This window comes from Lycium barbarum, chromosome 3, assembly GCF_019175385.1.
Source record: "Lycium barbarum isolate Lr01 chromosome 3, ASM1917538v2, whole genome shotgun sequence".
In the NCBI taxonomy this organism is placed as follows: Eukaryota; Viridiplantae; Streptophyta; class Magnoliopsida; order Solanales; family Solanaceae; genus Lycium; species Lycium barbarum.
In genome coordinates, this window is record NC_083339.1 from 109,136,626 (window position 1) to 109,208,714 (window position 72,089).

General features: G+C 36.8%; 2 protein-coding genes and 1 pseudogene across 2 annotated transcripts; 2 read left to right on the forward strand and 1 right to left on the reverse strand.

The window, feature by feature from the left end:
- Positions 1-34,159: 34,159 nt before the first annotated feature.
- Positions 34,160-35,521, reverse strand: LOC132631120 (uncharacterized). Its single transcript, XM_060346723.1, has one exon. The coding sequence runs from the start codon at positions 35,519-35,521 to the stop codon at positions 34,160-34,162; it is 1,362 nt and encodes a 453-aa protein (XP_060202706.1).
- Positions 35,522-38,650: 3,129 nt separating this feature from the next.
- Positions 38,651-40,119, forward strand: LOC132631121 (uncharacterized protein At2g29880-like). Its single transcript, XM_060346724.1, has 3 exons — positions 38,651-38,983; positions 39,076-39,438; positions 40,063-40,119. Exons 1-3 carry the CDS (start codon positions 38,651-38,653, stop codon positions 40,117-40,119), a joined length of 753 nt encoding a protein of 250 aa, XP_060202707.1.
- On the forward strand, positions 39,991-46,279 carry LOC132631791 (cytochrome P450 704C1-like; annotated as a pseudogene).
- The last annotated feature ends 25,810 nt before the right edge of the window (positions 46,280-72,089 follow it).

Here is a 72,089-nt window from a genome sequence, read left to right on the forward strand (position 1 = left end):
TCAAACTGATCTTACTCATAGTCGACTTCGCTATTTCCAAGTCTTCTTAAACCTTCAAATCATAATACTGGAAGCATACCACTGAGTATCTCACCGGACCGAGTCCGTAGGAAACCATCTAATCACTCTAAAGACCTCTCGCAACCATAGCATCTCCTCAAATCATTACCAGGTACCAACGTAACCATTATATATGTCCGAATAGCGGCTCTCGGTAAAATGTCATCAAGTCCACTGGCAAACCCTGATAAAGCTCAGTAAACCTGTAATACCTTATATCTGAACTGAAACTCATCGAATCTGTGAAGGTGATTTACCGGGGACCCATAAGTCTCTCTGGGAATATAAACATAGTCCATCAAGCTCTAATCAAACAATCCTGACTCGAAATGAATGCACAACCCCTGAATACCACCAATAGCCACTTGAACTGACTCAAACTTTCGAAACCAATCACAGTCCTACCACACATCTGTGGCGGCCAATTCTAGTCTTTTCCTCACGCATAATCAATCATGTCTGTCACCCTCAACTCCAAAAGCTGAGTCCTATCCAAGTTGTCAACTTAGTACCAAAAAGCTCTACCTTATGTTTGCAATCTTCATGTTTCTTAACCTTTACCCGATATGCAAATCTGATACACCCCAAACTTTTCGAGGCAAAATCTGTAGCCTCAGATAATACCCCTTTAACCATCGAATCTCCCATTGTAACACCTCGATATATCAATCACCATTCTGAAAGCATCAATCTCGCAATCTCTTGCGCCAACCTCGCAAAACTATTTCAAAGCCCTTAATATCTAAAAAGTGCTCACCCAAGCAATCCAGTCAATATTACTAGCAATATAATACACTACCACGAATACGGTCTCATCTCGAAAATATAACTCTAGCCCTCACATAATAGGGATTTCCACAATTCCTTTCTCTTAAACCACACTAACTCATCCACTAAAGAGTGTTACGAAATTACCCAACTGGGTACCACACAAACCACTTCCATAAGCCTTAACATGTCGGTTACCTAAAATTTTCTTCTCACTAGTCGTTGATCACGAAACCTCACGGAACTTCATCATATCACTTAGTCCTTTTCCGTAGACTCCCTTCTTTAAGCGTACTCACGATCACAGCTCGTCTGAAATATGTAACACATCATCTCCACAACTTATACTGACCTAAGTAATCCCGAAGATGTACCTTATTTTTATCGATTCTCGATTAACTATACTTTTCTTGACTCTTTAAGTCCCCAATTCCAATCAAATAACAATCATTGTCACCATCCAACCATTACTCAAACCTGCTCAATAGAATATCGCATACATATAAGTCTAGTAAACTAGCCGAGTCAATCCTGGAGATAGTAGCATGCCACCATAGGCCTTTTTGCTCAAATTCCCTTAACTCAAATTCTGAAATTTTCTCTACAACTCGAATCAATTTGAACCTCATCATTGATTTACCACCACGAATGTCCCAATTGTCGAACCAGAACACTTTTAACCATTTGCGCTATTATCCCTTTCATTCGATCAACTTAACTGAGTCGTACACCAGTAGTGGCAGGAACTACCCGAAACTTACACAGCCGGTACAAAACTCTCAACCCTAATCCAATAGTAGATGTAACACCTGATAGCTCCTTGAGTACTAAAACTTCGCACTTGTCCAACCTAGAGTCATCCTTACTAGTCAACTACTGGCTCCCATTGGCCCACGGCATAACCAAACATACCAACTTAACACTGAACCCTTATGTCTATTCTACCATATATGACCGTAACATAACTCTCAAATCAACTAGCTCTTGATTTCATGATATCCTTACCATTTCTTTAAACACGAAGACCCGATGAACACACCCTATACTGAAGGACCAGGACCACCGCTGCCCAATATCTTAAGTCTCCACTCGTCACAAGTAGCATTGCTTCTCGATCTAGAACCGATAACCACTTTCCTGAAAGAACCACAACCACGACCATATAGTCACGTCAGAGTCCAACTTAACTTTTCACGACTGAAGACGAAATCCACTCTCGCACCAAATGCAACTTTATTCTGACAAACACGTCATATACCAAATTTTCCCCTTCCTAATAACGGATTAGTCTATCTAAATCCTCTTCCTTACGCCTCCGTCCCATTAAAACGAAAAGAACTTATACCAAAATACCCTACGAACTATCTGAATATTGCCATACAAGGCTCATAACATCAAAACAATTACTGTCAGAAAATAGATGACAAGTATATGAGGAATGAAAACTCGGGCTGCAGATCTGGCAGTAGCTCACCCTAAGTCTCCAACAACACTGTCTTGGGAAATACTCTCGAGGATCAAAATAGAACCCGTCACACGCTCTACACCCTGAAAAGGATTGTAGCAAGGTAGCATCAGTATAAAAAACACATACTGAGTAGGCATCATAGGCCGACAACAGTTAGTTAACATATATAAAGGAAGAGACTGAAGAATAGACATGCTCATAATCAAGTATAGACATATCACAGTCTAAGAATAAGAACTCAAGTACAGAAGCATCTAATAGCCGAATCATAGACTATGGTGAAGCACCTAAACATAAGTCTGTCAAGTTTCCCACAATTCCTTAGAATAACCACAAACATCAGTACAACCAACAATAGTTCTCCGTAACCTCAAGTTATATCCTAGGAGAAAGTCTCTAATGCTCGAGTCCATCAATCCCCAAGTATGTATTAATCAGACACACGACAACTCAAGTCAATAATCAACCAAGGAAATTAATGCGAAAACGCCCACGCAATACAATGAGTACAACAACCGAATCAGAGATGTGGATGGATGTAATATGAATGCACGTGTGATGCAACGCAATGCAATGATACACATATGCTTCGGGCGGATACCTCCACGCCTCGACAGTCATGACATATGGGGGACCCGCGAAGTCTATGTACCTGCTACGGTGCACGGCCCGATCTAATATATATATATATATATATATATATATATATATATATATATATATATATATATATATATATATATATATATATATATATATACAATATATGTATATATATATGTTGGGGCACGCAACCCGATCAAAATGTATGTTTATATATGTTGTGGTGCGCAACCTGATCCAAATGTATGTATATATATGTTGTGGCACACAACCCGATCTAAATGTATGAATATGATTGCATGAATGATAATCAATGCCAATAAGAATATATCAATACTAATCGTTCCACACATGGACACATATCACAATATCACGAATAAATCACAATAAGGCAACAAGCCACAATCAAACAACAATACCAAGCTCAGCTCATATCAGAGTATCATGAAAGATGAGAATGAGTACACTGCATAATATCAATGAATAATAACAACATATCAAATTAATCATGCCACACATGGACACATCTCTCGATATCAGTAAAAAGTCAAGTTCTTTCATCTATCCAAGATAGTACCCAATAAGTGAGGGATAGCAATTTCACAATCATGATAAAACGACTAAGTATCAAGTCTAATATCTCACGTGGCAACAAGCCAATAGATCACAACAAGGTGACAAGCCCACAATAAAAAAACAGTACCAACCTAGGTAATCCATCCCAACTTCATACCTAAAAGCGTAACATGCTTTCTCCAACAATCACTAACTCTACATATGCTTTGCTAACCGAAGTCTAACCATAACATAAGTCATAACCTACCTCGATGCCGAACAGGTGCCACGAACTAATCCAGTTGAGCCTTGCCTTTCCTATTCGAAGACACTCACAACAATTAACGTCTATCAAATATGAATTCTACGTTAGAGTACGAATCTAAGGATACCCATATTGCCATAGTTTTAGCCAAAACTCAAAAATGGACCCAAAATAGCAAAACCTGTACCACGAGGGAAAAACTGTAATTTTATTGAAAAATCAGGTTCAATATAGTCAAAATAGTATCCTACGAGTTTAAACGAGTCTAACGATACCCATATTGCTATACTTTAATTCGAAACCCCAAAACGAACCCAAAAAGGTAACCCTGAGCCTGCAAGGGAAAAACTGAAAATTTATGTCAAAATTAGTTTACCCATAGGTAAGTTAGCTAGATCCAAAAAATCCATTCAAAATGCCATCATCTTGATCTTCAAAACCATGATTTTCCACTTTTCAACTATTAGGTTCAAAACCCCAATTTTCCCCAATCAAACTCGGATAAAATTGGTAACCAATGAAAATAAACTTGAGGAAATATCAAAATAAAGATTAGATACTTACCCCCTCGTTGAGACGAGAACAACGCTGCAAAAATCACCTCAAACGGAGCTTTAGAACTCAAGATATGCTCAAAATACGAAATGAACACAATCTAATTTTTTTATACACAACTATGTCCGCTACAAAGGACCATAAGTCCGCTACAGTGCACACATCAGGTACAACAACTGATGTCCGCGCTAACATGACCATAACTTCCTTATACGAAGGCGAAATGCGATGATTCTTTTTGCTATGGCTTCGTAATTACGATACGGATCTAATGGTTCAATCGAAACACAAAACAAAGGTCTATTGATCAATATGGTACCCTTTATAGCCAAAGAACTATGGCGAACACATCGAATACGAGCGCGACACAACCCAAATCCATTTGAACTCTTCGGAATCTCACCAAAAATTGCGGACAAGTCTAAAATCATCATACAAACTTGTTGGAACTTTCAAAACATCGACCCGGGATCATCTTGCCCTGATGTTGACTGTGGTCAACTCTAACTCTTTAACTTAACTAGTTCCGCTATCAATGACTCATATCACACCCAAACCTTTAGGTAACCAAACCAATGACTTCACTAAGTCATAAATCACGTTTCAGACCTAATGGAACTGTTGGAATTTGATTACAGGCACGTTTACCCAAAAGTCAACTATTGGTCAAAGGTTTTTCACTTTAAGACTCTAGATTCCACAAATCCTACTAGAACTCGCTCGATTACCTCGGAACCATGTCGCCCATCCTCGTAGGTTAAAATCATACTAACAGAACTCGAGAAGGGTCAACAGGCGTAAATGGGTCAAAGTGCTATAACGACCATATGGGTCGTTACACTCAGGGAAATTCCCGGGATTCTTGGTGTCGAACTGTGGGATTGGGATTAACACGGATAAAATAAAGGCTAGAGAGGAGATCCCAGAAGTATTAGAGGTTGGCCAGAAGGTTGGCAGCTTTAAGCCGCTTTATTTCTCGTTCTTCTGAAAAACGTCATCGATTTTCTCGTTGCTAAAAAAGAAACGGGATTTTAAGTGGACACCAGAATTCCAACAAGCTTTAAGGGATTTGAAGAAGTATTTTTCAAGTGCGCCCTTGTTATCTAAACCACTGGAAGATGAGCAATTTCTTTTGTACTTGGCGGTATCTGAGGTGGCAGTAAGTGCGGTGTTAGTTCGTGAAGCTAAAGGTACGCAATTTCCTATTTATTATGTTAGCAGGACCTTGGCAAGTGCCGAAACTAGGTACCCTCATCTAGCAAAATTGGCTTTAGTGTTGATAACTGCCGCTAGGAAGTTAAGTCCTTATTTTCAATGTCATCCTATTTGCGTCATGAAAATTTATCCGTTAAGGAATATATTACATAAACCCGAACTCTTAGGTAGGTTAGCAAAGTGGGCTATTGAAATTAGTGGATATGATATAGGATATAGTCCTCGAACAACAATAAAATCTCAAGTATTAGCCGATTTTGTAGCTGATTTCAGCCCTGGGATGATACCCGAGGTTGAAAAAGAATTTATAATTTCTTCTGGGCGTTACCCGAGGTATGAACCTTGTTTACGGATGGGGCAACCAATGTAAAAGGGTCTGGATTTGGTATAGAGCTAAAAACTCCCTCCAGGGATATAATTAGACAGGCAATTAGAACTGTGCAGTTAACTAATAATAAAGTCGAGTACAAGGAAATGATTGCAGGTTTGGAATTAGCTCAGAGCTTGGGCGCTGGGGTCATTAAGGCCAAAAGAGATTCCCTCTTGGTGGTCAATCAAGTCCATGGAATTTTTGACGTAAAAGATGACAGGATGCAGAAGTATTTGGATAAGGTTCAGATGTTGCTGCGTTGTTCAAGGAATGGACAATTGAGCATGTGTCGCGAGAGAAAAATACAGAAGCCGATGCCCTTGCAAATTTAGGGTTGTCGACTGACGCCGAAGGAATGAGCTCGGGTAAGTGGTGTAGTTATTGCATTCAACGTTGGATTCCAATCATGATGAAGTATATTCTACCAGTTTGACTTGGGATTGGTGCAACAAATACATAGATTATCTTTGCGATGGAAACCTACCGGATGACGCAAAAGAATCCTAAGCATTGCGAAAAAAGGCAACTTGGTATTGCATGATAGATGGGCAGTTGTATAAAAGGTCTTTCTACGGTCCGTTAGCCAGGTGCTTGGGACCGGGGGAGATGGATTATTTAATAAGGGAGGTACACGAAAGAGTCTGTGGAAATCATTCTGGTGCGGACTTGTTGGTAAGAAAGTTGATTAGAGCAGGATATTATTAGTCCCAAATGGAGGAAGACACAAAAGCATTTGTACACAAGTGTGATAAATGTCAACGTCACGCTCCGATGATCAATCAACCGGCAGAACTGCTGCATCCGGTGGTGTCGCCTTGGCCATTCATGAAGTGAGGGATGAACATTGTGGGGCCGTTACCCGCGGCGCCCGATCAAGTCAAGTTTTTCTTATTATGATTGACTATTTTTCTAAATGGGTGGAAGTAGGAGCTTACGAGAAGATAGAATAAAAAGAAGTTATTGATTTCATTTACGACCATATCATTTGTCGTTACGGAATCCCGAAGGAGATAACCTATTACAATGGGCCGCAATTCGTGGGCAAGAAAATAACAGAATTTTTCAAGGGATAGAAGATCAAGCGGATCACCTCAACTCTTTACCATCCGAACAGAAATGGTTAGGATGAATAGACCAATAAGACAATCGTGCAAAGTTTAAAGAAACGGCTGGAATTAGCAAAAGGGAGATGGAGGAAGTTACTACCAGAAATATTATGGACACATCGGACAACTATGAAGCTCAGCACGGGTGAAACTCCATTTTCATTGGTGTATGGGGCCGAGGCTTTGGTCCCAGTAGAAATAGGAGAGCTGTCAATTTGGATCTACTGGAAAACACAAGGAAATGTCTTTGCTCAGGATCGTTGCGCAAAAGCAAAGGATGGGTAAATACTATAATCGTCGGACCAAGCTCAGATACTTCCAAATAGGAGATTTGGTCTTGCAGAAGGTAATTCTTAACACAAGAGACTTGAATGCTGGAAAACTTGGTCTGAATTGTGAGGGACCATACCGGATAGCACATATAACGGGGAAAGGTTCGTATCAATTAAAAACTGAGGATTGGACTAAGTTGCCAAATAATTGAAACATTAGTCACTTGAAGCAGTATTATTGTTTACAGGTATGTTTCAATCAAATTCATTTTGCTTGTACTAACAGATTCTTCATGTACAATTGTGATGGTACGAGAAAGCGGAAATAGCTAACTCAAAAACCCATTCAAGGAATTTTGAAAACATGTGTTGCACTCTTTTTCCCTTAGATCAATTTTTGTCCCGAGAAGGATTTTTCCGGCGAGGTTTTTAATAAGGCAGCATTATAAAACGTGTTACTCTATTTTAAAGAATGGGAGCTTGATTTGAAATATTGCACAGGAGACTGTCAGAAGGAAGATTTCACGGTTCGAGTCCTCATGTTTTGCACTCAACTACTGAGGGGGATATTTCATACCATCAAGCAATTAGAAAAAACAATGTAATATTCATAAAAGAGAATGTAAATTCTTAGCATAAGAATACTAGGGACTGTTGCCAGGAGTTGGTCCCGTATAGAGAATTCATAAATCCCGAGAGAACCTTGGCACCTTGATAGCCCATTTCGTGTTTTTCAAATTTTTGTTGTAATGGTAAATTGCAATGGAAAAGTTCAAAATTCAATTAAGGACTAATTCTTCGCAAAAAATAGAAGCTTAAATTACAGCACGTTTTTAGAATAAATTTTAAATGCCAACGATGAATAGGAGACATCCTACTCATAAGAATAAATACAAGGTCCTTGTTGGTAGAATTTATTCGGTAGAGTTGTTGCCCGAATAAAAAAGACTGGATAAAAAATGCTCGACACAAATTGCAAACTAAAGGTTGAGTTTAAAAACTCCCTAATAGTAAAGCAACAGTCAAATCAACATCAAAAAACCATTATAAAAGGTCAAGACTTGATAAAAACAGAGTAAAATCTTATAAATAACCACTTTCTTAAAAGCCGATCAGGAAAAAACCAAAGCACCATTGTCTTGAAAGCCGTACAGGCCAAAGCAAAAGCTTAGAAAATACATGCTTAAATTTCCGGGGAAACACTCCCCTCATCATGATCAGCTGCATCTGAGGTAGCAAGGTTGGTCGGTAGTAGAGAAAGAGTTGGGCTTGAGGTGGCATCTCTACGGTATCAACACCTTTATCATCACTACGGGCTTCTTCTATTCTGTCCTCGAGGTTATCAATTCCTTGTTTGACTTGTTCGAGAATATACCTTTAGACTTTCCAAGTGGTATACTCAGCATGAAGAATGACCCGAGACTTTAATAGAAGCACGAGTTTCATCTCGTTGCAGCAAAGCTTACTCACGTTCAGCTTGAAACATTAATCTCTTTGACCCGCTCATCCTTTTCAGCTCACAGCCTTTGAATCTCAAGAGATTGCTGATAACTTTTCTATTTCCATAAAGCAAGTTGATGGCTATGCTCTTGTTCCATTACACCCCTTTCGTCATGAACGGCGGAAAGTTCAGCATTTAGTCTCCGAACCTCAACATTTAAGAAGGATTCATTCTGAACACTGCGGTTCAAGACCTGGTCTTAGGAGTCAAATTCAAACTGGAGCTTAGCAATATGTTCTTGAAGCCCATTGGCCTGCTGGCTGAAGGCTTCTTTTTTGTCCTTCATTTGTTCGAGATCTTGGTTAGCTTTTTGAAGGGATACTTTCATTTTCTCAAGTTCTGTTTTTAAGGCCGGGGTGTCACCGATCAGCTGAGAGTCCCTGCTACTGAGCTGAAACTTGTAGAATTCAATCTCACGATTCTTGTCCTCTAAGTTGGTAGTCAACCTATCAAAATCTTCAATACAGCATTTCAGACCTTCGCCAATAAGGACTTCGGCCTAAATAAAGGAAAAAGGAAGGAGTGAAGGATTAGAAGTTTTTATTAAAAGGGAAATCGATAAACAGATAAATAAGATGAAAAGAATCTTACCCGGGAGGAAGCATGCATGTCTTCATTAAAAAGACACTTCTAGGAAACACTGTCCATTTTCTCCTTGTCCGATTCCGAGACTAAAGCTTTCAAGTAATTAGCCTTACCAACGGGCCTTGAAGAAGGTTATTATCTTCGGAAACAGTAATGGTAAGAGTTTTAACTTGGTCTAGAGCATGAAAAATGTCGACCAATCGAGATCGGGAAGAGACATGATCCCTTGGCACATGAGCAGCAGATCTGGGAGACAAAAGGCCTTATGGGGATGCTGGGTTCCAAAGATCTTAAAGATACGGCCTGAGGACTTCTGGATAAAGGTTTCCCACCAACAGAAGTGTCAGCTTCGGAAAAGAGATGATCAAGGTTTTTCGCACCGAAGTGAGAGGGAAGCAGTGGACTAGCAAGGTGAATCTCCAGAACAGATCCCGACCTGACCCTCTTGGCCACTATGTCGTCATGTTCAGTTTTTTCATCGTCATCAACTACGACAGTGTCAGGAACAAAGGGGATAGACAAGGTCGAGACATTTCTGGTCTTGGGGGTGGCGTTTACTCCAAAAGAAGTTTCTTCCCTGGAGTTCCTGTTTCTTTTGAGAGGAGTGGAAGAGGTTGGTGTAGAAGAATTAGTTACTGGTTTCTTTGAAGAACCGAAGGGCTTTTTCTTCTTCGTCTTTTTAACGGTAGCCGAACCCACGACCACGGTACCCTAGGCGGAAGCCACTAGGTCTAAAATGCAGTCCATTGTGACTACCCATGGTTGGATGATTCCTATAGGAAAACCTCAAGGATATTTACAGATAAGAGATTGCATTCGAATGAGAAAAAAGTTTGAGGCATTTAAGGAAAATATTTTAAATGTAGATGAGGTTACTGTGATTCTTGGGCTTCCACCGGTCACGAAAAATCTCTTTCCACGTCCGAGACTCACGGCTTGAAACGTCTAGAAGCGCTTGCACCCATTCACGGAAATGCAAATCGGTGGGAGGCCTGATTTTGTTAGCTTTACAAACTAAAGAAGAATAAGAAAACACAAAGATGAAATGAGAATTTAAAAAGGTAAGTACTTACGTGTTGGGTTCCATACTTTCGGTATGGGCATCTTCTTCTTAAACAATTTCTGTCATAGGAACGGCAACAAATCTTTCCATCCAGCCACGATCATTGTCATCGTCCAGGCTGGTGATAAGAGAAGATTTACCATGTTTCGATATGGTGATAATCCCTTCCCGGAATGTTCTGGTGGTATAAACCCTTATGAAATCATCCAGGGTGAAAGGACGGTTTGCTTTATTTGCTAGGAATTAGATGTAGGCTACTGCTTTCCCTACAGACGGGCTAATTTGTGCAACGTTTGCACATTTCTATGATCACCAAATCAATTGCCGGTACCTGACCAAATGTATATGAGTATGGGTATACATTGAGAAACCTTAGCCTAATTTTAGTGACATCGTCATCTGGGTCAGGAACAATGATAGTGGAGTGGGTTCTCCAGTTGCAGTCTTCATGAACGGTTTTGAGAATGGCAGCAGTAATGGAGGAAGGATAGTTTTTGGCCATCTCACCTCTATCACTTTGAGTATTCACCTTTTTATGGGTAAAATCGTCATTGAAGTTAAATGAACTAGGAATGTACGAATAAAAGGTTTCCTTGACAGGAGCCCAGAGGTTGCCGCCAGTGGAGCCATCACCGGCAGGCGGCGGCAAAGAGGCAAATGAAGAAGATGGAACAGAAGTGGATGAAGGTCTGGTTCTGGACATATTGTTTATAATGGCGACTACGAATTTTGGAAAACAGGAAATTGGTTGAAAGGCAAGGTAGATTTCAAAGTGAAAAGAGGAATTCAAGGTATGTGTAAAAAGAAAATTAAGGAAGATTTAGAGGTTTTAACTGGTTTCCACTATTATGAGTCGATTCAAAATTCGAACTGACCAGCGTAGCCAATTTAACGAAGACACGTGGACGAGCGTTTCTGAATTGAAGAGACGTACGTCATATCTAAGGGCAGAGGAAATATTTTCCCGCCATAAGATTAGGATTACATCGATGGCGTTTCAAATCCCCTCCCCGGTGTCATTTCTCTTCACCGGAGAGTGGGAGGACTATCTGTATACATGATGAAATATAGCTTGACACATGGCATGACGAGAAAGGAACACGTGGCAGTTGAACGTGAAGCACTGCTTAGTCGTTTAACTTGATCAGAATAAGAGCGGGTCATTAATGAAAGATGAACGTTGCGTGATGATAAGTTGATATTTTATCATCTTATTTCTTCTTTAATCTTAAATTGTTGCTATATTTTAATTGAAAAAATAGTGCATTTAATGTCATTTACTTCCATTTTATAGGTTCATATGATTGAGAAGAGCTTTGGAAGAAACCAAGTAAAAAACAAGTCAAAAAGAGACCAAATTGAAGAAATCGCAATGTGGACAGATTTGTAAATCTGAAATCGGAGGCTTATTTTTGTTATTTTTGGACTTGGAAAAATGGGGGAACTATAAAAACAAGACTTGGAAAATATTATCTTTCATCTTTGGCCATATTTATAAGTTTTGGAGGCTAGGGTTTTTGCACCACACTTTGGGGTTGAAGATTTGAAGATTGGGTTGAGAACTTTCTTAAAATTTTCTCTATTTCTTTGATTCCTTGCTTTGTAATGAATATCTAAGTGTGTATTATTTATTTTCTTCACTTTAATCTTGTTTATGGAAATATTCTATGATTAAAGTGTTAGATGAAACTCTTGTTTTGCTGATGTATTGGATGATTTTTATTGTTAATGAAGTCAGTTAATGTTGTTTTAATTGATCTTGTTCTTTAATGTTTCTTAAGAGATTAACTAACCCTAAGACCCACCCATTTACTTCGGTTTGGGCTCGAGAGAGGAAGATTGAGGTTGAAAAAGATTAATTAACAAGAATTTGGAGCTTTAAACCTCATCTAATAACTTGAGCTAGAGATAGGATAGCTACTTGAGCTTATATTGATTATTCACATTTTCAACATTCTAAGGCTTGAGAAAGCTTAGTAATGACATTTATCAATTCGGTCGAGAGACTTTTGATGAGATTTTAGAAATCATTATCTAATTAGCGTAAACTCACTCTTGATTGAAAAATAGTGAAATACATTGGATCGTTACTTGAGGGTAATTTCCTTTGTATCCAAACAAATTTACCCGACCCGGACGGCCCAATCTCTTTTCCTAAACCTAAATCCCTCCCCCCTCCCTTTTCTTTTCTTTCTTTCCCTGACCCTTCAGCGCCACTCCCTCCTTCGTCTCTCTCTCTCTCTCTCGCCCCTCTTTCCCCCCACTTCCCGTTGTCCCCCACGCCTGTCTATCCCACTTCCCTCTGTCCCCCACTTCCCTCTGTCCCCCGCTCCTTTCCTCTTCCCACTCCTCTCTCTCTTCTTAAAAAACGAAACCCTAGCTCAAACCCGAAGGAATCCTATAAATAATCGTTTTTCCAGTCGAATAAGGGGCTCTGGGAACCGATCTAGGAGTCACCTAAAGTTTTCCAAAATATCAAATTTGCAGTTCGTTGTGATAGTTCAAAATATCGAATCAAAAATACTCAAACAATTTTTTTTCGTCTGCTCTGTTGTTGCTGTGAATTCGAGCCTCGCAAGCTCAGATTTGATAGTTTCGAGGGTGAATCGGAGACCCCTGCCCCACTTCGCTGCACCCGAAGCAGGTGATTCTCCTTTCCCTTTCGCGTCTTTTTTTTGTGTTTTATTTTAGGCTTGTTTGTTCTGTGTTGGTTCATTCTCTGCCTCTATGGATTTGTGCATTCAGTGTCTGTGTATATGTTAGGACAGTCCGGTTTTGTGTATGAATCGTATTCATGTTCAGTTCGATTTAGTTAAAAGGAATAGAGTTATGGGAAATAATTCATCTAGTTATTAAACGTGCTAATCAGGTCGGCAAATCTCTCTTCGTTATCTGTTCAATAGTAGTTTAAATACTTGCCTGTTTGTTTATGTGATGATATGTTTCCTTTGTTCGATAGTTAGCCGTTAAGTTGGCCTGGTATTTGTTAAAGTTAATGAATGATTGTACCAGCGGCTGCTTAGAGTTGGCTTGTATACGCTCATACATGTTTAGTGTATAAATTTAGTTGGTTAGTTTAGCCTTAATGTATGTTGATATATGCTTATTTGAATATCAGGTTTTAAAGGGCTGTTTGGTTTCTCTCTTTAAAACATAGTTGTTGTTGGCTTCCTTGTATTTCATATTTTGAATGTAGGGTGGAGAATTAAGCATGTCTCCTGTTGATTTTGATGCTTCAAAGTTCTATGTCACCGTTCTTGTTGATTCGATTGTTAGTCTAGATTTCAGTTTAGTTTCGAGATATGAATTCCTGTATGGTAGTTTCATTATTAAGAATTAAGTTCAGTTCTTTCTTATGTCGTAGTTTTTTGAAATCATGTCCTCGTGTGCCCATTTTTCGGTCGGCTATGTTGGAGTATATTCTCGATATGGATAAATTTAAATTATGTGAAGGATGCATTTCCTCTTATCTGTGACTCTAAATCTTCGCATACGCTTGAAACTGTGCCATTAGGACTTGTGATTATTGTTACTGAATCATTATGTGGAATAATCTGTTTCTTTCATATAGTCTTGTTGTATGTAAAATATATGATGTGTAAGTTAGCATCACACCGTTGGGATTTATACTTTGCTGAATGTTATGCTAGAATATTGTTTTAGAATTCTTGCTTTCGTGGTAAAAAGGTATTTTTCTTTCCACTGTTAATAAAAAGGGTGTTTTCTTTCCAGATATAAAAGGGGTCACTTTCTTTTGATGTCGTATTACTTTACTGAGATGCTAATCGCCTCTTTTAGCTGCACATTTAGTTAGATGTCAAGATGAACGAGTCTTTCTTAGGTTACAACAGCACCATGCTCGGCAAATTCATTTTAAATTTTTTACTTGAAGTTATAAAATCAGAATCTGTTTGTTTAGTGTGTTACATCTAAGGTTCTAGGCCAAAGTTATTGTTGTACTCCATATGCCGCAAATTCGAACTTGTGTTTGTACAATTGGGAAAGTAGAAACCATGACATTAAATTTATTGTTCTATTTTTGCTAATGTGTTATCTATGGAGTGCTGCCTTAAATCTTATATAATTTAGTGTCCATAATTAGTTGCTATGAAGGAAAAGCCATTATATACCGCCAATCTGCCCAGTTTAGATTCGGTATGTGTTTTTGTGTTGTTAACGATAAATATGAGCATTAAGTTGCTGTGTTTACCACGGTTTTTCTTATGTTCGCTTACGGGCCTAGGAAATTGAAATCTGGTTATAATTTGGCCTCAAATTTGGGTAAAATGTGACAAATTTCTAATTAACCGAATCAGTGGCTGTTTTATGTGGCATGCTAAGCCTTTCTTTCTCTTGTATTACCCTGCCAAAAGCATGTTGTATGTTCTGCATTTGTTTAAAATTTTTATATACTTTCATACGTGTCATGTTTAATTATGTATGAATGTGTATACGTGAGGTATACTTCAAATATACATAGAATATACACACCCCGCTGAGTTGTTTTGAGTCTATATTTTTACATGTTTAACCTTATTCATCGAATTAGATACTAATCCTTTTCTTCTCATTTTTTGCATGACCATCGCATACGAGTCCGAGGGACTTGTCTCCTTTTCCGCATTCGGTGTTGGGTCAAGGCCCAACATTACCTCCTCTCGGGTCAATCTACACCTACAGCAGATTAAAAAATATTATGGGCTAAGCCCAACAGCAGCAACGGATCCGCAGCAACATATAAAAGAAATCTGTTGGGCCGAAGCCCAACAGTAAACAGTTTCCAGCAGTCCCAAAACGGGCTGGACCCATTTGACATTATCTGCTCTTTTATTTTATTTTCTGCATTTAATTCATATTATGCAACTGACTCTTTGTTTGTTTTGTTTGTTAACTTAGATGAACCTTAATGAGTTAATAGATTTAGTTTAGTAATGGGTAGTTAGTTTAAAGAAGACTAATAATTAATCCCATAAGTTTCATTTTCTTCTTTTCACATTAAAGTTATTTATAGAATCTATAATATTTAATTCTAGAATAATTGATAGTAAAATTCATATTTTTTTGAGTTAAAGGAATCATATTTTATTTCTTGTTATCTTAATTTCAAAACACCACTAATACGCAAATATAAATTCAAGCATATTTTATAAATAACCCTTTAAGTTTGGAGTCAATCACGTATATTTTCAGCTAAGCATAGTTAATGAGAAATAACAAAAGGATAAAACAGACTAATTCTCTCTCTTCTGCCTATCGCTTTATCTAAGCTCCAGTTAACCCAATGCAAGACAGAGGGATCTATAATCAGATTGACTCTTCTCTTTCCAAAAGTGGAATGCTTCTTTTATGCCATTATCTTCCTGCCAAACTCACTAATATGTATTTATAAGTCTATTTTTATATAGCATTATTATATTTTTCTTTCAAAACCTTAGTAACATTTTGTGAATTTTATTTTAAAGAGTATTTAAAATCTTCTTTTATGCAATTTATCTTATAAATTTCAATCGCATTTCTAAATCTTAATTGCAATTTATCCTATAAATTTATCTTCCTTGTATTTAAAGTCTTAATCACATTTATAAATCTTATTTTGAAAGTATCTAAAATTTGCCTTTGTTAAATTACTATATTTTCTACAAGTTGGTTTAAATAGCATATTCATACTTTCTTTTAAAACCTCAACAATACTTATAAGTTTCTTTTCTTAAAATTTAAGCATTACCTTTAATCTTAATTAATTAATCTAAGTTTGGCCAGATAACCGTAGTTACGGATCCTAGAGGATGCCTAACCCCTTCCCTTTAGGATAATTAGAACCCTTACCTAGAATCACACTGATTAAGCAGACGATTAACGGAGGTTTAGTTAGCTTTACCTTAGTTAATAATTAGGTGCCCTAATTCACCTTAAAATCAATTAGGTGGCGACTCCTTAAAATAAATACAAATAGGAATCACCAAAATGTTGTACTCCGATTTAACCCGGTTAAAATGGGGTGTAACACATTTGATGCTATATTGTTTTTTTGATTTTGGGTATTTTTTTCGAGATCTATGTGTCTGAATTGCCGCAAGGCTGTTCGCCCGCCCCGAATTTTCGAAAAACGTCAATTATCCCATTCAATTTTAATTTTCCCCCAAATTCGTGCGCAATTTTCATTTATTTCTTTTTTAAATCTAATGGCGACAAATATATTTCAATTCCATAATCCCGTGATAATGATGTTTTCAATGTCAATTTCACGGTTCCAAATTCAATTTAAGAAAACAAGTTAGATAGCATTAGTGAACATACAAAATAATAAAGAGTGTCTACATTGTTACTTTAACCAACTTGGCATGGTGGTAAAGCCTTTGGCTTTTGACTTTTGACTTTTTTTAATCTCATCCACCAGGGATCAAACCTCAGCGGGAGCGTTGAGAAGATATTATTAGTAAAAAAATGAACTAATTTATTTAACGATTAACATGGGATAACCAAGTAACTAACATGGGAAAAACAATTTCAGAAATAAATATATTAACAACGACATAATTAACAAATATTAATAATGCCATAATTAACAAATAATTAACGGAGATCCATGGAGGTGTCGTATTTGTAAATACTAAATTATTCATTATTCTTGAAATTAACGAAAAAAAATTCTCTAATTAGAACTTACTTAACTATGATAAGTTATGGAGGATTTAATTAGTTATTTTGAATAATCAATGATATTGTATTGCTGATTATAATTTACTTAACTCATGTAGTTAAAGTAATAACGAACAAAATTTTATCAAAAAATTATGTTAACTAACTAATCCTTTTCGGAAATTCTGTTAATGATGTTCAATCCAAAACTAAGGATTTAGCTTAGCGTTCGTTATTCAGGATTTAGTTTATCGTTCGTTATTTGGGATTTAGTTTATTATTCGTTATTCAGGATTTAGCTTATTGTTCGTTATTCGTTAATGGATTATTTTGGTACCCAAACCCACTTTTGAAGTTATTTAAGTTGCGGACTCCAATTAGTTGAGTGTTGAAGGGTATAACGCAAAAAAAAAAAAAAAAACACAGAAATAATTGATTGTGAATTAATATTTGTTAATTGATTATGAATTATTAATTTGTTAATTTTTTATTTATTGTTAATTTATTTACTTGTGAAATTGTCAAAATAAAGTTACGCATTAATATAAAAATAACACGAAACCCTAAAACATAAATAACTTAAAGCTAATGACAACAAGTCTTCAAACAAAAATGGACTTCGAGCACTTTTCAACCACTAAAACGACAATCCGAAGTTTTGTGTATCCTTGATGTGTTGAGCCTATATTATTAATAGCACAAAAATAAATAGGGTTCGATATAAAATATTCAAGTTTTGAAGTCTCGAAGCATGATTAATCTATGGATAAAGTATGTAAAAAAGTGTGAAAGAAAGAAAGAAAGAAAGAAATTTTAAAAAAAAAAAAAGACAATCCTTTTAACGCATGAAAATATAAAGGTACTTTTGTATTTATTTTTTTTCCTAAAGTATTTTAGTGCATATCTTTTTTTTTTTGGGTTATTTTGGTTCCGGACTCCCGCGACTACCAGGTATGTTTTCTGTTTCTCTTCTCCTTTTCCCTCATCTCAGCTCTCTCCCTCCCCTCAAGGTTGCAGCTTTTTTTTCTTTCTCTTTCTTCTCTTTCTTTTCTTGCCCTATGGTTTCTTTTGCTGTGGAGTTTAAGAGCTTAATTGTGAAATTCTCGTTGTTGGATAACTGAGATGTAAGTGTGACTCTTTGAACTATAATTCCCAGCAATTGGGAGGGTAATTCTATTGCCGAAGTGGTAGAAAAAGCTTGGTTAAAGTTCCGCCCACAACCTGTTCGACAAATTGTCTGAGAGACGAGTTCATTCGCCGGTGAAGTCTGAGTAACCGAGCGCGATTAGAAGTTGATTAGGAGTAAGTTTGGGGTACTTAGGTAGGTCTTGGGCTGCTTGGAGAGATTGTTTTGAGTTGAAAATTGCCTACACTCGAGTCAAGCAGTCCCTTAGCGTCGAATGAGTACGATCATGTCACTGGGCTGAATATGTAAATTTTTGGGGTATTTAAATGGTGTTTCCGAATTGTTACCAAGAGTCAGTGGCGGATCCAGGATTTCAAGGTCCTGAGGGCTTGTCTTTAGCGATAAATGACGGTCGTCCAAAAAGGAAAACCAGCATAAAGAAAAACTACTCTATTCAGGTTAGGAAGTGATAATTTTTCTCTTCTTCTTTTTCTTTTTACGCCTTTTGCCGCGATGAAGTTTGACAAATTAGAAAGGGAAAAAAAGAAAAAAAAAAGTAAGTAGTGAAAGAAAAAGTCAATTGGTAAAAATAAAAAAGAAGAATATGCATTAAAAAAATTAAGAAACAAAGCAATGAGACACAGAAATAAGAACTAGAAGAGTATCCAAAAATAACCTTTGTGGAGGATGGAACCCTTAACATCACGCAAACATGGAATTTGACATTCCACATTCAAACCAGAGCACCCATAAGCACATTTGTGCAATGGGTGCTTACCAATTTAATATATCTATTTTTCACAGTTTTATATAGAAATATATACATTCCGACACGGGTTTAATGGGTGCTCGAGCACCACAATTTTCTATGTGGGTCCGCCCCTGCCAAGAGGCCGAGTACATTGTGTGATTGCTACTTGTACATGAGCCTTAAATGTATGGTGTGCCTAGGTCTAGGATAACTTTAGTAGCTGTTTTGAAGCTATGGAATTGAGCTAACAATAAATGCATTCTGAAAGTGGATACTTACTTGAAGTGTTACATGGTTGTTGATTATTTTGTTTGAAAGGGATTTTGTGCTTGTGGAAAAGCTACATAGCCAGTAGCTATGACTTCTAATGTGCAGGATTTTAGTTGTTTGTGTTGTTTTGTTAAGTCTCTGTTACAAATGGTATCATACATATGAAAAAAAAAAAGGACAGAGCTTTCACCTGAGGTTAGTCACACTAATTGATCCTATGATTAGAAAGATATCATTGCTGGAGTCGCAACTCTCGGTAGTTAGCTCCAGAGTTTTTGCTTATAGGTCTGAAAATGGTGTTCGTTGATGATTATACAACCAAGAATTTGACCTCGAACAAGAACGAGAAAGCCTTGAGCTCAAGTGACAGAATAAGATAGAAGAGTAAATGAACTCAAGCAGCTGAGTTTTCACTTGAATGAGGATATTTACAGAACATACATTACTGCACAGTGAAATGTTGAGGACAAGATCTCTCAGAATCTTTAGAAGGAGGTGGAATATTTGAAGCAAGAGTGGGTGAGCAAAGGGCTTGACGGTGGCTCAACTTGAGGCACAAACAAAGCTTAAGAATGAGATCCTGAAGGGGAATGAAATAGAGCAGAGGCACCTGGGTACTTTTTGTTGTTAAATGGTTTCTTGTTCTTCCTGGACAAACTAAAGGAGGAGCAGAACAGATTCCTCCCTTATAGGCTCCAACTCAGCGACATCATCTACTTTTCAGGGAGTCTCTCTTCGCTCTTATTGTTAGTTGTATGGAGGGCAATGCAAACTTTTTTAAGTTGGGGGAGACTTTATTTTGTTTTTTTTTTCTATTACATATTTATATTAGTATGATTTTTTTTTTTTAACAAAAAAAATTTACTAGCTTCTTTAGTTTGTGTTAGGAGTAAAAGTGGCGTGGGATGTGATTTTTTCCCCTTGACCCATTTTTGGCTTGCTTGGTACCAACACACTTAAACCTTGGCATATGACTTTTTTTTTTTTTTAAGGATTAAAGTATTGATTCTTGTTGTGACTTTTAGACTCAATGTTTGGCTCTTAAGTTCACTAGGTAGTCTTTTTAGGCTATAAGTGACTTTCTTTGAGTTCATTTGTTTCAATTGAATTTTGGATACATATTTCACTTGAGTTTGCATGTGCCATGTGTGGTGAGATTTTCGTGATCTTTTGCATTATTTGTAGTCTAGAACTTGCCCGGGATGTGTTTCAAGGCGAAATCCTAGACTAACTTGGTTTGAAAAATGACGTTAGGCCTTCCTTGGACCGTTTTTGTGCCTTAAATTGCCTACCCTTGCATACTTTCCCTAGTCAACCCCTTTTGAGCCTTTAACCTTTCTTTGGCAACCATATTACAAACTTTAACCTTTTATTCTTTATTGATCTCTCTTTTGGCACCCTACCTCCCTAAGTGCTTTTAAAGTGCAAACATAGACTAAAAACCTAAGTTTGGGGGTGATTGTTGGTAAAACTGTGATATGGAAGTTGCTTGAATGGTGAAAAGGTGAGAAGTTAAAGAAAATGAAAAAAAAAAAAAAAAGTAGTAGTAAAATAGAAAGAAAAAAAAAGTTGGAACCTTCGTTGTTATTTTGAGAAAGAACAAAAACAAGGGGGGGGGGGGGGGGGGGGAAGGAATAACAAAGAGTTGTGAATAAAGGGAAGACTAAGTGGTGAGTGAAAAGATGAAGGAATGGGTGGAATTTTTTTCGAAGGAGGTGTGATTTGATTGTTGCAAATTGTAGTGCTTCGGGAGGTTTGAGTCACTATTTTCAAATTATGCCCCTACCTTAACCCAAAGCCTACATGACAACCCTTTAAGTCCTAATTGATTTTGAACCAAGTGTGTCTAAATTAGTGGAGAAATACATGAAGGGCAAGCCTATGGTTCTACGTGTATACATTTGAACACCTTTGCGAGAGAGAGAGAGTTAATTCTTTCTATTTGATATCCCATTTGTGTTTCGAATTACATTTTCTAAGTGTGGGATTCTCTCATGAGTGCGAGGGCACATGAGAATTTGAGTTGTGAATTTGTTCCATTTTCCAATTGAGAGGAATGAACAAAAGAAAGTTGTTTTGTGATAATGAGGCAAATTTTGAAGCTTTAGGGTCATGACTTGATTGCTACTTTGATTAACATGGTGTTTGAGCACTTGAAATGAAAATGAAGTTTTTGAGAAGAAGTTGATGATTCATATGTTTTGGATTAATTGTTGGTACCAATTAAAGTCATGTGTTTATGCTTAATGTAGACTTTTTGACTTGATAGGATGTTGGTGCACTTTTGAATTGAGTCATTTGAAAGAAATTGTATGATTTGATTTGCTTGCGGACAAGTCATAGTTTAAAGTTTGGGGGTTTAATAAGTTAGTATTTTATCATCTTATTTCTTCTTTAATCTTACATTGTTGCTATGTTTTGATTGAGAAAATAGTGCATTTAATGTCGTTTACTTCCATTTTATAGGTTCATATGATTGAGAAGAGTTTTGGAAGAAACCAAGTGAAAAACAAGTCAAAAAGAGACCAAATTGAAGAAAATTAAAAAAAGTGGCTAAAAGCGCAAAACGTGGACAGATTTGTAAATCTGAAATTGGAGGCTTATTTTGTTATTTTTGGACATGGAAAATGGGGGAACTATAAAAACAAGACTCGGAAAATATTATCTTTCATCTTTGGTCATATTTACAAGTTTTGGAGTCTAGGGTTTTTGCACCACACTTTGAGGTTGAAGATTTGAAGATTGGGTTGAGAACTTTCTTAAACTTTTCTCCATTTCTTTGATTCCTTGCTTTGTAATGAATATCTAAGTGCGTAGTATTTATTTTCTTCACTTGAATCTTGTTTATGGAAATATTTTATGATTAAAGTGTTGGATGAAACTCTTGTTTTACTTATGTATTGAATGATTTGTATCGCTAATGAAGTCAGTTAATGTTGTTTTAATTGATCTTGTTCTTTTTCTTAAGGGATTAGTAACCTTAAGACCCGCCCATTTACTTCGATTTGAGCTCGGGAGATGAAGATTGAGGTTGAGAAAGATTAATTAACAAGAATTTGAGGGCTCTAAACCTCATCTAATAACTTGAGCCAGAGGTAGGATAGTTACTTGAGATTATATTGAATGTTCACATTTTCTACATTCTAAGGCTTGAAAAAGCTTAGTAATGACATTTATCAATTTGGTCGAGAGACTTTTGATGAGATTTTAGAAATCATTATCTAATTAGCGTAAACTCACTCTTAGTTGAAAAATCGTGAAATACATTGAATCGTTATTTGAGCGTAATTTCCTTTGTATTTATACTTGTGGCCATTGATCATTTTACCCGCTTTGTAGTTAGTTTTATCTTTGTTAGTTGTTAAACCAAAAATCAACTATTGAAAAAGTGTTTGGCTTGGCTTAGCTTAGCTTAGTTGGTGATAATTCCTTACTTGTTTAAATCGCTTTTATATTGTTCCATGTGGATTCGACCCCGCTCATAGTTGGGTAAATTATATTGCGATGACCGTGCATATTTTCTTTGAGGAGTGGATTTGAACGTTATCATGTGATCGGTCCAGGTTCGAAGCAGGCGGTACGATTTAGAATTAAAACAACATTTATTGACTATTATTGCTCATTATTAGAATTCAATCACAGCTTACACATTGATGTATTTGTACTATAAAAGGAGCCTGAAAGCCTCTCAAAAAGATCACCGAATAACAACTTATTACACACATTCATACTATTCAGGTTTTAGCAATTAAGTTTACTTTATCATTCTTTTGTATCGGGTTACCATTGATTCCGCAAGACCAAAGCAAGTAACTGTTCCGCCGGAGAAAAACATATCGAAGGATTCTCTCCAAGGATCAACAAAGCCCAGACTCATTTAATTCAATATTGCTTTATAATACCTTACTAATTTACTCTTCGATTTCTCTAGTTATCGTTAGCTTTACTATTCACTGTTTATAACAAATCAAATCACGTATTTTTTAGACCACAAACAAATTTAACTGTAGTCCTTTTTAGGGTAAACAATTACTACCAAACATATGGAGCTGCTGGATTATGGTATGGTCGTATGGACTATTGAGTTAGTTTTTGGTGGAAAAAAAAGTAATTGTCAATAATGGGGGCGAGACGAGAAGAAAAGTGAAGGAAAAAACTTGACAATAGCATACCCAAAAAAAATAGGAAGAACAAGAAGATATATAGGTGAAATAATAGAGTATCAAGAGGTAAAGGATTAATTGTCATTGTATTATCAGTGATAAATATCAGAGGAAAACGGTTCTTTTATTAATTCAATTATTTAGTAAATTTCTACTATGTTAGAAGCACCGGATGGTGCACTTTTTCGTCGTCCGTTTGTGGGCCCAAAAAAATTGTAGGCCCACATATTAAACACAAACCATCAAATATTAAAAAAAAAAAATGTGGTCCCCTTATTAAACACAAACCAACCAATATTAAAAAAAAAAAAAAAAAAGTGGAACCCACCATCTCCAAAATTCATGGAGAAAAAAAAAAGTGGACCCCATATTAACAAAATCAAGCAATATAAAAAAAAGTGAATCTCATATTAAAAAAACAAACAATGTCAAAAAAAACGTGCAGACTTTGTATTCGTAGCAAACACTAATACAATAAAGTTTTAGATACGGAGCACAAACTATAATGTTATATTAATCGTGTTTTGAACATTAAAAAAATAAAAGTAAAAACCCGCCATCTCAAAACTCACGGGGAAAAAACGTGAGCCCCATATTAACAAAATCAAGCAATATAAAAAAAAAGTGAATTCCATATTAAAAAAACAAACAACACAAACTATCCAATATTAAAAAAAAAAAAGTGTGGTCCCCATATTAAACACAAACCAACCAATATTAAAAAAAAAAAAAAAGTAAAAAAAGTGAAACCCACCATCTCCAAATTCACGGAGAAAAAAAAGTGGACCCCATATTAACAAAATCAAGCAATATAAAAAAAAAGTGAATCCCATATTAAAAAAATAAACAATGTAAAAAAAAACGTGTAGACTTTGTATTCGTAGCAAACACTAATATAATAAAGTTTTAGATACGGAGCACAAACTATAATGTTATATTAATCGTGTTTTGAACATTAAAAAAAAAAGTAAAAAAAGGTGGAACCCGCCATCTCCAAATTCACGGGAAAAAAAAGTGGGCCCCATATTAACAAAATCAAGCAATATAAAAAAAAAGTGAATCTCATATTAAAAAAATAAATGTAAAAAAAAAATGTGCAGACTTTGTATTTGTAGCAAACAGTAATATAATAAAGTTTTAGATACGGAGCACAAACTACAATGTTAATTGTGGGCCCATATATTAAACACAAACCAACCAATATTAAAAAAAAAGTGTGGTCCCATATTAAATACAAACCAACCAATATTAAAAAAAAAAAAAACAGAGAAGTAAAATAAGTGGAACCCACCATTTCCAAACTCAAGGGGAAAAAAAAGTGGACCCCATATTAACAAAATCAAGCAATATAAAAAAAAAGTGAATCCCATATTAAAAAAACAAACATTGTAAAAAAAAAAACCGTGCAGACTTTGTATTCGTAGCAAACACTAATATGATAAAGTTTTATATACGGAGCACAAACTACAATGTTATATTAATCGTGTTTTGAACATTAAAAAAAAAAGTAAAACGGTGGAACCCACTATCTCCAAACTCACGGGAAAAAAAAAGTGGACCCCATATTAACAAAATCAGACAATATAAAAAAAAGTGAATCCCATATTAAAAAAACAAACAATGTAAAAAAAAACGTGCAGACTTTGTATTCGTAGCAAACACTAATATAATAAAGTTTTAGATACGGAGCACAAACTACAATGTTATATTAATCGTGTTTTGAACATAGTAGGGCACTTTTTCGTCGTCCCTTTGTGGGCCCAAAAAAAAATTATGGGCCCACATATTAAATACAAACCAACCAATATTAAAAAAAAAAAAAGTAAAAAAAGTAGAACCTACCATCTCCAAACTCACGGAGAAAAAAAAAGTAGACGTGATATTAACAAAATCAAGCAATATAAAAAAAAAGTAAATCCCATATTAAAAAAATAAACAATGTCAAAAAAAAAACGTGCAGACTTTGTATTCGTAGCAAAAATTAATATAATAAAGTTTAGATACGGAGCACAAACTACAATGTTATATTAATTGTGTTTTGAACATTAAAAAAAAAAAAAAGCTGAACCCACTATCTCCAAACTCACGGGGAAAAAAAAGTGGACCCCATATTAACAAAATCAAGCATTATAAAAAAAAAGTGAATCCCATATTAAAAAAACAAACAATGTCAAAAAAAAAAAAAACGTGCAGACTTTGTATTCGTAACAAACACTAATATAATAAAGTTTTAGATACGGAGCACAAACTACAATGTTATATTAATCGTGTTTTGAACATAATATATAGTGTATATATATATATATATATATATATATATATATAATCACTATTCAAAGACAACTACATACACATAGATGCACTATAATCTAAAGTGTTGGGCCCGTGTGCAGCACGGGCCTAGGCCATCTAGTTATGTAGAGAAATGTTAGAAAAACTACCAAAGAACGAGAAAACAGAAAAATATCAATGCTGGTCATAGAGAGGTGTCACATCACCTTGTTAATGCCTGACTTTATAATATATATAGATATAAATTAGTTTGTCATCCCCTACTGTTGACGATGTTACAACCATAGGTGGGAAAGCTCTTCAGAAGTCGGATAATTCTAGATTTAGAGAATTCTGGAGTGAATCTAAGATTGATTTCCTCTATTTTATGTGCAAGATTTTCTCTCTTGATTTTTATACCGAAAACACCCTCTACCTCCCAAGGTAGGGGCATGGTCCGCTTACACTCCACCCTCCCCATACCCCATTTTGTGAAATTTCACTGGGTATGTTGTTGTTGTTGATTTTTTTACTATAAGTTTATGAAGGAAATTGGACCGAGCCGCCCATGTGGGTCAAACCCGGATCCATATTAATTACTCCCTCTGTCCCATAATAAGTGTCACCTTAGCCCAAAACACGCATATTAAGAAACCAATAATGCTATGTGAAGTTTACCAAATTACTCCTATATAGTAAAAATAAATTACTTTTCCTCTTGATTAGAGCATGCACAAGTAGTGAATCTTTTGACATTGGGATTACAACAATACCAAGTTACTATGTGGCTTTTCCAATTATCATTTAAATGCTATTTTAACTTGTCTTTTTGTCTAAGGGTAAAATTGAAAAAAAAAAAAAAAACTAGCCAATTTATATCTTAGTTTCCTAAGGTGACACTTATTATGGGACAAATGGAGTAATTAAGTAAATATATAATTAGTTATATATTTATAATTAATATTAGAATCTCAATTATAAGAGGTCACACTACTAAAAAACAATTGAAAAGCTACGGATTCCGTTCAGTCGCTTATTGGCCTGTTGCTTTGAAAAAAGCGACGGACTCCGTCGCTTCAATAATCCGTTGCCAATATATTTTTTTTAAAAAAATAAGCGGCGGACTCCGTCGCATTTTTTAATTATTATTTTTTTAAAAAAGTAAATGAATTATATTAATAAATATATAATAATTAATTATTATTTTTTTCGGAAAAGCGACGAAGTCCGTTGCTTTTCTGGGATTTTTTTTTTTTAATTTTTCCAGAAAAGCAACGGAGTCCGTCGCTTTTCTGGAAAAAAACTAGATGCTGAAATCGGCAATTTCAGCATCCCAAACCTATTTTTTAGCCAAATAATCACAATCCAGCCTACAACCAGCACTAAATGTTGCCAATACCAATTCTAAATGAGCTACAACATCTACAACATCCTAATTATCAACATAACATCATATATTATCCAACTAATCCATCAAACCAATCAAAAAGGGCCTTCAAAGTTCAATTTTTTCATATCATTCAAAGTTTACAACTAAAACAATGTAAAAGTGTCACAAAGTCTCTAAAATACAAATAAAGATGATCAAGGAGTCATATCTACGTACTCATCATCATCATCATCCTCCAACTCTTCATCTTCCTCTTCATCATTTTGCTGGTTTGGGTGGGGAGAACGACGCACACGAAACTGTCCACAGGCAATGAAGTTCATAAATTGCGCCTGGAGAGCTTCGAGGTTCTTTTGCAACATACTAGTCTCCTTAGCATGACAGCTTTCATTATCATCCAATTTCTTGTTAAGTTGTTCAATTTGCTGCGCCATAGCTGCATATTGAACACTGTCAATTCCTTCGCCCTGCTGAGAAGACCCCTTCACCTCACAGTCCTGACTGAAGGCGGCCAAAGTTGTTTCTTGGCCTAAGACCGTATGCTCTACCTTTATATACCCCCCCCCCCCCCCGGCCTTAATCCACAACTATACCTCTATTTCATCTGGAAGCTCGGTAGGAGTGCCTTCAGGCTGAGATTGGAGGTACTGCTACTTTTTTTGTTCAAAATAACCCTGTACGACAATTCAGGACGCCTACAATATTCCTTTAAGTCCATCCTAGCCTTTGGGTTATCTTTTGTCTTACCCTTAACATCCATAACAGTGTTGAATACATTATCAAAATAATTTTTTTCAATATGCATCACATCAAGATTATGGCGTAGAAGATTATCCTTCCAATATGGTAACTCCCAAAATATGCTCTGTTTAGACCAATTATGTTCAACACCATAACCAAGAAGTCTATAAGGTGCAACCTCTGTAATCTTAGGCAAGTGACAAACCCTCCCCCATGTTTCCTCTCCTGACAATGTTCGAGGCGGTGGATCCTTTTCAATCCTATTCTTTTTAAATGCCTATTTCATTTTCCTGAATTCATGATCCATAGGCAAAAACTGACGATGACAATCAAACCATGTATTTTTTCGGCCATGTTTTAAAGTGAATGCTTTACTATTTTCCATGCAATGAGGACAAGCTATCTTTCAACCGTCATCCAACCAGACAACATCCCATACGCAGGAAAATCGTTAACAGTCCACATTAAAGAAGCACGCAAGATAAAATTTGACTTAGTTGATACATTATATGTCACTACACCTTTGCACCATAACTGTTTTAATTCATAAATCAATGGTTGTAGATAAACATCAATCAAAACTTTTGGATTACGAGGACCAGGGATAACTGTATTTAGGAAAATGTAGGGACTTGTCATACACATCTCAGGCGGAAGATTATACGGAGTAAGAAAGACAGTCTTAGCAAGAATAGGGTGTAGCAGAGATAGAGAAAGGTGTGAAACCATCCGCACACAAACCCAAACGGATGTTCCTTGGTTCACTAGCAAAATCAGGATAAGTTCTATCAAAATGTTTCCACGCTTCTCCATCCGATGGATGACAGATAACACCAGGTGCCCTTCTATTTTCACTGTGCCATCTCATGTGAGGAGCGGAACTCGGCGATGCGTACAACCTCTTTAACCTAGGTATAAGAAGTAAATAATGCATCGACTTAATTGGAACCATCTTCCCACTAAGAGCCCGCCTAAACCGAGCATGTCCACAAAATTTACATTCATTTAAATCAGCATCTTCATTATAGAACAACATACAACCATTTGAACAACAATGAATCCTGTTATACGACAATCCTAAGTTGGAAACCAATCTCTTGGCCTGATAGTAATTTTTAGGTATGTCGTATTCCGGACTAACTAGTTCCCCCACAAACTTAATCATAGAATCCATAGCAGCTTCAGCAACACTCTAATCTGCTTTGATATTAATCATTCTAACTGCAATGGATAACTTAGAATGCGCACACCCTACCAAAAGTGGACGACTAGCCTCTTCTAATTCTTGATAGAAGCGCATTGCTTCTTCATTGGGAGGTTGCTCATAATTTTGTTCAGGCTCAAACCTAGAATGTACCCCAAAAGCATCATTGACCATATCATTAACTCTATCATATTGGACATGACGGTTTTCCTACGACCTACTACTTCCACCAACAACTAAATTATAATATATACCATTGATGCCAACAATCTCTCCATGATCAGTATATACATAAAGTCATTTAATTAAAAAAAAAAATCCGTCGGTTTTTCATTTTGCTTTTTTTTAATTTTTTTATAAAAAGCGACGGACTCCGTCGCTTATTTTTCGCGAAATTTAAAAAAAAAATCCACCAAATGTAAGCGACAGAGTCCGTTGCTTTCTCATTAAAAATAATTGAAAAAAATAAAAAAGGGATAAAGCGGCGGAGTCCGTCGCTGTTCCGTCTATTTTTGATAGCGACGGAGTCCATCGCTTTTTAGTCTGTCGAAAATTGACTGTTTTTTAGTAGTGTCACAACGTTTACAGTAAACAGTTATGTCTATTCAGTCTTTTAAAAGAGAACGCTCTTTCACAAGAAAAGATGACGTCTGAAATTCTTCTCCTTCTCTAATTCTCAAGTCCTTGTAAAGTGATTCTATTGAAGATTCTTCCCGAAAGCAAGAACACTTCTGTAACAAGTACGCGATATAGACTGGGGCTATTCGTGTAGTTCGTGTTTCATAAATATGTGATTGCACTATTTGACTAGTAAAATGAATTTAGATCCTTCAAACTGTGTGTTTGATTTAATTCGTCAGTTTATTAACTAATGGTGTCTGAGAGTGGTGGCGGACGAAGAATTTATACGAGGGGATCAAAAGAATAGATTTTCATAGTCGGGATTTGAATCCGTAACGGAAAGCAACTTTGGACTCATTTATTGTTATATTAAAATTATCCATTCTGTCAGAAGGATTCAATAATATTAAAACCTTACGTCAGCCCATGAATGGTTCAGCTTAAATGCTGCCACTTCTCAACTTTTTGTGAACCGTGAATACAGGTGCTGTAATTTTACTTTCCTTTCTTGGCTCTTAGGGTGTGTTAGGTACAGAGGAAAATAATATTTTTTAATTTTCTCATGTTCGTTTAGGGCCTGTTTGGATAGCCACCCATGTAATTGGAATTGGGTGTAATTGTACTGTTTGACATGTTTGTCAAGCCAAGTAATTACATTCTTAAAAGGGAATTGAGTGTAATTGGAGGGGTGTAATTACACTCTCCAATTCTCAAGGGGGGGGGGGGGGGGGGGCGTTGAGAATTGGGTGTAATTACACCCTGTAATTACATGCCCAACTTTTCAGATATCTTTTTTCGGTCATTATTTCATCTGGAAAACAAAAGGACATATCATCTCTTTCCACCAAGTAGCAACGCTCCTCTTCACTTCAACCTCCAGGTAAGATCTTTTCTTTCCCCTTTTTTATTTCATATATTTGATTTCTTGGTAGCTAATTTATGTATCTAATCTTTGTATTTTCTCCTACATGTTCCTGAAGAATAGAATAAAGAACTAAAATTTTCTCTAATTTCTGATAATAATATAAGAAATAATTTTTTAAAATATTAAAATTTATTTACCTAAGCCTAGTCTCAAGTAGATTATTATTTGATAAAAAATAGGTTTTTTTTTTTTAATAAAAGTCCACTAGGCTTTTGGCCTAGGGCTAATTTTATAAATTTTATCAAAAAATCCAGAAGTTTGTACAACTCTAGCCAAAAGGCTAATGAAAATACAAAATTTAAACTAATGATCAAATTAAGACTTATAACTTGTCTTAATTTGATATTACAAATTGTTAAAAAATTACTAATAGAATGAAATTTGAAATAATTGCTCCATAAAGAACTTCTGTTTCTATATCTCACATGCTCTATATTTGGCCTTCTCTATGCACCAAGGCAGTACATTTTCTAACTAATGACCAGTTCTCAGTAGGATGAGCATCCCGGGGTGCTAATACCACCAACTAAGAAACAACCACTAAATAGAAACTGTATGCCCATGTGTACTCAAGAGGTCTGTTGTGTTCCATGTGCTCAATCATTTGGAGCAGTAATTCCACTTCATGTCATTTGTCAAAAGTGCTTCCAACCAGTTGCAATTTATGCTGGTAAAACCTCTCAACATCCTGATTACATTGTGTTTCGCTGCTTGTTGGTATTCCTTCAGTGTGGTTGTTCTGTGGTACCTGTTGAATTAAAATCCTCCATTTATGTTAGTTTGTGTACCTGCAACCATTAGCAAACAGTTAGTGTAAACCAAATCCTTCACATTCTCCTCCCAAAGGATTTGAGTATGAGGACCTCCTTTTCTCCCACCTTCCCCCTATATTCAGTCTCCTTAACATGATCTAATTCTTAGACAGGGCAGCTGTAATTTGTCACTGTTCACAATTCTTTTACAGTGGCTCTCCATGTCATGAAAGGAATTGAATTGTATGTCCCCTGTGTCCAAAGCTAAATTAGCCAAGTGATCTGCTAATTTGTTTCCTTCCCTATAAATATGCTCTATCACCACCACTTTTTCCTCACTTATTCTCCAAATTTCTTCCACCATAGTAATGATTTGCCAAGGAATTTCCCATGTCCTTTGAATAGAGTTCTTCAGCAAAAGTGAATCTGTCTCTATCCTTATTTGATCCCATTGACTGTCTTTTAAATACCTGAGAGCCTGTAAAATGGCTAGGGCCTCTGCCTCGGTGTTGGTGCTTTGAAGATCCTCTATTTCTCTAGCCTGTGCTTGTATCACATCTCCCCTTTCATCCCTTACACAAAAGGCCCATGAACTCCTACCCGGGTTTCCTCTTGAGGCTCCATCAGTATTGACTTTTATCCATCCAATATCTGGAGTTCTCCAAGTCACCGGTGTTACTCTTATCTTTGGAGAATATCTCTGTAATGCCTCAACAATCACACTCCAATTATATGGTGCATACCTAAAATTTCTCCTTCTCACCTTCATGAATTGAATCAAAGTATGCATCACCTGGTAAATGAGTTTTGTGATTGACACCTTCCCTTCATGTCTCATAGTGTTTCTCCTCTTCCAGAGTTCCCAAATAATAATAGCAGGGACAGCTTGGTTGATGCATTTGGCATGTCGTCTACTAGGCATATCCCACCATCTGTTAATTATTTGGGTAACTTGCAAATTCTCAGTATTTATTCCCACTGGTCCACAAAAATACTTCTAGATGGCTTGAGCTGTTGGTGAGTGTAAAAAGACATGGGAGGTATCTTCCACTTTTGGATGTTGACAACAATAGCATCTGGAAGGGAATTGGTGTCCCCATTTCTTCAACTTATCATCCAATGGTAGCTTGAACTTCCAAAATCTCCACATAAAAAAAGATATCTTTATTGGTAGTCCTTTGATCCACATCTGCTTATACAAATTACTGGGGTCTTTTCTTTGTCTGAGTAATTGAAATGCAGACCCAACTGTGAATTTCCCCCTCGAATCTAATTTCCAGAAAGCCTTATCTGCTTGTCCATTTTCATTTGGTGGATTAATGTGCTGCACAATATGGTCTGCTAGATCCTCAGGAAGGATTCTTCTTAGCAACTGTTCATCCCATTGCCCCACTTCTGCAGTTTCTTTTACAAGGATGATTGTGGGATCACACTCAAAATCTGGTGGAGTAATATGGTATAGGGCTCCCAGTCCTGTCCAATTATCAAACCAAAAATAAGAATTACCTTGTTGAAGCTTCCACCATATCTCATGTTCCATCTCATCTCGGTATTTAATCATCTTCTTCCACACATAAGTACCTGATCCGCTAGGGGCTATCACAGCATGAAACTTCTTTAAGTACTTATTACTCATGAAAGTTCTCCATAAGGATTGTTTGGTTCTCATGTTCCACCACAGTTTAGCAAAGAGGGCTTTAGATATATCTTGTAGGCTTCTAAACCCCATGCCACCTTCTTCTTGTGGGTGACATAAGGTTGTCCAAGTTGCCCAGTGCTTACTTGAATTTCCCACAGAGTTGCTTCAAAAGAACTTAGCAAACAATCTATGAATCTGAGCAAGTATAGCACTAGGAGGGTCACAAGCGGATAGTAGGTGTATAGGCATGCTCTGTAAAACATGTTTAATCAGTGTTGTCCTTCCTCCAATAGATAACAGCTTACCAGTCCATGAACTCAGTCTATTCTGAATCTTTTCTATTATCTCCTTGTAGTGAATGTTCCTTCTTCTCCCATAGTAGATTGGTACACCCAAATATGTGAATGGAAAATCCTTTTTAGGAATCTGGGTGACAGAAAATACCAGCTCCTTAATGTTATGAGATGTCAAATGATGCATATAAACAACACTTTTCTGCTTGTTGATCTTCTGACCACTCACCTTCTCATAATTACTCAAAGTCTTCATCACTAATCTCATAGACTGTTCATTAGCAGAGGTGAAAATGATAGTATCATCTGCATATGCCAAATGATTGACATATGGACTCCATTTTGGCATCCCATATTCCTTGTACTCATCCTCAGTATGCAGTGTATTGAGAGCCCTAGACAAACATTCTGCAGCCAAAATGAATAAAGTAGGGGGCAGTGGATCTCCTTGCTTTACTCCTCTAGATGATTTGAAGAATCCATGAGGTTGCCCATTAATCAGAATGGAATACCAATTATTTGAGATAACTCTAAACACCAGATCAATAGTAAATTCACCAAACCCCATTCTCCTCAGGACTTTAGTTAGAAATAACCATGATACTCTGTCATAAGCCTTTTCCATGTCAAGCTTAATGACAACATTTGCAGGCTTTCCTCTAATCCTAATATCATGTACAATTTCCTGAGCCAACAGAATGTTTTCTACAATACTCCTGCCTTTAACAAATCCTGATTGCTGAGGTGAAATGATCTCAGGTAGCAGATATATCAGTCTTTCATGAATGATTCTTGAAATAACTTTGCTAGTGATGTTACTCAAGCTGATTGGCCTCATATCAGAAAATGTATTAATTTCTTTCTTCTTTGGTATCTAAACCAAATTGGTACAAGTTACATACCTTGGGAGTTCATGCCCACAGAAGAATGATCTCACCATGGTCACCAAGTCATTTGCAATAATTTCCCAACAAGCTTGGAAAAATCTTCATGTGAAACCATCAGGACCCCCTGCACTGTCTCCATTTAAACCAAAAACTGCTCTTTTCACCTCTGCTTCATCTGGCATTTCATAGAGTTGTTGATTTTGTTCTTCTGTAACCATTTTAGGAATCTTATCAAGCATAGAAAAATCTGTAGGGATATTTTCCTCTTTGAATTGGTCTGAGAAAAATCTGATTGCTTCCTGTGCAATCTCCTCTTCAGTGTCCAGCCATGTACCTGTATGATCTTGAATTCTCTGTAATTGTAGCTTTCTTCTCTTTCCATTGACATGAGCATGAAAGAATTTTGTGTTCCTATCTCCATCCTGAAACCACAGCATCCCTGCTTTTTGTCTCCAAAATGTTTCTTCAATAGCATAAAACCTTATCAGATCAGCTTGTACCCTTTGTAGCCTTTCCCTGTTAAGCCCTGTAGGATTCTGTTCAAATTCTTGCTCATGCACCTGCACCACTTCCTCCAGAGTTGCAATTTGCTTGAAGATATCACCATAAGTGTCCCTACTCCACTTAGAGAGAGCTCTTCCCATCTTTTTTAACTTAATATGGAAGTTAAAGAAGGGGTCTGAACCATAAGATTCCACCCAATTTTCTTTGATTACATCTAGAAAAGATTCATGCTCCTCCCAAAAATTAAGAAACCTGAAAGATTTCCTAATTGGTTTACTATCTGCTCTCATATTTACCAGCAAGGGGGAGTGGTCAGAACCTTGTTTAATGAGATGCTCTACCTCCAAATTAGGAAAACAATTCTGCAGAGCCTGATTTCCCAAACATCTGTCCAGTCTTTTAAATATACAAGCCTCATCCGATCTCCCATTCCACCATGTGAACATACTTCCAGTAAAACCAAGATCCATCAGTTGGCAAATGTCTATACATTGTCTAAAATCCTCTGTTTCTGCAAACTGTACAGGAAGACCCCCAAATTTCTCAATGTCATCTGTAATGACATTAAAATCCCCACCCACAAGCCATGGGATGGTGATGTGTGAAGACATGTCATATAGATCCTCCCATAGAGCTATTCTCCCACTTCTATCAGTACTCGCATAAACAACTGTAAGCACCAACTCTTGCCCATCACCCAAATGAGTGAATCTACAGGATAACAGTTGTTCTGTATCTCTCATTATTTCTACTTGAATTTCTGCATCCACAAAAAGCCAAATCTTCCCATTCACATTATGCCATGATGTCCCCATATTTAACCACAATTTGTACATGTCAATATGTCTAACATGCTGGAAAGGCTCTAGTAAGGCAACATAATTAAAATGTTTCTGTCTATGCAATAGTACTACCCTCTCAAAGGCCTGTTGAGTGTTTACAGACCTTATATTCCACATTAATGAGCTATTCATTGAGAAACTCCTTTAGAACATGCCATCCTTGTTTGTACTCCTCCCACTGTCTTGGGAGGAACACTTTTATCTCTTGGCTTGTGACCTTTTTTAGTTTTTGTCAAGTGTTTAGGGGAAATATCTCCTTTATTGTTGCCCTCCATTAAATCAGAACTAATAGTTTCACCTGCTTCCTCCTCTCCAATATCTATTTTATTCTGATTCACTTCTTCTTGTGTTGTGTTTTCATGATCTTTGGCTACCAGTTGATACTTATGATTTCCTGAAATTGCCTGCATTTCTATGGCTGTATCTCTGTTGTTTTGATCTCTCTGATCCCTTGCTTGTGTTTCCCTTTCATTATTTTGTTCCTTATTTGCAGATGATGCTGTATCTCCTTCACCCATATTGTTTGTATGAGGAGGCTCTTCCGGTAAGTCCTTCATTTGATCCACTTGTTGTCTAGCTGATTCCACTTGCTGATATGAGCTTGAATTAACACTGTCATGTACTTCTATGGGTTGAAGTACGTCTTGGCCTTCAGTAATCTGTTTGTTATCATCTTCTTTTTTGTTATCATTTTCCACGATATCTGTAATTGTTCTTTCTGAATCTTGTATGGCTATCTCCTCTGACTGATTATCCCCTACCCCTTTCTCATTCTTATTATCTTGCTCTTGTCTGCTATCTATCTTTCCCTGCTCTTTCATAACTTTGTTATTTTCTGTTTGTTTCCCAAAGGCAGCATCCACCCATGGCCTAGCTGTCTCTTTAACAGGATTACTACTATGTGTGCTTCCTTCTTGTGTTTCATTTTGTTTTTCTTGTTCCTCCTCCAAGTCCACCAAAGTGTTAAATTTGTTGCATGTAGCAGTGACTGTTGTCTCTTTCTGTTTGCTATGATTTGCATTTCCCTTCTCAGCATTGAAGTTTCTGTTGTCTTTGATGGGATTCCAATTTCCCTAATTTCCTAACACTCTTCCACTTGCCAACACTCTAGCAGAATAATTGTATAAATTATTGTATCCTCTATAATTGTATTTTCCATAATTCTTTTTCCCTTCATATCCTTGTTGGTTTCCATCCTCTTGCTTTTGTTTGCCTTTGTCATTAGTCTGCTTTTTATTATGTTGTTCCTCTGCTTGTAATCTCTTGGCCTTTTTTGCTTCAATTTCTTTATCCTCTTGGAGATCTTTATTGCTTTCCTTACTATTGTGCACTTCATCAGAGCTTTTATGAGGTTTTGTCTTGCCATTCTCCTTTGGCATTTCCTCCCTTTCATTGTCATACTGAACACGCTCTGGATTTATAATTCTACAATCATATTCATCATGTCCCTGTAATTTACATTCCTTGCAATACTTAGGGAGGTAATCATAATGAATCTGAACATTAACAGTCCTTATTGCTCCTGTTTTTTCATTTTCAATATCCATCCTCACCGTTTTGGGTAAATCCGCTACCAGATCTACTAAAACCTTGACCCTAGCACAACTAGGTCTAGTCTTGTTAATCGTAGCCATATCCAATTGTATAGGAATACCCACTGCAGATGCAATTGAAAAAAGAGTTTCTTTCACAAAGTATGTAGGCAATAACTTTGGGAAGGAAATCCATGCCATTGTCTTTGATGTTTCTTCATCAACCTTGAAATTCGAATCATAGATCAGTGTTCTCATTTGGTACGAGTATCCCTCTCTATCTTGAATGTAGTATACAGGCTTTGATGTGAAATTCACAAAGTCTTCAAAAAGACTTAATCTGATAAGCACATGGCGGTTTCTTAGAAAACCTGTTCTACACTCACCTTTTATTCCACATTGTGTAGGGATTATGAGACGAAGTTGTTCAATATCTGGTTGGCCATATGAGAACTTTCCTACCACAGCATACTGAAGATTTTCAATGATATTCATCTGATCAACTTCTACTTCAGTGTATTTAATGTATGGCACCCCATGTAGGTAAGTTACTGGTTTCATTGGAATTTGGGGCAGTGATTGGATCTGACTATGTAATGTATCATTCAAGGTTTTTGGTTTGAACAGATCTGAATATTGTAATGGATTAGGATTGGTTTTTGGAATAGTCGTATTTAGTGAGGGTTGGCCAGCCTCCATTGTGGACTGGCCACCGGCCATCACTTATTCCACAATTGAAGACGGAAAGTGATGCAAAGTACCAATCTTTAAGGGTAAAATTGATTCAGATCTTGAGTAAATCTAAAAATAAAAATTGATTGCACAAGAGAAGTAGCTAAAGAATTGTACCACTAAACAGAGAAAGAGTCAGATCTGATAAATTTGCAAATAATCTAAAAGAAAGAAGGTAGGTGTACCTTCAGATCTGCTTTTTCGGACAGTTTGAATTTTTAGTAATCCATTTTGCTTTGAATTTTCAACTTCATGAACAGACTTCTTTTCCAAGACCTTAAGGATCTGAATTCCAGCTTTCCAAATCTCAAATAGCAGATAGCACAAAATCTGTTAATGCATCAGAGACAGGGACGAAGCATATCTCAGAGGTTGGTGAGAAATCTTCTCCAAATGCTAAACTCAGATCTGAAATCAGCCTGCTTTTAGCTGAAATCGAGCTTGTACTGCTATTGCGAAGGAATTTCAGCTGGATCTTTCAATGAGGAGGACGATCGGGCTAAGATCGGTGGGTGTGAATTTTGGTAGATGGAATCATTGGTTCCTGGTTTGTAATATTTTTATTAAGTTTATGTTCTACGGTGCTACCTTCATCGATAAAAAATAGGTTGATGAGATATCTCAGTACGATCTATGTACATTCTTTTGCTTTTTTTTCTTTTAGCATAGGTGTGCTCTACAAACATTCTTTAGCTCTAAAATTAGCAAGATCCTCACTGTTCTTATGATGCTATATGACGTTGGATGATATTAGGGGAAAACTTGATTTAGTTTTAATTGACTACAATGAGGTGGGCTTTTGGTTGACTGACATTCTTTGTATTTTAAATTATTAGCTTCTATACAGTGAGTCTTGATGGTGCAAATGTCAAATAGGTTAAGCTAGAGTACAAAAGGGGAACTTGTTTAAATATTGTCTGTATTTGAGCAATGGGTAACAAATAAATTAGGTAACTTTCCTTTATAATTTCATTTATGTAGCATGACAATTAGCCAACCACCTAAGGTTGGAAAACCATACACCAAATGGAGTGAAGTTCAAGACGAACATTTCATTTATTTTATTGCTGAACAAGTTAAGTTGGGAAGAATGCAACAAGGAGGATTAACGACCGAAGGATGGGATGGTGTAGAAAGAGAAATGAATAAGCTATACGGGGACAAGTTAGATAAGACTAAAATGAAAAATAGGATGAGGACATTGAAGAAAACATATGCTACTATGAAGAGAATGATACACCATAGTGGATTTGGGTGGAATGAGGAAACTCGAAAAGTTGATGCTGAAGATGATGTTTGGGAGCAGTACCTTGCAGTGAGTCATATATTTTTTTTTTTTTTTTCAATAGATGAGTTTGAATTTAAGTTATTCGTTTTTCTGATTTAAGACTATTGATTATATAATAGGCTCACCCAAAAGATGCTCAATATAAAACGAAGAAGCTGCCAGATTATAGTACTTTGGCTTTGATTTTTGGAGATACCGTTGCTGATGGTAGGAATGGGTGTGAAATTAATGATGCTGAGGATTTTCAAAATGAGTTTTCCGATGATGATATAACTGCTGAAAAAGTTACTACACCTGCTTCTGAAGATGTACAATTTGTGGACAATGACCGTGGATGTTTTGATCAGAATATAAACTTTACGAGTAATGAAGTAACTCAATCATCTAGTCAAGATAAGAGAGCAGGAAAACGACGTTTAGCTGAGCAACCAACTTTGACATCACGTCCAAAAAGAATTAGAAACTCTATTGAAAGCAGCCTAGTAATTACCACCCTAGTAATTACACCAATTCCAATTACCAGGTGGCTTTCCAAACAAACTCTTAGTAAAAAAAAATTGAAAATATTTTCTTTAGAAAAATAAGTTCTTTAAAAATAGAGAAAATGACTTTTCTAATCAAAGTAGGAAAAATGACTTCCCTAATCAAAGTGGGAAAATAAGTCCACAAATGACATTTTACCAATCACCCTATCACCCCCACAGCCCACCACCCCTCCAAAAGAAAAAAATTAAAAAAGTTTTTAATTTTATTTTTTGGGTTTCTACACAGCCCTTGTGGGGACCACCACCCCCCTTCCAAAAAATATTACTCCCTCAGTCCCAAAAAGATTGTTCTCCTTTCCTTTTTAGTCTGTCCTAAAAAGATTTTCCCTTTTCTATATTTAGAAACAATTTAACTTTATGAGATGATTTACATCCACACAAATATCTAAGGCTTCTTTTGGACCACAGATTTCAAAAGTCTTCCTTTATTTTTTAAACTCTGTGTTAATTCAAAAGAGGACAATCTTTTTGGGACGGAGGGAGTATTTTTTTCTTAAGAAATAGTTTTAAATTTTTATTTTTTATTTTTCCTTTCTTGGCTCTTAGTCTCTTCTGTTTCAGTCCTTTTCCTATTTTTGTATTTGTGCTTTCATGGAGTCATGCGTTACACGCAATTGATTGCGGATAACAATGACAGATAATTGAACACTTCTTTGTTGTTTTACGGAGCCGTTGCCTGATAAGTTTACAAGCAAGATCACATTTTTGGATAAATTAGTCCTCTTCTATAATTTCTTTTTTACGGGCTTCAATCTCAAACATTTATGTATGGCCAGGTATTCTCAACCAGCTTAACATCCCATTCACACTGAAAGAGAGCTCTTTAACCATGGACGTCCTATCTTTTCCTACGACTTTCACAATAACAGCATTGGCTGTTACCTTTGCAGCAGCATGTGTGCTCAAGTTTGTCTTCAATTGGTCAGGAAACAAAGGAAAGTACCATCCTGTCGCTGGAGCAGCCATCGATCATTTGCTGAATTTCAACAGGCTGCATGATTACATGACAGAAATGGCAGCCAAATACAAGACCTATAGGATACTTCATCTTTCCAGTAGTGAGGTTTACACCTCAGACCCTGCTAATGTCGAGTATATTCTAAAGACCAATTTCCCCAACTATGGCAAGGTAACATGTTATGCTTACCCGGTTACCCCCCACCCAAATTTCCCCTTTCTGTCCTTTTTAAGTCCATTCTTGTGTCTAGGGGTGGGCATAGTTTGGGCTAACCCGTAATCCAAATCGTAATTCAAATCTTTTGGATATTTAGTTTGAATTTTTGGATTATGAATTGGATTTCGAATTTTATTTTTAAAATTTTTGGATATCGGATTTTGTACTTCAGATTTTCGGATATCCGAAAATCCGAAATTATTATAACTTATACTTAGCCTTGCCCATATTATATGTGCACTAATTAGCCCAACTGTCCAATAGATTAATACCCTATGACCCTACTCATTATAGTATTAAGTCCAACGTGGAATTTTCTACTACATTAATTATAATAGAGCTTGCAAAGCTGGAGTTTACTTCGCTACTTTTAGAATAAGGCAACTTTCAAAGAAACAGAGGGAATAATGCAAAGCTGAACTATGTGGCTTGATACTTTTTGGTTTAATGGTAACAACTCTTTGCTAAATCCACATATTTGATTTCACATTATGCTAAGATTTGTAACTTGGTAACTGGCGCATATGAAATTCATTCCTAATAAGCTTGCTTTGAAGGCTCAAAGTCAAAATCGAAAATTCGAAATATTCAAACCGATTAATCCAAAACCGAACTTAAAAAATCCAATCCAATCCGACTTTCTTTGGATTTGATTTGGATTGTAATTTTTTCCAATCCGTAAACCGAAATTTTCATATCCAATCCGACGGCTCAAACGCCCATCCCTACTTGCGTCCGAGCATAAAAATTTGCATTTCGTTTCTGGAAATTATGAGAGAAGTTAAATGCTATATTCTTGATGCACCATAGCACGAATGACCTGTTGTCTCTACTTCTCTTCCTCATAAACAAAAACCACAAAATTTTTCAAGATTCATTGTAAATGTAAATCACTGGAATTCACCGCAATATCTAGAGATGTTCCCTTTGAAACGTCGAAAACTAGTAAGCCTTTCTAGTTTCTGAATTCAATCTGATGCAGAATGGCCCTTTGAGCTCGCCAACCATGAAATCATTGTTAATGCGTTTCTTGCAACTATTGATGTTTAGAAACAAATGTAAAATTCTCTAGTACGAGCACAATTAGTTTTCCATGTGAACATGAATCTAACAACTACATTCAATAATAGTGTGATATTAGTAAGTCATGTATATGAGGTTAGAAAAATAATTTCCCAGTTTCTCACCCTAAAACTTTTCAGGGTTGGCACCATTATGGCATCTTGAATGATCTTCTTGGTGATGGGATCTTCACAGTTGATGGAGAGAAGTGGAGAAGCCAAAGGAAGATATCAAGTTACGAATTCTCCACCAAAAATTTAAGGGACTTTAGTAGTGCAGTTTTCAGAACTAGTGCAGTAAAGCTTGCTCAAAAAGTATCTGAAGCCGTGACCTCAAATCAAGCAGCAGAAATTCAAGTATGCAACTTCAGTTTGCCCTTCTGCAGTAAAATTAACAAGATAATAATAAGCTAACTCTTCCATTTTTGGCAGGACATTTTTTTACGAAATCAACACTGGAGACAGTATTCAAGATTTTACTAGGCGTGGATCTCGACACTACAACTGAAGAAGGCATTCTGTTTTCCAGTTCTGTTGATGAAGCTAATGCAGTAACGTTTTATCGCTACGTTGATGTGTTTTGGAAAGTGAAAAGATTTCCAAACATTGGGTCAGAAGCAAATATGAAGAAGTGTATTAAAGTGGTTGATGAATTTGTATATAAAATTATTAGAAACAAGACAGAACAGACGAGCAAGTTGCGAGATGACAGCAGGGTGGTAAGTTCAGGCAGATAACCTTCTGACTTATTTCCATTGAGCAAGAACACAAAAATGATACTTGAATTTCACATGATTGGCAGATGAAAAAATCTGACATTCTGTCTAGATTCCTGGAAATGAACGAAACGGATCCAAAGTACCTTAAGGACATAATCTTAGTTTTATAATTGCTGGCAAAGACACTACAGCTAGCACACTTTCCTGGTCCTTCTATATGATGTGCAAGTACCCTCTCCTACAAGAAAAAATTGCAGAGGAAGTCAAGAAAGCAACCGGAATAAACCAGAATTCAAGTATTGATGAGCTAGCTAAGAGCATTACTGATGATGCACTGGATAAAATGCAGTATTTCCATGCATCATTAACTGAGATGCTCCGATTATACCCTACAATTCCTGTGGTAATACATACATATAACGAGAAGGATATAATATTCACAAACATAGATGTCATTAGGCCAATGCTTCACGCATGCACCTTTGTTTTTATGCCTATTAGAGCAATGCTTATAGATGAATCACGCATACATAAATTATAGGTATACTTACCTTTTTGGACAGCCCTATAAAATAATAGCCGGCAGATGTATATGTTTTGTATATTAAGTATAAATATACATATAGAATACATAAATATGGATATAATATACATAATCAATGTATATGTTTTGTATATTTTGGCTAGTCACTGTAATTATATGCCCATTAGGCCACTCCTTCATGTGTACACCTCTTGATTTTGAGTTTTTTCTCCTTGCAGGATGGCAAACTGTGTTTATCAGATGACACATTGCCTGACGGGTTCAGAATAAGGAAAGGGGATGCTATCGCATATCAACCATGGGCTATGGGCAGGATGAAATCTTTATGGGGTGATGATGCAGAGGATTTCCGGCCAGAGAGATGGTTTGATGAAAATGGTTGCTTTCGGCAAGAAAGTCCCTTTAAGTTCACAGCCTTTCAGGTACCACACAGAACCTTACAATCTTAACAACTACAGTTAAAACTTCTAGGAGCTTGGCTTCATCAAACAAAATTAGTTTTTCCCGTCCAACCTTGACAAAGAAACAATCTAATTGTTAACAGGGGTGGGCATAGTTCGGGCCAACCCGAAATCCGAATTTTTAAAATTTTTGATTTGGATTTTTGGATTATGGATTGGATTGCGGATTTTATTTTTAAAATTTATAGATTTCGGATTGAATATGAATTTAGTACTATGGATATTTGGATATCCGAAAAACCGACATTTTTATACCTTATATTCTACTCTACCCATATTATATGTGCCCCAATAGGCCAATGATACTAATAAATCCCAATTTCGAAAGGTCTAATAGATTAATACCCTACGAGTTACAACCCTACCCATTATAGTAATAAGTCCAAATGCAGAATTTTCTACTAAATCAAATATAATATAGGGTTTTTCTTACATTTGGATACAATCTTATAATTATTTTATCTTGCATTGCCTAAAATGCTTTTTGAATGGCAAGTGCCACTGTGCCAAGTGATCGAACTAGCTCAAGTTATCCAAAGAATTCTTTTCTTTTCCTTGTTCTTACTATTACAGAGCAATTAAGATCTAGATTTTCCTCCGTGAAACTCACACTTTAAAATATTCTTGTGTTAAAGTAGAGGAAGATCTACTTTTGAATTTATGCTTAAAGTATCTTAACTACATTGGTTTTTAGTTCTATGGTTTCATATTATGCTGAGACGTGTAACTTGATAACTGGAGCACATGAATTTCGTTACAAGTAGGCGTCTTAAAGGCTCAAAAGTCAAATCCAAAAATTCGAACTGATTAATCCGAAACTGAACTTAAAAGATCCAATCCAATCTGAGCTTATTTGGATTGGATTTGGATTGTAATTTCTTCAATTTGAAAACCGAAAATCCAAGCCAAATTTTTTATATCCAATCCGATAGCCCGAACGCCCACTCCTAATTGTTAAGGTTTACAGCCTTAAAAGATTATGATTGATGAACGGTAAAATTATGCGATAAACTTATACAAAAGATTATTATAGTAAGAAAGGTAATCTAGGGGTCTAACTCATGTAATGAATGGCTAACCTGTTGCATAATAAGATTGTTTAATCATCAACCAACAGTCTCTACTTTTCTCACCACCTCTTGTTGTAATGATATTGACACGAGACAATTGAACTAAACCGAGACACTGCTTGATGCAACTCAAACTGATGGGCCTATTCTATATATCTCATTTTAACAGTCGTTTTAGCTCTTTTCACGCTCATTAAGAAAATAATAAATACAAGGTATAGTTTATTATGTTACCCCTATTTAATAAAGGTAGATTCTTTTTCCGACTTAAATATTGTGCATAATTCTTAATGTTAAAAATATAGTTGGAAATAAATGTCAACTTTAGTATTAAATTTCTAAAGTGACAATTATTCTGGGTCAGATTCTTTAAGCTACAAGGATAGATTCTTTACATGTTGCTGCAATTCATGCCGAAGAACTCTAACTCGATTCGTCAAAGTTCTTGGGTGCCCGAATTTTGAATTAAACCATCTTTGTGTGCTACGAGTCAAGTCACACAAAAGACTTCTAATAGTTAAGCTTCTCATATTTAAGATTATAAGCTTCTAGAGTTATCAAGCAGCCACCAAGATCAACACTTTCCTTTCCCAGCATAAAGCTTAGAAGATTTCCTTTATTTCCTGTTTGTGTTTTCTCATTGTTATCATTATAAGTAATTACTACTATATCTTTTTTATGGTACTTCCCTCATTGAAACAATTATATGATGTTATTGCTATAAATAGCTCCAAACTAAAATGGTAGATTAATAATGTGAAGGCTGGGCCAAGAATTTGTCTAGGGAAGCAATTTGCTTACAGGCAGATGAAGATATTTTCAGCAGTGCTGCTGGGGACCTTTAGATTTAAGCTAAGTGATGAAGAGAGAAGAGTTAAATACAGAACCACGCTGACTCTTCACATTGACGGAGGCCTCCATCTTTATGCTTCCTATAGGCTATAGATAACGTTGCAGCTTAATTGAGATGGATATGCCCTTGTACTATTATCTCTCTGTTGCAAAACAATTTGTAGAACAAGACAATTTAATCCCATCTCATGAAATTTATAATATTGAGTTTATTGCTGAGAGAACCCATTTTCCGCTTAATCAATTGACTCCAAATCCAAGACTTCACAGGTGTAAGTATATATCTCTCTCCATCTCTATCTTTGTTTCAATTTATTTATCTCCTTTTTTCCTAATTAATATGTTTTAAAATTATATCACTTTCTATGTGTATTAATCCGGGCAAATAGCAATTTTAATCCCTGAGTTATTGTCTTATTCCAATTTTGGTCCTCGTGCTATTCAGCTAAGCACATTCAACCTTCAACTAATCAAAACGTGTATTTTAATCCCTGAAAGTAACGGTGTTAAAAAACTTAACGGGCCATTTTTAAAATAAGGTAAAATTACTCAAATGACTACCTTATTGTAGCTTCCTACCATTTGTAGCTACATTTTGGCAAAACAATGTATATTTTCGCGTGTCAACAAATACATGAGAACATGGTAAAAAAAAAACAAGATTCTTGATTTTAGCCTTTAACGGTGGAGCTATTAAATTATATATTAATATTATTTTTTTGATGTATTTTAGTGAATGTTTTTTTGCTTTGATGTATTTCAGTGATTTTTTTTATTGCTATAATGTATTTCCATGTCTTTTTTTTTTTTTAATGTATTTCAGTGATTCTTTTTTTTTTTTGATGTATTTTAGTGGCTTTTTTTTTTGATATATTTCAGTGGCTTTTTTTTTTATGTATCTCAAATACATTGTGTACATTCCAACTACATATGAAGCCAAATACATTCAAATTTTCGTGTATTTGAATGAATTTCAACAAATACATTCAAATACAAGACAAAAAAATTCAAATACATGACAAATACATTAAAAAACAGTGTGTTTGCCTATTAACAAAATACACTAAAAAATACACTCAAAATACAAGAAGTCTAATGTTCCACCCCAATTTCCATTCGTTCCGGTCTCTTTCCACAACTACTGCAACAACAAAACATTGAATTGCTGCCATTACATTCAGTAGAGCGGTGAATGTGTAAGGACATGGATATCGCTTAGCCGCCTTAGCTTGTACATACAGAAACACATAAATTGGTAAAAATCTTGTTTTGGAAGCTTCATCTTTTAACAAATACACACAAAAATACAAAAAATACACACCGCCAGATCTGAGACACCGCCACCAACAAAAATCCTAATCTCTCCACCACCACCAAAACCCTAATCTGAGACAACACTCCCACCAAAAACCCTAATCTGAGACACCACCACCACCAAAAACCCTAATCTCTCCACCACCACCAAAATCCTAATCTCTCCACCTCCACGTCATCTTCTCGGCTGCCATCTCAAAATCAATGTCATTGCCGCCACCACCAACAATACACACGGCTAGATCTGTGCCACCGCCATCTCAGGCCACTCAAACACCTGCTGATCACCGGATAGAGTGAAAAGAGAAAGAGAGGGGTGAGCACAGAGGGAGAGGGAGAAGAGAGAGAGGGGGGCGGCGTGGCCGTGGTGGTGGTTGAGAGAAGGGAAGATAGAGTTTTTAGGGTTTTGAGAAATGAAAAATCTGAAATGGGTAGTGATTGGGAAAAAAGAAAGATATATGTATTTGGGTATGTATTTTTGATATAGCTACCAATTGTAATTTAGAAAAGTTAATTAGCTACTAAATATAATTAAATAAAAGGATAGTTAATATTAATAATTAGGTCTTAAAAGAAGCTATAATGATTAAAAATTCCTTAAAATAAAGTTTTAAAAAAAAAAAGGTGAATGAAACTCCTGGCATAAACAGAATATCACTGTTGCTTCCATCAGATTCATCAAACAAGGCTTGTTCTGGGATCCATCTTCCAATTTGTGAGCAGTCGCTTAGCTTGCGTTGCTTTTACCACTAGTCACCCAAAGGTGTTGACTGTTCATTTTCTATTTTTTTTTTTTTCAATTTTTTCCCTCTTTAGCTGAGTTTTTGTAATGCCAACATTCGGCGCCAAGGCAAATTGAGTATTGCTCGCTAAGCAGTACAATACAATTTAACAAAGAGTTCTGAAAAGATTGGTTACATGAGTTCCTATTATTCGATTAACAGCTTAACATGTAGGAAAAGTGATACCTTTAGACAGAACTAGGATTTGAAGTTTAAGAGTTTTGAATTTGTTATGAAACTCAGTATTCGTTTTAATTCTAGGATTCACAATAAATATTTGTACATATATTTAGTACAAAAATTATTGGGTTCATCCTAAACCGTACCTATACTGTACGTAGCTCCATCCCTACTCTCTATACACCCTAAAGTTCACAGTTATGCATTTATATGACCTCATTTGATCATAGTTTCATCTTATCTCTACCCAAAATACAAGGTAATTGTGCATCCATTGCGTCTTGAATTGAGGCTACATACTTAAGGTTTGTAGTAAAGAAGGGAGGATTTTCCAGTTGCCTTGTTGAAGTGAAAGAAGATATCATGCCGAGGTTTTCTCAGTTGCTTCTCTCTTTCAACATTTTCTTTGTTTTTTTGTTTTGTCTTGATAGTGATTTCATTAAGATTTAACTGTCGTTAGCTTTAGGGACTAAAACATTAAGTCTAGATTAATAGCCTGTTTGGCCAAGCTTTTAAAAATAACTTATTTTAAAAAATATTTTTTTTAAAAGTACTTTTTTGAAAAGTACTTTTAGTTAAAAGCAGTTTGTGTTTGACCAATTAATTTAAAAAGTACTTTTGAGCAGGAATTAGTGTTTGACCAAGTTTTTAAAAAGTGCTTTTATGTGTATTTTTCTCAAAAGTACTTTTCAAAAAAGTGCTTTTGGGCAAAAACTATTTTTTTTAGCTTCTGAAAAACTGCTTCTGCTACTGTCCAAAATCACTTATTTTCTCCCAAAAGCTTGACCAAACATCTCAATTTTTTTAAAATAAGCACTTATTGAAAAAATAAGTACTTTTGGGGGAAAAATAAGCTTGGCCAAACGGGCTATAAAACTACACATTTTGATTAATTGAAGGTTAAATGTGCTTAGCTGAATAACACAAGGACCAAAATTGGAATAAGGCAATAACGCAAGGACTAAAATTGCTATTTACCCTATTACTCCCTTCATCTTAATTTATATGAAGATATTTAATTGTGCATGAAGTTTAAGAGAAAAATAAAAAAAAATTATAATTTATAATCTTTAATTTAAACTTATAAAATTGTGAAGTTTTCCTTATTTTCTTAAAGTCCTCAATCAAACTAAGAGCATACAATGAAACGAAGGGAGTATAAAATTCAATCTTAAGACCTAAATATTTTGAGACAGCAATAACAGCCTTTTAAGTCAATATTTGAGTCCATAAACAATTAAAATAACACTTTATGACTATTTGGAAAAAATAATTATCGAAATAGCCCATGTTTGTAATATTATCCGAAATGGTCCAATTTGTACCCTCACTTCAAAAGCCTGTAAATGTGATTCTATCAGGCTGGGGGTACCTTGGATATAACAGAATACAATTGAAAAAACGTTATATATTGTTGTATACAATTGAATTTTCTTGGATATAAACACCTCTTATACATTATTATACACTCTATACATTATTATATACTTTTATACAAGATTGATACATTATCTACTCCAGATGTATAAAGTAATATATTGTTGTATAATGTTGTATATTGTGAAAAAGTGGCTATGCGGGATGTAATTTAAAAATATGCCTATGCAAATGCAGTTTTGTATGCTAGATTATACATTATTGAAATTTCAATTGGATAATCAGATGATAATACTAAGGGCCCGTTGGCCATAATTAATATTTTAAGCTTTTTTTTCAAAATAACGTTTAGTTGTACCATTGAACTGACTTTTGGCAAAAAAAAAAAAAAAAAGGGATTAAGATGAGTTTTCTGTTTGAAAAGAGATTTCGACCAGTATGTCGAGTATTTTTTTTCCCACTCATAAACTTCTACTTTTTTAAAAGCTAAATGCATGTTAAAACAACTAACCTGAACTTTCAATTACTATTTTTTAACTTTTTTTCAAGTATTATATTTTTTATGTCTGATCTCCTACTAAATATTATAATGGTGGAGTTTCACTAATTAAAAAGAAGAGTTAATGGTCAAAAACACATCTGAACTATCACTTTTTTTAGAGTTTTACACCCCAATCAACTGTTCCTTAATTTTTCTATCTGAATTATCACCATTTATGTATTAAAAACACACTTTGATGTGTGAAACACGCGAAAAAGCGATAGTTCAGGTGTACGTTTTTACCATTATCTCTAAAAGAATGTTATATTTCTAGGTCATTCAAGTCCAAAGTACATTGGTTAACTTTATCATTCCAAATAAATCATTTGAAATCTATATATAATATAAAGCTAGGTAAAAAAAAAAATGATGTGGCACCTCTCTTTGACCAAGAATCCTATTTATCTTTTTTCTCATTTTGGCCTTTTCTTTATTACTTTCTCATTTATCTGCTATGTTAAAAAACCTCAAAAGTCTTAACCCTCTTAATTATTTAAATTATAATATGTTTACAAACTAAAATATCATTTGTTTAGCTCTCTGATGAAGAGCTCAAAAGTCCCTCATTAAAGCCTCTTAATAGTACATCTACGTTAAGAGAGGTCGTTTGGTACGTAAATAAAATTATCCCAGGATTATAATCCTGAGATTAATTTATTCCATCTCTTGGGACTAATTTATTCCATCTAAGAGATGAGATAAAATAATCGCAGGATTAATGGGATAAGATGGGATATCCTATCTTTAAGTTTGAGATGCACTTTATACTTTGTTTGGTACAAGGTATAAAATTTATCCCAGGATAAATTTATACCTTCTACCAAACATGATACAAAATTAATCTCACAGTTAGTGCTGGGATATCTCAACTAATACCGTGTACAAGAGTGCTGAATAAAGGAATACATAAACTATATATTTTTCTTAAAAATTTAAATGAGGTGTAAATAAGGACAACAAAGAGTCATATTCCTTCCCAAAAACAACTCTTATTCGGTAATTCTTTGTGATTTCAATGTAGAATTTGAATAGACTTTAGCAAAATAAATTACCCTACCGTTACTAATTAATACATTATAGCTCCATTCCAATAATCAATAACAACTTTAACAGCCAATCTGATACGTTAACCAACCATCTTTTATTCTTGTAACGTACAAATTAAATTTGAGAAGTTGCCATTAATTAAACATATATAAACCAGATTCATTTTTGGGAATGACGAATGTAATGAATGGCCATTCCATTCGTTTGCTTAATGGTGAATGGAAAAGAGAGATATCTTGATAAGAATCGGGTTACTTGAATAAACAAGATTATAATGCGGAAGCGGAAATACGAAGATTAAAGACAAGAATGTAAAGGTAGGCGAAATTCGAGAATAAAATCCCCAAATTTTAAGATTAATTTATAAGAACCCTAATTGATCTTAGTATTCAAAATTAGCGGATTAAAACTAATTACGATACTAGTAGAGTCAATTCAAGAACTTATATCAAAAGGTGATCTAGACCCCTATTTCGAAGAAATTAGAGACAATAATTAATATAGGACTAATTACCTTCTTTAATTTACGAATAAGAACCAAAGATATCAAATACGAATTAATCTTACCTCTTAAAAGAATCGTTCTTATAAGGTTGCAAGATAAATCCAAAGTGGCCACATACAAAAGTGTAAAGAAGAGAAACTCTCAATAATAATAATAATATTTTTCTCATGAAAATAACAAAATCCACCCCTATATATAAGGGAAACTTATCCCAAATAGAATGAGATTAGAATCTACTTTTATGGAAAAAATTAAATACTAAAACCTAACTAGGAAACTTTAAACTAAGAAAGCATGTAAATAATTCCAAACATATTCCTAAAGAAATAAGGAAAAGTTGCCTAACTTTAGGCACTTCATACGTGTGCTTTTGCAGCCCGTTTTTGGCCAGAATTTCAACCCTTTTATGGGCTTGATTTTCAGCTCATTGGGCTTTATGTGGGCCCCATTCTTCCTCCTCTTGGACTTGGACTTGGACTTGGATTTGAATCGTGAAATATGTGTAGCACTTAGCCCCTTTTTCTCCATAATTCTTGGACTCGTTCTTGAGCTTTTCTTCTATGATAAGTATCTTCTTGATTTCCAATTGAAGCCTAACAACCTTGGCTTGCATTTCCTTAGCTTGTGACCTTGAAGATGATCTTCTTAGGGCCTATAGCGTCATCCTTGACCATGAAGCTATCATCCCCCTCTTCTTGAGAATAATTCGTCCTCGAATTTAACCCTTCATCAAACAAGGACAAGTCAGCAACATTGAAAGTAGCACTTACTTGATACTCACCAGGCAGACCCAACTTGTAAACATTGTCTCTAATTCGCTCGAGCACTTTGAAGGGTCCATCGCCTCGAGCATGCAATTTAGACTTCTTTTTGGAAGGAAATCTTTCTTTCCTCGTGTGAACCCAAACTGAGTCCCCAGGCTCAAAGATCGATGACTTGTTTTCGCCCTTTGTTTCTTCTCAAAGCAACTTGGTCATTCCCCCTTTCAATGGCCAGTCTAGTTCGCTCATGTATCTTTCTCATTATCTCAGCTTTATTTGTTCCATCAAGACTAGCAACATCATTAGTAGGAAACGGCACTAAATCAAGGGGATTAAGGGGATTAAAACCATAAATAACTTCAAAAGGAGAAGACCCCGTAGAAGAATGAATAGTTCAATTATAAGCAAATTCCACCAAAGGCAAGTGATCCTCCCAAGAATTTAATTTACCTTTCAAAACAGCCCTCAAATGTTACCTAAAGTTCTATTCACCACCTCAGTTTTCCCATCAGTTTGTGGGTGACAAGAAGTAGAAAACAACAATTTGGTCCCTAACCTTCCCCAAAGAACACGCCAAAAGTGGCTCAAAAACTTAACATCCCTATCACTAACAATAGTTCTAGGTATGCCATGTAATTTCACAACCTCTTTAACAAAACAAACCAGCCACATGAGAAGCGTCATTAGTTTTCAAGCATGGAATGAAACGAGCCATCTTAGAGAATCTATTGTCACGACCCGACTAGGGGGCCGCGACGAGCACCCGGTGCTAGCCCACCCGGGCACCCCTTAGCCTACACTTATGCTTACATTTAGGTGAGCCACATAATTAGACATACACTTCCTTTCATCCATCAAACCAGTCCCATTTGGACAACAACATCTTTATATCATCATAGGCATCTATGCCACATCAATGTATATGGGCCGACAAGGCCAACAAAATGACATACAAAAATATAGGCCGACAAGGCCGAACACATCTAACCACATACACATGTCTACGAGCCTCTAAGAAGGTTATAACATATCACATGAGCGGGACAGGACCCCGCTATGCCCATAATTATGTACACAAAAGAATAAGTACCCAAAAGCTATAGCTCCGAATGAAATGGAGCTCCGCTATGTAGTCCCTGAAAATATAGCTATGGATCAAGCCTGTCTCCCTGTGCACCTGCGGGCATGACGCAGCGTCCACAAACAAAAGGACATCAGTACGAAGAATGTACTGAGTATGTAAAGCATGATCAATATCAATATGAAAGCTTAAGAGTCAACATATGAGATAGCATAACATGGGAGATAATAATATCATTGTCATAGCACTTACTCGCTTTCCACAAGGACATTCCATTTATATTGCGTATCCGTGTACATACATCCACATCCGTATTATTTACCTTCAGATTCATTTCTATAACATATTCGAACTCATATTGATGTCATATACACACACATATATATATATACTTATAGCCTTTATATAGCTTTTGTATAGCGTACCCGACCATAAAGGATCGGTGTTTCATACATACTTGGCCAACCAAGGCTCAAGGTCATACATACCTGGCCCTACCAAGGCTTCAGGATTATTCGTACCTTCTGCAGAAGTGTGCGCGCGGTACGTAGTCATATACATACTCTATACATATTCATATACATACATTCTACCCGACATCATAAGCTCGGGGTCTTATCATAGCCCTTCATAGGCACACATACATACAATAGCCCATAGGCATCTTAATCATCACATTATTCTCATCATTATTACTATCTTCGTTGTTATCATTACATCTATCTTATAGGCCTACTCGTCATACGAGGAACTTAGTACTATCGTAGCACATCAAGCATCGTGAGCTTATTAGCTCGGAATGTCAATCATTTGAAGAAATCATAGACTCATAGAAGATTTAGAAGTTAGGCCAAAGAACCATGCCTTATGAAAGAAGGGTTAGCCTTACATACCTTTTCGTTCGACTATATAGCACTTGCACGTTCTCTTTCAACACTTGCGCTTATACCTTCATTAAGGTCATACTATCGTTAGAATCGACAACTAGCATAAATGGCTAAAGCTAAAGAAAATCGGACAACATCTCCTTTATTTATACAACATTCCTCCATATCGTAATTCAACTCCCAAACGTCAACAATACATTTACAATATCATAACAATAGCCTTTAGTCATCTACTTATCCATATTCTCAATTCACTTCCAATTTTCCATATTCAAGACCATAACACACGATTTCGTCCATTCACATACAATGCCTATTTCATGACCTTAACGTCATTTATAACCCATTCATGTCACAACACAACAACAATCATGATTTAATTCAAACTATTTCTCAAAACGTCACCATTCATTATTCATGACCCATTTTGCTATACTCTTCTAAAATCCAAGGATTTCAACTTCCAAATACCTTAAACAACATATAAATACCATAAATCTTACCTTAGATGTTGTAGGAACAAGCCTTAGTCGAAATAATCCACTTGAGCAAAAACCCTAGTTTTTCTCCATTTGGATTTCTTGACTTGAATGATCTTTAATGGGTTTGCTTACACTTGATTCACTTGTTTTGTGTTGTTGATCACTAAAAACTCTTGAAAACTTGTGGAATATATGTAGAGAGATGTTTTAGAGAGAAGGGGGTGTCAAGGGAAATGAAATGAAATAACCTTGGTCCCTTACATTTATTGGACAAAATCTATCCCGACCAAACATACGGACCAACATACGGTCCGTATAAATTGTACGGGCCGTATGTTTGGTCGTACAATTGGTCCAGAGAGTTTGGCCAATCTGGGTTGATTATACGGTCCCAAACATACGGACCGTATAAATTATACGGCCAGTATGTTTGGCCGTATAATCCCCAGTGATCCCGAAGTTCGTTTCGTCGTCTCGTTTGATCTCCAATCCTTATGGAACCTTCTTAACACTTGTTCAACACTTCAATACCAATCCAAGGGACATTATCACTCTTCTCCAAGACATCATTAAGCCCTCACTAACTCGTTACTCGTATTTCCTTTCCGTTACTTATCAAATACCTTTCCTTCTCTTGGCAGTCCTTTTCCCCCATCCCTAACATCTTTGAACCCTCATCTAGAATCATCGAATGTCATCGCTCGCCCATGAAAACATTGTATACTCATACTCCTCACTAGTTCATTCATTTGCGTACCAACGGAAGATTTTCCGAGGTGTAACATTCTCCCCCCCTTACGAACATTCGTCCTCGAATGTTAAAGTCTTCGGGGATTCTATAAAAATTTCGCCAGAGTTTCCTCTGTAATATGGCACTACCCTCCTGTCACAACAGCCCACAATAACAATGCCTCACAGGGCAACAACATAATAGCAATAGAATTTGGCCACACACGACCCAAAAGTATAAAAGCAAAACATACATACCTTATGATCTTGACGTCCCATCTTGGATCCCTTCCAAAGGCTGAAATAACTGCGGGTATCTGGATCACATGCTTTCTTCCGCTTCCCACGTCATTTCCTATCGTTTACTGCTTCTCCATAGAACCTTAACTGAGGCTACCTCTTTGTTTCTAAGCCTCCGTACTTGCCTATCTAGTATGGCAATGGGTACTTCTTCATAGGTCAATATGTCTGTCACTTGCACATCATTTACTGGGACGATCCTGGTAGGATCTCCAATACATTTCCGGAGCATCGAGACGTGGAAAACTGGATGAACTAACTCCAAATCGGGAGGTAGAGCTAACTCATAGGCCACCTTGCCTATCTTGCGCACAATCTCATAAGGCCCAATATATCGGGGACTAAGCTTCCCCTTTTTGCCAAATATCATAACGCCCTTCATTGGCGACACTTTCAAGAATACCCAGTCCTTAACTTGTATCTCTAAGTCTCTTCGACGATTATCTGCATAGGACTTCTGACGACTTTGAGCCGCTAACAACCAATCTTGTATGAGCTTGACTTTCTCTATGGCTTGCTGGACCAAGTTTGGCCCTATCAACTGAGCCTCTCCTATTTCAAACCACCCAATTGGGGATCTACATTTCCGCCCATATATAGCCTCATACGGTGCCATTTGAATGCTAGAATGATAACTATTATTGTAAGAAAATTCAATGAGTGGCAAATGATCATCCCAACTACCTCCAAAATCTATCATACATGCCCGTAACATATCTTCAAGAGGCTGGATAGTACGTTCAGCTTGCCCATCGGTCTGTGGATGAAATGTCGTGCTAAGGCTCACTTGGGTCCCTAAACCCGCTTGGAAAGACTCCCAAAATTTAGCTGTAAACTGAGTTTCTCTATCTGAGATAATCGATACTGGAACACCATGGAGTCTCACTATCTCTTTAACATACAGTTTTGCATAATCTTCAGCCACATACGTCGTCCTGACTGGTAAGAAGTGAGTTGACTTTGTGAGTCTATCAACAATCACCCATATGGAATCATACTTACGTCGAGAACGGGGTAAGCCTGTAATGAAATCCATGTTAATCACTTCCCACTTCCAAGTTAGGATTTCTATAGCTTGCAACAATCCGCCCGGCTTTTGGTGCTCGATTTTCACTTGTTGACAATTTGGACATTGAGCTACGAATTCCGCTATATCTTTCTTCATCCCATTCCACCAATATACAAACTTGAGATCATGATACATTTTCGTCGCTCTAGGGTGAACAGAATAACAAGAACAATGAGCTACTCTCAAAATCTGGTGGCGTAAACTTGCCACATCAGGGACACATAATCTGTCTCGGCATCGGAGAACTCCGTCTCCTGAAATATCAAATGATGACTCCCCTTTCTGAGGGAGTGTATCTCTGTACTGCATTAGCATGGGATCTTCATATTGTCGCTCCTTCACCTCTGCTACTAGCGACGAGACTGCAGAATTCTGAATAGTAGCTCCGCTGCTACCTGAGTCCACTACTCGGACTCCTAGGCTAGCTAACTGTTGGAGCTCACGGGCCATTTCTCTCTTCTCTGGTCGTACATCACATAAACTTCCCATCGATCTACTGCTAAGAGCATCATCCACAACATTTGCCTTTCCGGGGTGATACAAGATATCAACATCATAATCTTTTAGCAACTCTAGCCATCGTCGTTGCCGTAAATTCAACTCTTTCTGCCTGAAAATATACTGAAGGCTCTTATGATCGGTATAAATATCCACATAGACACCATATAAATAATGTCTCCATATCTTTAAAGCATGAACCACTGCGGCCAATTCTAGATCGTGGGTCGGATAATTCTGCTCATGTTTCCGCAGTTGCCTTGAAGCATATGCAACCACTCTACCGTGCTGCATCAATACACAGCCTAGCCCAACACCTGAAGCATCACAATAAACAACATATCCTTCCAATCCCTCTGGAAGTTTCAAGACTGGTGCAGAAGTCAACCTATCTTTCAACTCTTGGAAACTACGTTCGCAAGCATCTGTCCACTGAAACTTTGCAGATTTCTGGGTCAATCTTGTAAGTGGTGCAGAAATAGAAGAAAAACCCTCAACGAATCTCCTGTAATAACCTGCTAAGCCCAGAAATCTACGTACCTCCGTAGGAGTTGTGGGCCGTGGCCAAGTCTTCACAGCCTCAATCTTTTGGCTATCCACTCGAATACCATCGGCTGCAACAATATGCCCTAGGAATGCCACTGAGTTCAACCAGAACTCGCATTTGGAAAAATTTGCAAACAACACTCGAGTTCGAAGAATTCTAAGGACAATACGCAAATGATCCGCATGTTCTGCCTCGTATCTAGAATACACCAAGATATCGTCGATGAACACAATCACGAACAAATCCAGAAAAGGACTGAACACATTATTCATCAAATCCATAAATACTGCCGGCGCGTTCGTTAGCCCAAATGACATTACTCGGAACTCAAAATGACCATATCTTGTTCTGAAAGCTATCTTAGGGATATCTTTCTCCCTAACTCTCACTTGGTGATACCCGGACCTCAAATCGATCTTTGAAAACCATTTGGCACCTTGCAACTGATCAAATAAATCATCAATCCTCGGAAGAGGATATTCGTTCTTAATCATCACTTTATTCAATTGCCGATAATCAATGCACATTCTCAACGAGCCATCTTTCTTTCGGACAAACAATACGGGTGCTCCCCACGGGGATGAACTAGGCCTAATAAAGCCTTTATCAAGCAAATCTTTTAATTGCCCATTCAACTCTTTCAATTCTGCGGGAGCCATTCTATAGGGAGGAATAGATATAGGCTTAGTGTATGGCAACACCTCAATAGCAAAACCAATCTCCTGCTCGGGAGGAAGGCCTGGAAGCTCTTCCGGGAACATATCCGGGAATTCATTCACCACTGGAACTGACTGTAGAGTCGGCGACTCAGCTTCTACATCTTGAACTCGTACTAGATGATAAATACAACCTTTTGTGATCATTTTCCTTGCCTTTAGATAGGAAATAAACCTACCTTTTGGTGATGTCGTATTTCCTTTCCATTCTAAAACTGGTTCTCCGGAAACTGGAAACAAACCATCTTCATCCGACAATCAACATTGGAATAACAAGAAGCCAACCAATCCATACCCATAATGACATCAAAATTTACCATCTTTAATTCATGCAAGTCAACTATAGTACGGCGGTCACATATCACAACTACACAATCTCTATATACTCGGCTAGCTATTACCGACTCACCCACGGGTGTAGACACCTCAAAAGGTTTGATCGACTCCGGCTCAATTTTAAATCGACCCGCTATATAGGGAGTAACATATGACAATGTGGAGCCCGGATCAATCAAAGCATATACATCATGAGAGAATACCGATAATATACCTGTGACCACGTCAGGAGAAGAATCAAGATCTTGGCGTCTAGCCAAAGCATAAATACGGTGCTGAGGACCGCTAGAAGTGGGAGCTCTCCCTCTACCTCTACCATGGCCGACTGGCGCATGTGAACCTGGCCCCGTAGGGCGTACAGATGCTGAAGATCCGGCTGCCGACCCTGATGGCTGGGTTCTACCTCTACCATGTACTGAGGGGCAATCACGCATGATATGTCCTAGTTGACCACATGAATAGCAACCATCTGAGCCCAATCGGCATCAACCCCAATGCAACTTCCCAAACTGGGAACATCGTGGTACAGGTGGCCTTGACTGGCCTGAATCATCTCTGAACTGAGGTCCTGAATAACTCGGACTCGGCCCTGAACGAGCAGATCTATCAAGGCTCTGGCCTAAAAACCTTGGAGATGCACTGGTCATAGAATAGCCTGAGTGTCTAGGGAACTGCTGCCTGTGTCCGCCTCTGGACTCACTCATCGGGCCTGAAGATCTGGCCCTCTTTCTATGACCCCTATCCTGCTCGTGTTCACTTCTCCGCTGCTGTAGGCTTTCTTCTAAGTTCTGAGCATGTGCCTGAATGCGTACAATATCCATACCGTCCTGAAGGGACGCATTCAAGCATTTATCCATCAAGTGTGGTCCAAAGCCCTTCACAAATCGGTGTACCCGGTCACCCATATCCGCTACCATGGCCGAAGCATACCTGGCCAAGGAATTGAAGCGGAGACTGTACTCTAGAGCACTTATGCTACCCTGCCTCAAATTTAAGAATTTATCGACCCTAGCTCGCCGAACTTCTGGAGGCATATAATGACGGAGAAAAGCATCAACAAACTCTTGCCATATCGGGGGAGGTGCATTGGCTCCCCGTGAATCCATCCAGACTGTATACCACTGGATCGAGACATCTCTCAATCTATATGACGCTAACTCCACCGACTCGGTGTCCGAAGCATGTATCAATCGAAGCGTCCTCAACATACCATCAATAAAGTCCTGGGGGTCCTCCTCCGGCTTTGACCCAAAGAATTCCGGAGGGTTTAAAGTAATGAAGTCACGGTCCCTTGCACTAACAGCCCTGTCACCCTGTCCTGTACTTTGCCGCTGAGTCTGAGCAGCAACCAACTGTGTAAGCAAATGTATGGCCTCTTTTACATCTTGGCCAGAAGCATCCGGTGGAGGAGCTGGGGCTGAGGCTCTCTCACGCTCCTCAGTAATGGGCACTGTCTGGGAGGACTGAGATTGAGCCGCACTCTGGGACTCATTCTCCTCTACTACCGGTGGCGGTGCTCTTTCAGCTCGCTTTTCTGCCACCGTCTTGCCCTTTTGGGCTGCTGTAGTCTTTCTCTTTACAGGCATTCTCTGAAATACACAACACACGATCAAGGAACAAGAATTTCTTACATCATAGCTCTATCGCACGATTCTTATGAAGAAAGAAGGTCATTTATTCCCAAAATGTCCGCAGCTTCCTTTTTATAAGTGTGGCGCGCAACACACCCATAACCAATACTCTACTAGACACGGCTCGTAGACACACCCTAGGACTGAACTGCTCTGATACCACTTTTGTCACGACCCGACTAGGGGGCCGCGACGAGCACCCGGTGCTAGCCTACCCGGGCACCCCATAGCCTACACTTATGCTTACATTCAGGCGAGCCACATAATTAGACATACACTTCCTTTCATTTATCAAACTAGTCCCATTTGGACAACAACATCTTTATATCATCATAGGCATCTATGCCACATCAATGTATATGGACCGACAAGGCCAACAAAATGACATACAAAAATATAGGCCGACAAGGCCGAACACATCTAACCACATACACATGTCTACGAGCCTCTAAGAAGGTTATAACATATCACATGAGCGGGACAGGACCCCGCTATGCCCATAATTATATACACAAAAGAATAAGTACCCAAAAGCTATAGCTCTGAATGAAATGGAGCTCCGCTATGTAGTCCCTAAAAATATAGCTATGGATCAATCCTGTCTCCCTGTGCACCTACGGGCATGACGCAGCGTCCACAAACAAAAAGACGTCAGTATGAAGAATGTATTGAGTATGTAAAGCATGATCAATATCAATACGAAAGCTTAAGAGTCAACATATGAGATAGCATAACATGGGAGATAATAATATCATTGTCATAGCACTTACTCGCTTTCCACAAGGACATTCCATTTATATTGCGTATCCGTGTACATACATCCACATCCGTATTATTTAGCTTCACATTCATTTCTATAACATATTCGTACTCATATTGATGTCATATACACACACACATATATATACTTATAGCCTTTATATAGCTTTTGTATAGCGTACCCGACCATAAAGGATCGGTGTTTCATACATACTTGGCCAACCAAGGCTCAAGGTCATACATACCTGGCCCTACCAAGGCTTCAGGATTATTCGTACCTTCTGCAGAGGTGCGCGCGTGGTACGTAGTCATATACATACTCTATACATATTCATATACATACATTCTACCCGGCATCATAAGCTCTGGGTATTATCATAGCCCTTCATAGGCACACATACATACAATAGCCCATAGGCATCTTAATCATCACATTATTCTCATCATTATTACTATCTTCGTTGTTATCATTACATCTATCTTATAAGCCTACTCGTTATACGAGGAACTTAGTACTATCGTAGCACATCAAGCATCGTGAGCTTATTAGCTCGGAATGTCAATCATTTGAAGAAATCATAGACTCATAGAAGATTTAGACGTTAGGCCAAAGAACCATGCCTTATGAAAGAAGGGTTAGCCTTACATACCTTTTCGTTCGACTATATAGCACTTGCACGTTCTCTTTCAACACTTGCGCTTATACCTTCATTAAGGTCATACTATCGTTAGAATCGACAACTAGCATAAATGGCTAAAGTTAGAGAAAATCGGACAGCATCTCCTTTATTTATACAACATTCCTCCATATCGTAATTCAACTCCCAAACGTCAACAATACATTTACAATATCATAACAATAGCGTTTAGTCATCTACTTATCCATATTCTCAATTCACTTCCAATTTTCCATATTCAAGACCATAACACACGATTTCGTCCATTCACATACAATGCCTATTTCATGACCTTAACGTCATTTATAACCCATTCATGTCACAACACAACAACAATCATGATTTAATTCAAACTATTTCTCAAAACGTCACCATTCATTATTCATGACCCATTTTGCTATACTCTTCTAAAATCCAAGCATTTCAACTTCCAAATACCTTAAACAACATATAAATACCATAAATCTTACCTTAGATGTTGTAGGAACAAGCCTTAGTCGAAATACTCCACTTGAGCAAAAACCCTAGTTTTTCTCCATTTGGATTTGTTAACTTGAATGATCTTTAATGGGTTTGCTTACACTTGATTCACTTGTTTTGTGTTGTTGATCACTAAAAACTCTTGAAAACTTGTTGAATATATGTAGAGAGATGTTTTAGAGAGAAGGGGGTGTCAAGGGAAATGAAATGAAATAACCTTGGTCCCTTACATTTATTGGACAAAATCTATCCCGACCAAACATACGGACCAACATACGGTCCGTATAAATTGTACGGGCCGTATGTTTGGTCGTACAATTGGTCCAGAGAGTTTGGCCAATCTGGGTTGATTATACGGTCCCAAACATACGGACCGTATAAATTATACGGCCAGTATGTTTGGCCGTATAATCCCCAGTGATCCCGAAGTTCGTTTCGTCGTCTCGTTTGATCTCCAATCCTTATGGAACCTTCTTAACACTTGGTCAACACTTCAATACCAATCCAAGGGAAGTTATCACTCTTCTCCAAGACATCATTAAGCCCTCACTAACTCGTTACTCGTATTTCCTTTCCGTTACTTATCAAATACTTTGCCTTCTCTTGGCAATCCTTTTCCCCCATCCCTAACATCTTTGAACCCTCATCTAGAATCATCGAATGTCATCGCTCGCCCATGAAAACATCGTATACTCATACTCCTCACTGGTTCATTCACTTGCGTACCAACGGATGATTTTCCGAGGTGTAACATCTATCCACCATAACAATGACACTATCCTTTCCATACTTTATTTTCGGCAAACTTAAGACAAAATCCATATATAGAGATATCTATCCAAGGTGAAATCGGAACAGGTAATGGCGTGTACAACCCATGTGGTAAACTCCTAGATTTAGCATGTTTACATTCTAAACATTGTGCACAATATTTTTCTACATCCTTGCGCATGCCAGGCCAAAAGAAATTTTCAGCAAGTATATCTATGGTCTTTGGCGCTCCAAAGTGTCCCATAAGACCCCCGCAATATGCCTCTTTTACAAAAACCTCACGCAATGAACATATTGGCACACACAACTTATTCTCATTGAAAAGGAACCCATCACGTAATGTGAACTTCTCAAAGGGTCCCTTTAAACATTCAGCTTAAGCAACCCCAAAATCAGAATCATCAAGATACAATCCTTTAATGTGCTCAAATTCTATTAGTTTAGAAGTAAGAGTAGAGACAAGAACGTACCTTCAGGATAATGCATCAGTCACCACATAGTCCTTACCTTGCTTGTATGAAATCACATAAGGAAACGTCTCAATGAACTCCACCCACTTGGCATGTCGCCTACTAAACTTAGCTTGGCCTTTCAAGTACCTCAATGACTCATGGTCAGTCTTTATCACAAACTCACGCGGCCACAAGTAATGTTGCCAAGTAGCCAAAGCCCTTACCAAGGCGTATAACTCACGATCATAAGTAGAATATTTCAATGTAGCTCCACTCAATTTCTCACTAAAATATGCAAGTCTTAGAATCTTGCATTAAAACAACCTTTATACCTTTGTCACTAGAATCACATTCAATTTCAAAGGATTTAGAAAAATCAGGTAATTGCAACAAAGAAGCAGAACACAACTTATATTTCAAGACATTAAATGCATGCTCTTGTTCTTTTCCTTAATTAAAAACCTTATCCTTTTTTATGACTTCAGTTAATGGTGCAACAATTGTACTAAAGTCCCTCACAAATCTCCTATAAAAACTAGCAAGTCTATGAAAACTCCTAACTTCCGTTACGCTCTTAGGTGTAGGCCATTCTTTAACTACTTTAATTTTATCTTCATCAACCTCAACACCCTTTGAGCTAACAACAAAACCAAGAAAGATTACTTTATCAACACAAAACGTGCATTTTGACAAATTAGCATACAATTGTTGCTCCCTAAGCACATCAAGAGAGGTTGAAAAGATCAGAATATCATCAAAATTGACCACAACAAATTTTCCATGAAAATCCTTAAAGATGTGGTTCATTAGTCTCATGAAAGTACTAGGTACATTATTTAAACCAAACGGCATCACTAACTAATCATACAAGCCATACTTAGTTTTGAAAGCAGTTTTCCACTCATCTCCAGGATTCATTCGAATTTGGTGGTATCTATTTTTTAAATTAATTTTAGAAAATATTTTAGAACCATGCAATTGGTCAAGCATATCATCTAGACCGGGAATAGGATGGCGATACTTTACCGTTATTTTATTGATGGCGCGACAATCCACACACATCCTCCAAGTACCATCTTTTTTTGGTACCAAGAGCACGGGAACAGAGCACGGACTCATACTTTCTCTCGCAAATCCCTTTTCAAGTAACTCTTCTACTTGTCTTTGTAGTTCCCTTGTTTCATCGGGATTGCTTCTATAAGCAGGCCTATTCGGCAGTTGAGATCCAGGCACAAAGTCAATTTAATGTTCTATTCCTCTCAAAGGAGGTAACCCCTTAGGGATATCCTCAGGAAAGACATCGTCAAAATCCTGCAAAAGTTTTGAAATAACACTAGGCAAAGAATGAGTTAAATCGTTAGTGTTAATCATAACTTCCCTATACGTAAGCAAGATGACGGGCAACCCCTCTTTTCTTGCAAGTAAAAACTCTTTGGATTTTGCAAGGCTCACTATTTTCTCACCCTTAGCCTCTTTCCTCTCACCAATTCTTTCTTTTTTATCACTCTTTCCCATGTTTTCTTTTCTCTCGTCGCTACCCTCTCTCTCCTCACGCCTCACTTGATTTTTTCCCTCTCTTTCTATTTTCTTACTCTCTTTTTTGAATCCCTCCCCATATTTCCCCATTGTTTCTTTCAATCGTTGTTGGTCTTCATACACTTGGGAAAGAGTTAAGGGTACAAGAATATACTTCTTCCCCTTATGTTCACGAGAGTACTTATTTCTCTTTCCACAATGGGAAGCATATCTATTATATTGCTAGGGTCGTCCCAATAAAATATGACAAACTTGCATTGGTACAACATCACAGAGACCTTCATCAGAATACTCCCCAATAGAAAACGAAATCATGCATTGTTTACTCACCTTGAGCTCTCCACATTCACTCAACCATTGGAGCTTGTAATTGGTCTATGATACGCTCAAATTACACCTATTAATGGTATAACGTGGACGTTGTCAAATATAGTAACCCAACAAGGTTAGGGTCGAATCCCGCATAGAACAATATGTAGGCAATTTAAGCAGATTAGGAATTATCACTAACAATAGCTAGACCGAACGCATCAATAGTGGGTTTTTTTTTATAAGGTTTTGATAAAATACGAAAATATAAATTCTAATCTAGAAAGCAAGTAAATTGATCAATGGCCACAAGTAAGGAATTAAGGAATCTATTAAGGAATTAAGGAATCTATTTCTCAAGTAACGATCCAATCTATTTCACGAATTATAAATAATAGCAAGTTTATTTTATTTAGCCTCGGATAATGACTCTATATTAACTTCTCCCGAAGATTAACTAGACAGCAAAATTGAAGATCCCTCAAGCAATTAGGAGCATTAAGAACACCCGAATATGGTTGCAAGTGGTATCGCCTATTCTTAGGTCAATTTCCATTAGATGAGGGTTAACGCCCCAAATTCATGTTAATTATTCTATCCCAACCCGGTTCTTCCTCTTCCGAGTTTCAAACAAAGTAAATGGGCGAGTCCTAGGGTTAGCTACTCCGTTGAGAAACGTTGAACAAGAATAATTAAAATAACAATAACTTACTTGATAAAAAATAATGTCGATCAATAAATAAGCACAACAAGAGTTTCAATCTCAATTGTCACCAAGAAATTCCCATAAACAAGGTTCAAATAAAAGAAAGAATATTTACGTAGGAACCCTAGCCTCCAAACTTTTTTTTTTTTTTGCCAAAGATAATTTTACAATATTCCCAGTTGGCTTTTAAATGAACTGGACTAGAAAAATCGTCAAAATCCAAGTTCTGCTCAGACTGGGCCTAAAGGCCTTCAGTGCGAATGCGCCACGTTGCAGCGCGAACGCGTGGATGACGTCAGCACCCCATGCTCTTCTTCAGCGCGAATGCGTGAGAAACTGGCGCGAACGCATAAAGTAATGGACACGCGTGGGCGCGAACACATGACATTCCCACGCGAACTCGCAGGCTAAATTTCCAGCAAAATTTCTAGAATCTCCAGTTCTTCCAGTGATCAACTCTTTTTCCTCTTTTTCGCTTGTTTTCCACACTTAGGCTTTAGGGACCTCGTATTACCTGAAACATAATAAAAATCACATAAAATCACATAGACTTGCTTAAAACAAGTAAAACTTATAGCCGAATAGCATCGATTGTGGCGTAAAATCACGCCACATCAGTGTCCACCACGTATATGCTCACCATGTTAGCACAACTACCATTGTCAATAATCATGTCACGACCCAATTTACGGCTCGTGCGGGCACCTACCTTATTCTCATCTAGTAGGCAAACCCTTCCCAACCAACCTTTTGTTGAAACTCGTTTTCAATGTAACAACTGATGAAAATGAACATTAAGTAAGAAACATAAATTTAGAAATTACAACTTCCCGGGACCTAGTCTAGACATGTACAAGAGCTTTTACGATGCAGAAGAGTGCACTTAAAATAAAATGACACAACTTCTGCCTTGGAATAAGATACACATAAGCTGTAGGGAGATGTATGCCACTTCCGCTATCAAAACTTCCACGCCGTAACCTGAAACATATCTACACCCCGAAAAGGATGTAGCAAGAGTAGCATCAGTACACCACACATACTGGTAAGCATCATAGGCCGACTAAGATTAGTTCACGCAATACGATATAGAATCGATCAGAATGAACATATAAGTACAGTCATAACACCTTTTCAAATCCTACCCATACTTAAACAGATCCGACATAACATACTCATATCCTTTTACCATTACCACATTAACGTAACAACAGGAAGTAAGGACTAATAGACAACAAACAGTTATATTCAAGACAGACCCCTAAACCAACTAACCCATAGCAATTAATAAAGAACAGACATCAAACATCCATACCCACCAATACTAAGTGGAACCACTAATCCTTACCTTTTTCCTCCATAATCTGATAGACTCGTAAATTGACAAATAGACATGACAGCACAACTCACATCACATGTTAGTCAATAATCACTTATCAATACAAGTAAAACTAAGCAAAAACAATACAACCAACGACAGTTTCTCAACCGTACTTCCAAACCTGAGCCATGCTAGATGGAATTACTCCAACACCATTTTTCCCCATTTGTCAACGGCGCCATGATGTTACACGTAAACACAACCGCCCAGAACTAGAATAACATCATCAAACAGGAACAACCATAAACCACTCACAGGGTTATGATAAGTCCAGACATCAACCAACCATAGGAATAATATGAGTCCAATGCAATGCAATGCAATACAATAATAATAATATCACATCCGTGTATATATATATATATATATATATATATATATATATATATATATATATATATATATATATATATATATATATATATATGCTAAATGGTAATGTTTTCCCAATTAGCCATGACCTGCAAGGGGACCCATGGTGTCCATGTACCACTCGCTCCGGAACTTACCTCGGATCACGAGCCCATAACTAGGCCACATCCTCACCCCCTGTCAAATGTGCCTTTCTATATGTATTATTTCTGTATCTCATCATAATATTCAACGTATTTCTAGTCTAACAATCAATATGGAATATGATTAGCCAACAATAACATGTCAAGATATACAAGGCATCAAGCCACAAGTCATATCAAGACTCAAGTAAATTAACTCATCAACATAGTGAATATGTAATCATCTTAATCAACCAAAAGAGTATATATGAACTCCTTCCTTCTTATAACACAACAATTACACCTCAGGTTTCAGTACAAAAAGTAATGGCGACAAGCCCACATAATTAATCAATCAATCAGTACCAACCTAGGAATTTCCAACTAGATTTCATGTCCGAAGACCTAATCATGCTTTCTCCCTTCAATTTTATACATATATACGACTCACTAATCAAAGTCTAACTCAAGTAAACCATAACCTACCTCAATGCCGAGCAGCTGTCACGAATGTCCATGGAATCTCCACTTTCCCATTTCCAACCGAAGGCTTTGACGGAGAAGTCTAGAAAATATCACGAAACCGAGAACGAGAGTCAAACTTAAGCATACATAGTAGTCTAGACTCCATAATTACTAGTCTTTATACTTCATAGGAAATAACCTTTACCTTCATGTTCCCAATTCAATAGGTCAAGACTTAATCCATTCTCTAAATATTGAAAGAATCATTATTCGTATTTTAGTTTATCATCCTAAAATAAGAATCTATGCGAAGTCTTTGAAAATACAAGATTTCTGGTCAAGATTACCCATTACACTTTTCTAGGGTGGAAACAATAATAAAGACCAATCTTTATTAATCCCACGAGATATAGCTTACAGAAGAAGAATTTTCTTTGAAGATAATAGCATGAAGAGTGTTTGAAGGTTACCTTTATCAAGCCTCTAAGTGTTCTATTCAGAAATCCTCCCAGGTGTCGGCCTAGATTAGGGTTTTGTGGAAAAGTGGGATCAAATCCCGAAATAAGGTTTTTCAACTGGGTCTGGTTCGCGTCGACCGCTGCAGCGGTCTGCTTGTTCACTGGGGCGGACTCACTGCGTCGGTTCCCCAACCGCTGGGGCGAAACGGCCCTACTAGACCCCACACTTTTAGTTCTATTCGACTCGACTATAGTTAAAATTGAACGTAAAATTTTCCCTGCGGACTAGTCATACCACAAATCAACTTGGTTCTCATACACGGGCTGTGAAAAGTCTAATAACGACCAGACAGGTCGTTATAAATCATAAAGTAAATTTTACCCTTTATCCCACATCGTGTATGAAAAATATTTTCTCTCTGTGCCTTATCAAGCTCTCCCATATTAATGTTCATAAGACGCCTAACTACCTCCAAAAAAGTTCCCTCAGCATGAGGATCCATATCTCTCTCTTCCTTACTCCTAACATCCTCTTCTTCTTCTTCTCCCTCACTTTTTTCACTGTCATATTCCCCATTATCTTTAATTAAGATAGTTCTTCTATTTGGACATTCAAGCGTCTTATGTCCCCTCCCCTGATATTTGTGACATTGTATCGCACTAGAAGGTGTAGAAGTTTTTGTGTTCAAAGTTTTACCTCCATATTTGGCCTCCCATTTACCTTTGCCCTTATCATCTTGTGCTCTAGGCGGAGTTTTCTCCTCATGTGTTGACCATGGCCTCCTTGGAGCTATAGTAGATCGATTTTTCCATAAGCTAACTTGTTGCTTACTTTTAATCTATTTTTCTACTTTTTCAGCCTACTCTACTAACTCATCTAAGTTTACATATTGTTGCAATTCTACTCTATCAGCTATTTCTCCATCTAACCCATTAAGAAACCTAGCCATAGTGGCTTCCTCTTCTTCATTACAATTTTCTCGGATCATAGCCATATCCATAGCCTTAAAATAATCATCCACAGAGTTAGAACCTTGTCTAAGAGTTTGAAGGTGTTTTTGCATATCTCTTTGGAAGTATGATAGCACAAAACGCTTCCTCATAACCCTCCTCATCTCATCCCATGTCGCAACAGGCGGTTCTCCATTATCTAGTTTGTCTCTGCTAAATTTCTTCCACCAACTAACAGCATAGTCAGAAAATTCAACCACAACAAGTTTAACCTTCTTACCTTCAGAGTAGTTATGACAGTCAAAGATGGCGTCCACCTTTCTCTCCCAATCAAGGTACAAGTCTGGATCTCTTGTTCCTTTGAAAGTAGGGATCTTCATCTTAAATCTACTAAGATTGTCATTCTCAGCCCTAGCTCGTGGTGCCCTTTTTTCGTTCCTCCTTTGGTAAGCTTCCTCAAATTCGTCCTCATTGTCTCTAAAATGATCCTCACCTTGTTGGAATTGAGGACGTCGAACAGCTTGTCTCCTAACCTGAGGAATCGAATGTTGTTGGATTCTCCTCACATCGGCTATGTTCACCGGATTAGGTGGATTTTGTGCTGCCTTTAATGCTTCAAGTCGGGCGGTAATCATTCTGAGCATCTCGACTAAGTTGTTGTTTTGAGTGCCTGTTTCACTCTCATTTCCTGCCTGTTTCACTCTCCTTTCCTGTTGGAGACATCTCGAAGTAAATATTAAAGAACAAATATATCTCAATTTGGCTTTTTTCCTCAATTGATCTCACCCTCTCTTGCCTTTTTCCACTCAAATTACTACCTTTGGTTGGTTCCTTTAGGATTTATATATAAACCCTACTAGTAACAATCCTTTAGAAGTAAGATGTAGAGAAAAAAAAATTACCACTCCCAGACGAATTGGGTTTGGTGAGACAAGAAAAAGACCAATTTGTATGAAAAGAAAAAAAAATTCCCAAATTTCCCCTCTTCTTGGTTTTCCTTCTTGATGTTAGAAAAACAAAAAACACAATAAATATGGAGTTTCTTAATTTGCAAGATTTTTTATTTTTTTTGCTGCAATTTAGCTTTACTATTTTAAGCTACTAAAAACAAGATTTTTTTTAAAATTTGTTTTTGCTACGAAACTCCCAAGATTATCAAGAACGGAACCTTGATAGCACCGCTCCGATACCACTTGATAAGAATCGGGTTACTTGAATAAAACAAGATTATAATGCGGAAGAGAAAATACGAAGATTAAAGACAAGAATGTAAAGATAGGCGAAATTCGAGAATAAAATCCCTAAATTTCAAGATTAAGTGATAAGAACCCTAATTGATCGTAGTATTCAAAATTAGCGGATTAAAACTAATTATGATACTAATAGAGTCAATTCAAGAACTTATATCAAAAGGTGATCTAGACCTCTACTTCGAAGGAATTAGAGACAATAACTAGTATAAGACTAATTACCTTCTTTAATTTACGAATAAGAACCAAAGATATCAAATAAGAATTAATCTTACCTCTTAAAAGAATCGTTCTTATAAGGTTGCAAGATAAATCCAAAATAGCCACACACAAAGGTGTAAAGAAAGAAACTCTCAATAATAATAATAATATTTTTCTCATGAAAATAACAAAATCCACCCCTCTTTATAGGGGAAACTTATCCCAAATAGAATGAGATTAGAATCTACTTTTATGAAAATAATTAAATACTAAAACCTAACTAGGAAACTTTAAACTAGGAAAGCATATAAATAATTCTAAACTTATTCCTAAAGAAATAAGGAAAAGTTGCCTAACTTTAGGCACTTCATACGTGTGCTTTTGCTGCCCATTTTTGTCCAGAATTTCAGCCCTTTTATGGGCTTGATTTTCAGCTCACTGGGGCTTCATGCATTCTTCCTCCTCTTGGACTTGAATCATAAATATGTGTAGCACTTAGCCCTTTCTTCTCCATAATTCTTGAACTCGTTTTTGGGCTTTTCTTCCATGATAAGTATCTTCTTGATTTCCAATTGAAGCCCAGCAACCTTCGCTTGCATTTGCTAGCTTGTGACCTTGAAGTCGATCTTTTAGGGCTCCTATAGCGTCATCCTTGACCATGGAGCTATCATATCTTGAAAGCCGAAAGGCTTGAAACTTCAATATTTGAGGTTATGAGGTGGACATTATGTTGTGTGACTAATTCTTTTCAACACCAAATTCTCCTTCAAGTTTTTTCCTTTTTGTACAACATAATTATCCAAAAATTAACTTTTGTTTTGAACTAATTCTTCACACAGTGCAGTTTATGACCATTTCTTATCGTTTATCAATATCATATTATGCACAAAGATTATTAGCAATGGAAAACAGAGTTGGTAATATTTGAAGCTTCCGGCTGCAAGGTGGATTCTTTATTTAGTATTAAATTATAATGTTCTGTTTTTACGCCTTAAATTTGTTGAATTTCATTGCTATCACTTTTTTTCCTAATT

Excerpts from the sequence above, each read along its gene's own strand:
- LOC132631120 (XM_060346723.1), bottom strand. The coding sequence starts at position 35,521 with ATGTGGAATATAAGGTCTGTAAACACTCAACAGGCCTTTGAGAGGGTA.
- LOC132631121 (XM_060346724.1), top strand. The coding sequence starts at position 38,651 with ATGACAATTAGCCAACCACCTAAGGTTGGAAAACCATACACCAAATGG. Across the intron at positions 38,984-39,075 it reads TTTGGGAGCAGTACCTTGCA|GCTCACCCAAAAGATGCTCA; the intron begins GTGAGTCATATA and ends ATTATATAATAG. Across the intron at positions 39,439-40,062 it reads ACTCTATTGAAAGCAGCCTA|TCCTTTTCCTATTTTTGTAT; the intron begins GTAATTACCACC and ends CTTCTGTTTCAG.